Here is a 72,089-nt window from a genome sequence, read left to right on the forward strand (position 1 = left end):
CAATAATACTCCAACTCTTCTATTATCCTCTGTGCTGTGAAAGAATGCGACCCTTCACGTTCTGAATCACTGAATTGCTGAATTATTTTGGATACCTCATCGCGTAAAATTATGGATAAACATCCACGGACACATCATCTAGTTTCACATTGCTCTTCTTCTTCACATTAGTCATTAACAACACAATTAAATAGTTGTAGAATGAAAATCAGATAATTATTTATTATTTATACCAAAAATAAATATTTTATGAACAAAAGTAAAATTCAGAAAATATTGAGTTTGATTAAGAAGGAAAATGGAAAGCCACATATTTATAGAAATGATTGGAAAATGACTTAAGTGAAACCCTAGCCCTATTATTGTGATGGCTTGAAGTCTCTTTTTGTGTTCCGAAATGATGGGATGGAGCCGCCCAGAAGACACGTTCCACGGTTCAAACCCATCTTCACTTTCCTTTCATGGAATTAAATGCTTCAATGTTTCATTCATATTCATTCGTCACTTACCTTAATGTATTAACCCTTTAAACTCTCATTACACTGAATAATTGGATCCACCTGGACCACACAACAATGGTGCCACTTGGTGTGTTCAGGAAATTAGGGATTTGTCTGCCAATATCGAATCTCCTGTGAATGAGTACAGAAACTGTATAGAGTGGAACTCATTATTACAAACAGTGAAGAAAATGGGATAGTGATGATGATAGAGACAGTAAAATAATGAGTTCGTTAGCTAGCTCCGGTTTTGGATGATGGTGGTATTATGAATTATGGAAGAGGTTTTGGCACATTTACAGTATTTCAGGTTTCTTCAAACTGCCATTGTTAAGCAGTGACCGTGTTATTAGAAATTTTAGAAATCAAGAAACTTTGAAAATCGAAAAACTTGGGAAATCGAAAAACTTGAAAAATTTTGATGTTTTTTTTTTTAACTACTCCAATCATATAAAAGGTATGCAATTAAAGGTTGTATGGTTAAAAATGATAGCAGAAGAAGAAGCATCCTGTGATGACTATAAATAACAATGGCAAAAATAATTCATGTTGCTCTTTAAAGAAATCAAAAAATATTAATTTTGTTATTCTTCACAATAGAAGATAAAAAACTTGAAGATAAATCTTTTATTAAAAGTATAAAAATTGAATTATTTTACGGAAGTCAAATACGTTTAAATATAAAGAAAAAAATACAAACAAAAATAATGTAACATAAAAATCATAACGAAAAAAAGAGTAAAAAAAGATATCAAAAATATCTCTATTATTATGAAATTGCAAAGTGAGAAGTGAAATTTTGTCTTTCAGTATAGCAGGCCTTTAAATGAATGCAATTGATTTTAATTACCAAACATGCACTCACAACATTTCTGTTCTCAGTTTCATTGTGGCCCTTACCCTTAGAATGTTGAATAACCTGTTGGGCCGATTCATGGGCCGAAGAGAATTTCCTACAATTCATAAGGCGAAAATATTTTCTTTCCGTACCTACTTTTGGATCAAATAATAAAAGAGTGATGTCATAAATTGTCTACGTTGTGACTGTAATTGTACTTTTAATTTTTTTTCAAGAATTATGATGTCACAGTATCATTTTCAATTCAGTCATTGAATATGATTACTAAGTGTTATCTTGACTTTTTAAAGTTTCATATTTTCAACTTAGTCCTGTATTATACAGAAAGTGTTAATATATCACCATTTTAGCTTATTTTTATCTCTTAATTTTCATATTTTCTACATTCCTTTCATATAATTTATGATTTATCTTAACTTTGGTATCAAAATTATCATTTAAAGTATAGTACTTAGCTTCAAGGTGTTTTGGACTATAATCTTAAAGCTTTAGTTATTTGTTCTGCATTATTGTAATTTTGATTTCTTTCACAAAAGAAATATAAGATGGTAAATGACTTAATATCTATTTTGTGTTTATAAAATGACTATATTTTTATTTAATAAAATTAAAATTTAAAAATCTTATAACATAATAATTCCTTCACGTATAGTATCTTAAAAATGTTCATATATTAATTATCAACACTCTATGTAACTGTTATCACATAATATTAATTATAAAAAATTCAAAAAAAAATTAGCTTTTATTATGAGTAACGACTCTCTACAAACTTATAAAATAATATTTTCATAAAAGGGATTATTAGCTTATATTCATATTTGTTCTTTGATAATTTATAACTCTTTAATATCTAACTGATATAAGTTCTAACAAGCTTTTTTCGAAATGATTTTTTTTTCAGTGTTCTAATATTCTTATTCAAAGCTTGTATCATCTAAATCCACGACTCAAAATATAAGAGTTCCAACTCTTTAATAACTGATTTAGAAATGTTTTACTTTCCATAAGAATAAGAATAATACGTGTAACTAAAATAACTATTTGTCAAGCATTTCATCATATAGTATTAAAAAGCCTATGAATCTATAACAATATATAAAAGGATTATATATGTGGTGTACACATTTTATATTTCTATTATATCCTCAATTATTTTTAAAATTAAAAAAAAAAATCTACAATGATATATAAAGGGATACATACAGTTAATATTATTTTTTTACTCTATATTTTAAAACTAACAAAATAAAAATAATAAACTATCAAAATACTAAAAGCATTTATTATGTAAATATCTATTATTAATCATCATTGTTAATATTATTTTTTCCTTTATTGATTTCAAAAGTAGTACTCTTTTGATCAAAGATAAGACTAATGAGATTTTATAAGACTTTAAACCAAATTTTATGTGTATGGCCAATGATAAATAAATAAATAAATAAATATATATATATATATATATATATATATATATATATATATATATATATATATATATAAACATATTTTAGGATCTTATGATACTTAAAAAGCATGTTTTAGAACTTATATTCGAACTTATGAGTATTTAAATATCAATTTGGAATTTGGAATTTGGTGTAAAATGATCTATTTGTTCTTATGAATATTTAAATTTTAAATTGTGAATAAAGATAGATAATTAGAAAAGGTTAATGCTAACTATCATACAAACAGTGTATCATATAGAATTTAGGGTTTAGACATAAGCGCTAACTTTGATAAACCTCTTTTAACAACAATAAAACAATTGAATAACTCAGTAAAATATCATGTGTTATGTTAGAAACAACTATAGATTTTTATCCAAAATTTTACCGTAAGTTTGCTGGATTCTAATTTTATTAGATTCCCTTGTTCATGTTAAATATTCTTTATTAAAATTTTGAGTGAAAAAAAAGACTCAAGTATGTTTTTTTTTTATTCGAAAGTTACCTTATGAGAACATTTTGGAAAGTAATTTTCAGAAATATTGTAGAAAAAAAAGTGTATATAGAATTGTTTCGAAAAGTATTTGTTAAAATTATTTTGATAATTATGATTTTTCTTTTCATAATAGAAAGAATGCAGGTTAAGGGGTCTGATTGGCTATAACTCTGATGTTAATAAAGTTAAAATATTGATATTCTTCATCATTGGCGAAGAGAAATCAGTGGAGGGGAGGGCGATGAATAACGGAGAGTGGTGAAAACAAGAAAAAGTGGGTGTGAATAGAAAATTTAAAGTTCACTTAGTAGTATCATGAGTGGGAAATTGGGCCTAGTTTCTGAATTAATAAAGCTTACAAAGTGGAAAGAGAACTACTAGAGATTTAATTTCGTTTTGAATTTATTAATATTTAATTAAGTTTTGAATTTTCTTAAGTAACATAAATATCAAACTAATCTAATTAAGATTGAGTTAATTTAATTCAAATTAAAGTAATCTACTTTCTTCGGACGACCAACAAATTAAGGTTCAAATTAGTCCACACAATTTAGAAATGTGGGTACGCAATGACTTCAATAGAGACAGCTGTGCGAGATTTAATGAACAGAAAATTGAATCCAAACGCAGATGCATGTATGGGTGATTAGGGTGTCTCATATATATTAATTATTGGATTAAATGTATACCTTCTAGGTTAGAACGTTTCATTGTGACGTGTGTCCCTTAATTATATGTCTTTTTAAAACAAACTTATGTTCATATGAAATATTTAAAAAAGAAAAAAAAAGCATAACTAAAATTATTTACCACATACTAAAATTAAAAATCTAGAAAAGTAATATAAGAGAACTTAACTTATGTAAAAACCAAGTTGTTTTATTTAAGAGTAAAAACAGGTGAAGTTTAAATTTTTTATTATTTGTTAAAAAAACTTGTAAATAAAAAAAATTAACTATTTAAACTTCATTTTATATAAGTTATCATCTTTCTAAAATAATTCTCTTTTAACTTTTTTTTTTAATTTTTGATATAACTATTTGTCCTTTTTCAATATATGACTTGTAAGGGCCTGAAAAATAAAGGAGTCATTGTGTCTTATGTGAGGCAGTCAGGCCCATCAAACCAGGGACAACTTAGTATTAGGAAAGACTTCTCATAAGTCTGATTCAGTTACTTGAGTTCTTTCTCTCTCTCTCAAAACTCTTTTGCCCTAAATTTTCTCTGTCTTCTCTCTAAAAATTTCCATTCACTGAATTATTCAATCTTAGGTTTGAAGGTGCTCAAGCGTTCACCACACCGAAGGTTTCCTTTTGACCCGATCATATTTTCGTTTGGACCGGTAAGTGATTTTCCCCTTTCCTTCGCTGTTTCTGGAGCCTAGGGCATGCAACGTTACTGGTTGCATGTTGCTAGTGGGGTTTCGTCTTCATATTTTATGTTAATTAAATCAAGCTCTAATAGTTGTTGATGTCACCACTTTGGTGGTTTGTAGGGTCAGGTTGAGTTCTCGTGCTGTGAAGGGTACTGTCAGGGAAGTTTCAATTAGTTGTGCTTGGAGAAACCTAGGTAAGGGGAGCTAGTTATATTTTTTTAGGAGCTGTATGATGTGCATGTTTGATAAATTGTGAATTGTCTTACTGTTACACTATACTTTTGGTGGTGAGCATGTTGAGTTGCATTTGTTGAAAATGTGAAATTGGTGTAACCATGGTGTACTGATTATTATTTGACTTGGATGAGTTTGTTGGTTGTACTTAATTTTATTGAAGAGGTTTGGAGTAAGAATTTTGTAATATTGTTAATATGGATAGTAAGTAGGTGCACATGTACTGTTTTAGGTTACTATGAGGGGAAGTGAGGTAGTAAATTTGAGCATAGGTGGTCTTGAGTGCAATTGGACAGTTTGGCTAGCCTGGATGAGTCAATTAGAACTTATTAGGGTCATAAAACTGAGTAAAGTCATGTTCAAAATGGTAGAATTGAAATTGGATTCTTGGGTTAATGAAATCGGAGTTTTAAGTTAAAAGTTGGGTATTGATCACTTTAGAATCATATTAATAATATTTATAATCATATAGACAAGTTTAATTAGACATATACTATGACCTAGGATCATTAGAAAAGGAAGAGGTATAGAACGAGTTCTGGGGTGTGAGTTGCATGAATTTGTAGAATTCGCGTTCTGTAGATTATGCAGACTCACAATGCGAGCTGTCTCGCATAGCGAGACCCTGTAGAGGGCGCTCACTGTCTGAGTCATTCGTTGTGCAAGTTGGTGCGCTATGCGAATAACCAGAGGGTGCTGCTCTTTGTTTGTGGATTCGTCTGGCGAATCTTGTCGCTATGCGACTAGTGGGGTCTGGAACCACTGCCCTTTTAATTCGAGAGGCGAGTGGGGCGCATAGCGAGAGCTTTAAGGGGGTGGGTCTCTGTCTGGGTTCTCGCATAGCGACTTGGGTGCGCTATGCGAGAGGTTTGAAGTCTGATGCATGCTGCGAGTTAATTCGCTATGCGAATTAAGGGGTGCGTTGTGCGAGATCCTTTTGTCTCGCCTTGCGCATAGGGTGCGCTGTTCGAACCTTTTCGGTCCAGTCTTCTCTTTTGTTCTTGCTTTGGGTGAACCAAGCGTGTGAAATGATTGAAATACATAGTATGATGGTATGTGATGGTATGACATATGTTTGGTGGTAGAGTGTAACAAGTATGGTTGATGGACGTAATTCCAGGATCTTCAAGGAGAAGATCCATGGTGGTGCCCTTAGTTGTTTAGAATGAAAGTAGGAGTTCAGTCTTGGGGGTCATCCTGAAACTCCAATGGGCTTTCTTCTCACGTAGAGAGGATTGAACCATGTGGTGAGGAGTAGCAGGAGGTCTCAGTCTTGGGGGCTCCCAGTATGCCTCAAGGCCCGGAACAGGCTAACCTCGTGAGTGTGGTAGGGTGGGGGAACCCAAGTTTCATAAGCCACCACGAGTGCAAGACCCGCCATAGCTCGACTATCATTCTAAAGTCCGGACGAGTCAAGTCTAGTAATCAACATGTTAGGATGTGTGTTTACCTTGCCTGATTGAAGTTAACTCTTGCATGTATATTGTCATATTGGGTATGTTTTATATAATTAGCTCACCCTTGCTTGTTTGTGTTGTTTGTGTATGATTCCTTTTGCGATGATCATCCACTTGGATGGGAGCAGATGGTGAGGAGGTTTCTTTGGAGACAACTTTGGAAGAAGACGACGATGCTGCAATTTAGGCTTCTTAGGGGCTTCTTAGTCATTTGATGATATTTTGAAATATTTTTTCTCTTTAAGTTTACAGTTTAGACCTCTTTTATTAAAGTTTAAATTCTAAAGCTATTTTGAGGATGATTGTAATCCTAATTACTCTTGACTGCTTTCCTATATTATGCGTGATGACGTTTTTATTATATATGTTTTTCTATATAATTGAGATGTCACAAAAAGGACATGTGACACCTGGGCACTGACGAGGGCGGGGAGTGATCACCGGTGTAAGAGACACGAAGTGCAAGGGGCACAAACAAAGTGTGGCTTCTGCTTCCAGTGGAAGGGACACATGGATGAATCGAACATACACCGGAACGAGAGAGATCTAGAGACTGTATAAGTATGAGACTATATAGTTGAAGGATAGCTTAAAGGGATTGATTTGGTTACTCATATCATCAAAATGAATTTGCTTTTCGATAACCTAACTCATAAGAACTTCATGGTTAAGCGTGTATAGCTAGAGTAATTTAAGAATCTATTTATTTATCATTCATCTGTACATCGTGGTCTAATTTGTGGTAGTTTCCTATCTTTAATTTATCTGGCAATCATAATTATTCTTCAGTTTAAATTATATAACTATTATTGTTTCATGTTTTTAATATATAACATTTATTGTAACAAACCTGTCATCATATTTTAATTTTGAAACTTATACTTTAACTTTGGTTTATTAGTTATACAATTCAAATTATGTAATGCTTAAGAGATCGTACAATTAAAACTCTTCTTCTACATATGGTATTTTCTTTTATTTTAATGCTTGAGAGATCATATGATAATGTAATATTAATTTTTATGATTAATTGAGTTGACAGTTTTACTAAACGTAAATGATAACGTCATAAAAATATCACCATAATGTAATCATGAATCATTTAACAAAGAAAATTAATTGCAGATATTAAAGTAATTTGAAATTAAAATACTATAAAATATATACTAAAACTAAGACAACATATATTACATAGACCAAAAAGTTTATTAAATCTAAGTAAAATCTAAAAAAATTTAACTATTATTTATTCACACATAAAATAAAATATTATATTGTTTATAGATATAAAAGTCCGAGAGCAAATATTATTTACGTAGAATTACCATTTTGTTACCATCATAAATTCTTTTCTTAATTTAAAAATCAAACAACTTGAAGATTTGTAGTATTCAGTTGTTCAAACAATTTTTAACTCTAAATCTTATTTAGAACGGACAGTGTGTTTGCTTAACGTAAGTTACCTCGTCATCAACGCCCCTAATATTTCAGTTGCTTAACGCAAAAATATTGGATATAGGAAGATAATGCAGAAAACATTTTCTTTCACAAGTTTTTATGTAGATATATTTTAATATTTGACCCATATCTAAATTGTAATAAATATTTTAAAGGTAAAATATTAAATAAAAAGTTATTACGAAATTCTATATTTTAGAAATGAAATATTTCTTATGATTTTCGGTTTTTAACCGGATTTTAAGGGATTAACCAATCATTTTCATATCATATATAATATAATAAAATTAAAGAAAAAAGTTAGGTAAATGCAGGAAACTAGAAAGTTAATGATTTCCATTGAAAAACTTGAACATGAGAAATAGTTACGAAAGTCAAAGGAATAAAATAAGAAATTAATTAAAAATGGTGAGAGAGAGAAGTTGCCCTTTGGTTCGCCCTTGGAGGCTTTGACCAGAGGTGGCGTCCTGATTTTGGTGTCTTCTTTCGCTTTTCAATTTTCATTTAATCATCCATTCATTTCGCTAATCATTGCCTTGCCGCTTTAATTGCGATCTTCACTATCACAATGTCGTTGCCGCCGCCGCCGGCAAATTCAGATTCCGCCAATACCTCCGCTCCGTCGCTGGTCAGAACTTATCGCGTCTGGCAAGGCAGTAACGTAAGTAACACGTAACTTTCTCCGATCACTTATATGATTCTTTTTTAGGTCATCTTTCACCTCTCTGAGTTTGATTCCGAGTTCTCTGTGTCAATCAACACCGAGTTAATTCGGGAGCATGCGGATACCAAAAAGACTCTAGAGTTTCTGGTTATGCTGTAGTGAAATGGATTGAAATATTTTCAACGTGCTGTTTCTGCATAATTGAATTTTTCTGTTTATTAAAATAGTACTTGTATTGTTTTTGTTATTGGTGATGGTCTTTGGCTTTTCTGAAATCGTGGTTTCAATTTTCTCAGGTTTTTCTTTTCGGAGGGAGACTCATATTTGGGCCTGATGTGAAATCAATATTTATATCAGTTTTTCTTATTATTGTTCCCATCGCGGTGTTCTGTGGTTTGGTAGCGAGGAAATTGTTGGATGATTTTCCTCATCACTCTGGATGGTCAATAATGGGTGTGGTTATTGCTCTCACACTGTTTGTAAGTTATTTTTTTATCTGAATATCGTATACGACTCCATTGATAGATGAAGTAATAGTCTATTAATACGCCCGATGATTCCCCTGTCACCTGTATCGTTTTTTTTTTCAAGTTTAATTTCTATGCATCCGAAGTGTAAAGAATATTTAGATGATGAACCAATAAAAAACTATGTTACAGTGACTTTTAAGTTTATACATGACGATCTCGGGTTAAAGTACAGTATAACACTTCTTTATAATGAGTCAAGTTTTTCTTTTATACCTGATGATTTGTTTAAAATTCTTTATAACGAGACTGTTTTTCTTTTGTGAATTATATTATTTGCCCTATAACTTTTATGATATTTTTTTTTATCTTTATCAGCACATTATCTTTTAAGGAAACATATCTAGAAAATCCTGTTATAGAAATCATAATGACCAGAGCCGACAGACATATTTTTCCATTTCCATTCATTGATACTGTGTTTGTAGTTATCACAGCACTGAAGTTCTATATTTGCTCTGTTTTACTTGTAAGTGTATGCAACTCTGCATTTAGTAATTGATATTCAAAGCATGAAGAATTTTTCCTATAACCCCTTAACAATAAATACCTTCTTGGTTGCATATAATTTTCATTTTCCTTAAATGTAATAATTTTAATAAAATTATATAAGTGAATGGGTGAAAAGCAAAAGGCATTAAAATTCATCTACACACTTTGAAAGGAACTCCTTTTTCTAATTAGAAGTGAAATATTATTATCCTCGACAATTTTACTTCATACAGCTTGTATATTTGTCCCCTGTCACTATTTATAGAAATGACATCTGGATTCGGCTAAGTTTTCAACATGTTTCATTATAGCTTAAAAAGCAATTCATTTTAAGAAATTGTAATAGGAAACAGAGTTTTGAGATCAAATTGGAATGAGAGGAGGGAGTGTCATTTAAAAGTGAAGCAAAATATCATTGGTTCCGATAAATATTAATCAGGCATAAGGATCATATCTACTGCTTTCTAACCTCTCACTTAATACGATATAAACTTTATTTATATTAGTTTTGTATTAAGACTTTTCATAATTAAACATAGCCTTCGTAATTTATTTGAGCAACTGTGAACCTACATGGATAAAAAATTTCTGATTTGCACGATTCTCTAGCGCATTTTTTTTGGTCCATTTAAATGAGTGAAAAATAATGCGGATATCAAGATCTCTTACAGCAAAGACTTTCTCATTCGCTACTGCACTCCTAACTTTTCTAGCGTATTGCCTGCAGGTTCTAACCACCCTTATAGTAACCTCAGGAAGAGATCCTGGCATAGTACCTCGTAATGCTCATCCTCCGGAGCCAGATGACTATAATTGGACTGAGAATAGCAACAATGGGCAAATTTCAACGTCACGATTTCCACGGACAAGGGATGTAATTGTAAATGGTATAACAGTGAAAGTCAAATATTGTGATACTTGCATGCTCTACAGACCCCTCCGTGCTTCTCACTGTTCAGTCTGTGATAACTGCGTAGAGCGATTTGATCATCACTGCCCATGGGTGGGTCAGTGTATTGGACTGGTAATGGTCATCCTTCCATAATTTCACATTTATTGTATTCAAGAAACACTATCTCAGACATTAGAATTTTGCACTTTCCTTCTCATTTGTTATCTGCTGCAATCTTTATCTCACGAGTTTACTATTTCATGAAATTTTATTGGCCTTGTGAAGTACCCTCCCCAGAGAAAAAAATTAAATTTTACTGGGATATTTGTACTATTAGTTCAGTCTGCTCAAATGCTTTGTCAGCGACAAATAGAAAGGAGATATGGGTATATTAATTTAATGAGGGCCGGCAGGCTTATTAACCATGAATACTATTGGAAGTCCCACTAGAGATAAAGTCATTTTAGAACATGTAAGTAAATGCAAGTCTTAGTTTGGTGTGTTGAGTTATATTTAAAGTCTATTTCTTATCATTAAATGTGATATTTTGTGGGATTGAGTTAAATAGTACGTAAAATTAAATTGAGTGTATACTTGACAAAAATATTATGCGAGGAGAAATAGTAATGTCCCTTGGACTTATAGATAATAGCTTTGGATTCCTATATGCACATTTGACAAACCCCTTGTTGATGTTCATAGTATTTGTTATTTTTCTGATCGTATTCTAAGAAGGGATGTTTTTTATCCTGTGTTCTCACAAAATAAAATTTGGAAGAATAGTACAAAATGGTAATTATTTTGCATGCGTGTTGGTATTTTTCTGTTTTCATGTTCAACATCGTATAATATGACATGCACATGGACAAACAACAATGAAAAAACAATCACGTTTGTATCAGATATATAGATTCGTGAAGTTGCTGAATAACCTTTTCTATTACTCCTTGCTTGTATGTACATTGCCGCAGCGAAATTACCGGTTCTACTACATGTTTGTTTTCTCAGCCACTCTGCTTTGCTTGTATGTACATGCCTTTTGCTGGGTTTACATTGTAAGGATCAAGGACTTCGAGAAAATATCAATTTGGAAAGCAATGTCCAAAACTATAGCATCCACTGCACTAATAATCTACACCTTCGTTTGTGTCTGGTTTGTTGGCGGCCTCGCTGTTTTCCACACGTACCTCATCAGCACAAACCAGGTTTGAATGCCATTCGGCTCATTGTTCTTTGAAACACTAATTCTGACTTTCACTATTCCTGTGACATGCAATCGTCGTTTGTTACATTCTACATTTGAACTGAGGTAGTCTGCTATGTGGATGACATGGGTACACAAACAATGAAGCACTATGGTGCATTTCTAGTTTGGTTTTCTTACGTATGTTGATGAAAATTCTTCTTGTCTAATGTGCAGTCTACTTACGAAAATTTTAAATACCGGTATGACCCTCAAACCAACCCATACAACAGAGGTATATTTAACAACTTCAAAGAAGTGTTATGCTCTAGGATTCCTCCGTCCAAGAACAATTTCAGGTCTAAGGTTCCAAGGGAGCCATTAGATTCATATCGAAGAACGGACATCAGGCCCTTAAGCCCATTGATGAAAAGAACCACCAGGCATATGGAATTATTAGTTGGAAATTCAGTTTATAATGAGCATGAAGAGGAGGAAAGTCATCATAGAGATGGGTCTGAGAATGAAGCACGTAGCAAGGATAGTGAAAGCAAAGACAGTGGATTGACCGATAAGTCCGTGGATTTAAGCAGGATCTTTCACACTGAAGGAGTAGAGGGCCAAGAAAGTTCAGTTGGTAGACAACCTCCATGGGAAACAACTCCACAAGTTCCTGATAGCATAATCGAAGTCGGGGAATCAAATTGGACTACTGGACCCAGATACTCCACTCAAGAGACTGTATAGTGCAGAAGTGAGGCTGTCAGAAACATCTTTGGATGTTAATTTAAAGTTCAAACGATTGATGATACAATTTTATAGATGTAAATTAAAAGTTCAAATGATTAATGAGCAAAAGAAGAGTGTTGTTAAAGTTGGCCTCGACTAGAAAGAGAACCAAATAGGAGATTGTTTATGAATTATTTGGTAAAGTATTTAAATTTGAATTGATTTAAATTTAATTAAGTTGATTTTAATTTTGATCTTTTTTAACCAATTCAAATTCAACCAATTATGGTTAAGACGGGGTTGGTTTAAATCTAATTATAGAATTATGGTAAAAAAAATTATTGTCATTATTTTGTAAAGTAATTTTATTGTACAATTAGTTTTAAAATAGTTACCATAATGATTTCTTAATCCAAATATGATATTATAAATTTGACGATAAGTACGATGAAATTAAGTCACTTGCTGAAATTGAAAATGATAAAGATGAATGAAAACAAAATCCAAAATAGAACGTAAAATTAAGTATCAAAAGCGAAAACTAATTATTTTAAAATTAAAAAAATAATAAATCAAAGAAGATAATAATATTTGGCATGAGCTTTTGAAAAAAGAAATAATGAATCGAATTATTGATTTTTTTTTCACGTTTAAAAATATGAAAACTATATTTTATTTAAGTTGGTTTAAATTGGAAAATTAAATATTTGATTTACGCAATTAATGGAAAGTAATTTAATCACATTATGATTTAAATGAGTGTATTAATTGGGTTATCATTGCGATTGCCCTTGTTTTGTCATCCATTATGATCTTAAAAGTGACCTCCCCAATGTTGCTTCATTAGCGTTGTAGCATTCTGTCTCTTCGCTTCTCTCGTGCTCTCCATGAATAAAGGTGTCTCCTTTCTTGAGGGTTTGAGTTTTGTTCAGTGAGAAAAAAGGTTTTTCGTCATGTCGAGTTTGGTAGAACCATGAACTCAAGGGTTATGCATTTTGTTAGTGATAATGTTGTTGTAGACGTATGAGTTGTGTAAAGAAAATGAATTTGGTTTTTCTTAGTTAGATTAGTTTCATGTGTATGGGTTGTATGTTAAGTTGAACTTCTCTTGTTGTAACAACAATTTGTTTTCAATTGTTAATGAGTTAGAAACTTTGTTGCCTTTTATTGAAAATAAATCTTTAGTATATATAGATTCAAATCTTAAACCCTTGTAACAAATAATTAAGTGACTATTGTATTATCATTTCTCTCTCTCTTTCTAACTCTATTTTCCTTTCTCCCTTGTCTTTGTTCCATAAATCAGAGGATTAGTAGGAAAGTGGAGAGCTTAATGTATGTGTGTTGTGTACTCTGTTTTTTGTTGGTGATGGATTTATTATATACGTTATTGTAGGCGAATTTGATCGCAGTGGTGAAACTTGTTATTTGAGTCTTTACTGGAGTATTGTTATTGTTGTGATACATTAATGGAAGCATCTCATAGTATTGTTATTTATTGTGTTGATTTCAAAAGAAGTTGCAAGTATTTAGACAAAAATATGTATGTGACTGGATTCTAGGCAATGACAACGTGCGAAGACAACAAGTGCTACAAGACTTAGGATTGTTATAGGTTTTCAGTTGTACGTTGATTAGTTGTCTAGATATTTACATTGTATGAGTCTTGTACAAGTTTTTTGTATACAAAAGATTATGATTATAGATATTGGGTAATATGTATTGATCATATATTGTATGAATAAAATTTCAATTTTGATCTAGTACTATATGTTTTCTCCTAGTGTTGTTTGACCACATATATTGAAATGTTTATTTGGTTATGGGTGGTTGGTACAAAAATTGATTATGTAAGTGACCTTGATAAGCTTGAACGTCGCTACCTAAAAAAATATCCAATTCAATTGAGTGATCTTGTCATGTTTTTTCCTTGTAAGGGGGAGTTATGTCATCATTGCTTGTGTTTTTGGGTCCTTTATTTCAATTTTTCAGATGGATGGGTGAGTTTATTATTCATGGGTGGTGTTTAGTGCACCAATCAACACATTTGCCCATTCAATTGTTTAGAAAAAAAGGTCATTTAAGTGCTTTGAACAAAGTCAGGTGAAGTCCAGGACCATCGGTGCCTATGTGATGCCCTAGTAATCAATTACAAGGGTGTTTTAATTGATTACCAGGGGCCCAAGGGGCAATTGTACAAAAAGTTCAACCTCACTCCCCAACTGGGCAAATAGACTCTCGATGATGATTTTAACTGTGTTTTTTGCTCCTTTTTTCCACTTTTTGAGATGGATAAGTGAATTTATTCGTCATGGCTGATATTGAGTGATCAATGAACACCTTAGCCCATTAACTTGTGGAAGAAAAAGGCCATTTAGGTGCTTTGCACAAAGTCAGATGAAGTCCATGATCATTGGTGCCCATGTGATGCCCTGGTAATCGATTACAAGCGTGTATAATCAACATTCACTTACCTTGGTTCAAACACCTATATGCTTTTTTCTCCACGATTAAATGGACTAAGTTATCCATTGATCACTAAAGATCACTCATGAATAATAAACTCACACATCCATCTCAGAAATTAGAAAAAATCACCCAAAAATATAGTTAAAACCATCATGGAAGTCCAGTTGTCCCAGCTGGGGAGTAATGTTGAACTTTCTGTACAACTGCCCCTAAATCTTTGGTATTCAATTACAAGGGTGTTGTAATCGGTTACTAAGGGCCTAGGAGGCAGTTATACAGAAAGTTCAACGTTACTCCCCAGCTGGGACAACTGGACTCCCATGATGGTTTTAACTATATTTTTGGGTGATTTTTTCTAATTTTTGAGATGAATGGGTGAGTTTATTGTTCATAGGTGGTATTTAGTAATCAATGGACACCTTAGCTTATTCAATTGTGGAGGAAAAAACCATATAAGTGTTTGATCCATGTCCATTTTTGCTCAAGTGATGCCCTGGTAATCGATTATAAGGGTGTTGTAATTGATTACTAAGAGCCTAGGGACAGTTGTAAAAAAATTCATCGTCACTCCATGTAACACCCTAATATTTTAAAGGGTATTACTAATAGTAGAGACTAAATTAATTTGATATCTCATATAAACAATCAAACAATCAAACTTTATTTCAATTACTCCAAAGTACAGTACCAAACTTACAAACTTTAAACAATATAGTCTTCACCATTGAAATTTCAACTTATAAGTTTTACACAACATAATCTTCCCAATACAAATTTATTCTTTTTACAAAAATCCCTGAAAGTTTTTCCCCGCATCTCTCTCATCTCTAAGCTTTTTCAACCGCATCTGCAACATTATCTAATCACATATAACATGAGTTATATGATCATAGTACAAACAAATAAGGGTAAGCCAACCATATCATAAAATCATTAAACTTGTAATAAAAATATTATAATCATGTATTTCTGCAATTGATAAAATATCATTATTCCGATGTCATTCATTCATCATTATCAAAATCATCTTTTCCATTTCCATAAATCTTACAAGTGTACCATGCTTACTCATGAAGCCTTATGGTCAGACCGCTCTCTGCCTGCTTCCTTAAGCCTCACTTATATACTATGTCTTACTTTCTGAAGCCTTATGGTCAGACCCCTCTCTGCCTGCTTCTATATAACTTACGAATCATATGTTTATGTCAAAGCCTTATGGTCAGACCACTTTCTGCCTGCTTTCATAAACCTCAGGTGTTACATTGCTCATACCAAACTCTCATGGTATAACTCGAACATACTACTCCCGGTAGTAAACATCATTTCATAAGTAATGATTTCTCATATCCACTCCAACATTTCATAAAACCAACAATTCATACCCTCTTATCCACCTAACTCAATCATGTTCATTCTTTAATCATGAATTCATAATAACCCGTTTTGGTATCAATAAATTAAACATATTGCCATATATCATGCTTCATATTATAAACTCATTTTGCCCATAACGAGTATAACTCAACATATTTTCACCAAACAAAGATCATGGATCAACCAAAATATATCAACATATCGTAGGAACTACATATTAAAGTCTGGGCTCAATGTAATGATAAATAAAATATATATGAAATTTTTACCATGATAATATTATGCATCTACAATCAACTTGTTTTATTTTATTTTCATCCTAGTAGAGATTTTTCTTTACCCCAATTGGTCACCGGAGAGGACCCAGATGTCTGAACGCATCAAACTCACCTTCGACGCCAGCACATATGACTAGTCACAACTGACTGGACCAGACCAGGGCTGCTCTATGATCAGGGATGTGCCAACTCAGGTTTTTAAGGTTCCTCTATCCTACCAACAAAGGGAGGCCCTCAATAATTAATCAATTTATTTATTTAATTTATCTACCTTGTTGTCTTATGCTCTAAATAAAAAATGCCTAATTTTAATATTTTTACTTCCTCTCACAACAACCTCAAACAGTATCTGTATATCTATTTAATACTCATATATAAGCTATTACAGAACCCTTACTCCAGACCTTCTAACAAGATCAATTTCAGCCAACAAACTCATTCAATAAATTCATCACATCAGAACATGTACAATTTAACAGTTTCAGTTATAACACCCAATACAATAAAAGTCATAAAACAGTTTCGCAAGAGAACACCAGTTCAACATTCGTATATTTATAAATTCATACAAAAATAATTAGTTGCCCTTACCATCAAAATAATATTAATATAAAAATTCAGGGGAAACAAGAAGTTGAATCTGGCAGAGCCGGTTAGACAACTTCTCATCCTTCCACAAAGATGAAATAAAAAGAATAGATAAAACAATAAAATTTCTGGGGAAACAAGAAGTTGAATCTGGCAGAGCCGGTTAGACAACTTCACATCCTTCCAAAAATACAATATAAAGATATAAAAAAAAAAAAACAACAAAAGCTTTGGGGAAACAAGAAGTTGAATCTGGCAGAGCCGGTTAGACAACTTCTCGTCCTTCCAAAAATACAATATAAAGATATAAGAAACAACCAAAGTTTTGGGGAAACAAGAAGTTGAATCTGGCAGAGCCGGTTAGACAACTTCTCGTCCTTCCAAAAATACAAAAGAAACAAATAAATGTTCTCATTCAAAATTCAAGACCATACAGCAACAAAATACTACATATTCAAGATTTAGGATTAGAGAAAAGCAAAGTATAAGAGTGGCTTCCCTTACCTCTATTACAGACTTAATCTCCTCGCTCTCTGAAAACTTCCAGAATATCCCCTTTGCAGTTAGAAATTCTTCCAACTCTCTTCTCTCAACATTTTTCTAAGTTCTTTGGTGTAAATTTTCAGCCTCCCCCCTTGGCTATTTATAGTAAAAAATTTTACTATTCATTTGTACTATTCATTTTTACTATTCATTTGTACTATTCATTTTTTATTCATTTTACTATTACAAAAATAATTTTTTATTTGCAAATTGGTGAATTCTGATCTCAAAGCTACGTGTAACACTTATCCTTTCCAAAAATAATTTTATTTATTTTTTTTTTTTTACTATTCACTTTTTACTATTTACTATTCACAATTTACTATTCACTATTTTTTTTTTTTTTTAAATTTTTTTTTTTTTTTATCTAGTATCTAACTTACAAATATTTTCAAGGATCTTACACTCCCAGATGAGACAACTGGACTCTCTAGGATGATTTTCATTGGGTTTTTAGGTCTTTTTTCCAATTTTTGAGATGAATCCGTGAGTATAATGGTCATAGTGGTTAAATCCATTAACATTTCATCATGAAAAGACAGATTGATTCAATTCATTAATATTGAAAGAAAACGTTGTAAATTTGCAAAACAAAAAAAATATTGTTATTATGAATGAGTGTGAGTGAGTGCATATAACTAATATCCAGAGTGATTCGAACCTATCGCTTTCCAATATACTAAATGTTTGCATTAGTTCAATATGAAAAAAATTTCATGCTCAAATTTTTAAGTTAAATTAGTTAAAAATTAATTAAATTCCTTTTTATTCATTCAGAAAGTTATCCGCTTGGGATTCACTATGTTTTTTCATTTTATTTTCTCACTTTCACTTTCCTAAACTACCCCACCCTCTTTTCACTCAATCAATTTATTGAATAAAGTCAATATATGAACGATATATTCTGCACAATTTTTGTTAGGTTGTGTCACAAAAAGTTGATATTCTAGCCCCTAATTCATCACTGTAAATAGTTGAGAAGGAAATGAAAGTACATTAATAATTCATATTAGTCATTATATTACTAATAATTTTGTATAAACATTTTTTTTAATCTAACAATTGAATTAAATGTTTACATAAATCAAATAAAAGAAAGAAATATCAAAATTTTAGAATATTTTAATATGATTTCAAAATAATAAAAACTTTTAAAACTGTTAACATTATTTAGTAACATTTTCCCGGATAATTTCCTTTCAAAAATGATAATTGATTTAATGTTATATTCTTCTAAATATACACAGATAGTATAAATTTTGAAATAATGTCTCCGATGAAATGATACTAGGTGAAGTACGTAATAATACATTCATTATTTTTTTCCTATTATATTATTATCTCTTGCAGTATTTTCAAATAATTTATACGTATATTATGTAAGATGAAAAAAAAAATGAGTAAAAAAAACTGTATAATCATTTATTAAATTTAAGAAAATTTATGATAAAATGGAAGTGTGAAAGTTTGAATATGTTAGAGACTGATTAAGTGAGCGATGATTAATGAGCGAAGCTGATGAAAATCATTGACCAAAGTTTCTTATGGGTTAAGCATTGCACGACTTTTCAACGACAAAAAGCACGACTCACTTTAGCATAGAGTTTAAGAAGATTGAAAAGAAAATGACATGATTTGCAGGAGAGGCTCCACACATATATAAATCATCACCAAAGTAGAAAAATAAACCTAAATAGCTAACTAGCTCTACAATCTCCATTCCACACTCTCAATTTAATCTTTAAAAAAGTGAAAATTCTGATGTAATAAATATGTCAAAAATATATAATTTCATATTAATAAAATGCTTTATTATAAAGTTCTAAGTAGCTCCTTATAATTATAAATTAATAACAATAATTTTATATAATTTAAAATACAACATAATTACTGCACTCTTATATATATATATATATATATATATATATATATATATATATATATATATATATATATATAAGTTATATTTTTTATTAGAAATATCATATTTATTATAGATAAGACTAATTTATAATCTATAAATATATATACATTTAATTTTATAAATCAATTATATAGAATTGGGTTAAGTTTAATGTTTATTATTAATATACTACAATTATTTATAATTTATTATATATATTTATTGTTTGTTAACCTATTTGTTATTGAATTATTAAAATATATTTGGTTTTATGTTCAATAGTATATATTTTTGACGTTGGGAAAAAATGTTATAGATAAAAAAATCAAAGGTCATTTATCCTAAATAAAAAATTAGCAATATATATGAGGTTAATAAAGAAAAATGTTTTGTTATTATTATTAGAATATATATTTTTGAGTTTTGAATGATTTATAGAAACTATATATGTATACTAATCATCATGATAGGAGAAATGGTGGTGGAAAGTGATGGTAATTTAGAAGTATTTAGGAACTAAAGTGATGAAGGTGATGATGGCCATGTGTAGAGACTATATATAAGACACTATCTTTTAAAGGATACAACATCACAAAGGAAAACTTATGTTGCTGCTGTCTTAAGCAAAGGCATTTAAACATGTAAAAAGCTTTTTTTTTTTAATTTTAGAGAGAAAGAGTGAATATTTAAAAATATGGTTTTACAGTGTCGAAAAAGTAAATAGTTCTTTAAATAAAAAGTAATAATATCATGACACACTTTTACCTTCATTTGATATATATTATAACAATAAAATGATTTTAAAAATGTAATTTCTTTTGTATCTTTTTAATGAAAAAAAGAGTAACAAGTAAAAATGAACTATGTTAAATGAATGTAAAAATTTCGGTGAGTAAAAAAATCATTCTTAAATGAACATCTTCTTGGTGAAGGAAAGTACCATTCCTTTTTCTTAAAGGGGTACAACAAAGTTTCAGTATATCATAGTTGACTACGTGCATGGTTCATCGTGATTTTGCTTTTTACTCATAACATATCCATATATAACTATGTGGTTTTTTCTTTCTTTCTTACAAAAACAAACCATAAAAATTTAACTAAATCCTCCTAAAGAAAACTATAAAATAAAAAAGACTTTGAGGCATGACATAAAGTGGCATACTAAAGTCAGTCTGATGAGTCACATATCCATCATAATACAAATTCCTAAATAAAAGAAGGACAAAAGCCTATATCATCTTACTATATTTATATATGTATGGCATGGCAAATCCACTAGGAAAACTTTAAATATGGTTAATTTTGAGCACACATTTTTTAACAAAAAAGCAACCCAATATATATAATGGATTATTTCTTCGTTCTTCAAAAATTCTAACACCAAAATAAAGTTTCAGAGCCAACTAAAACAATCACATGGAAGACTTTCCTATATATATATATACGACAAACCATTTGAGTGGAGCTAGAAAAACAAAATCACTAATGATAATGATAAATGGATTGACTTAGAATATTTGGTTGGAACTATTTTTTCTTCGTTTAATATGATAATATGAATTATACATGACTTGCAGAAGTTCTCCAACAACCTCAAAGTAAAACAAAAAGAACAATGAAAAAACTTACTAAAATATACCATATCAATAAAATCTAAGTCTAATTACATAAGATATAAACATCACTTTTTATTCAAAATGTTAAAAGATAATAGATTAACGTGTTTTTATCTTTATTATATAATATTTTACCTTTTTTATTATTTAATGTAAAACTTAGATTTATATTTAAATTCCTACGAACAAATTTAGCTATTAAAAGCTTATTTCAATTTATAAAATACACATATTCTGATAAGTAAACCAGTTATTATAAGGATTAATATTTGCCCACAAGATTTATTTGAATAAGTTTTTAGAAATGTTAAAGTTACAGAAAAAAGAAACAAGCAACTTTATGAGTAAAAGGTGGGGTATAAGAAAGTGGTAATTAAAATATCTTTGAAGATCCTGCTAGGAAAGCAAAAATGTATAATTAACTGTCAAACATCAAACTTAGTCTGTTAAGTATAGTCCCCTTTTTCCAAAGACTAATTTTTTTTTTCTCTCTCATCCTGAATCCGTATAGTATATATACATATGAACCAACTTATTTCATTTCCAGGTCCAAAAGTCTCAACTTCTTTTCCTTCCTTTCTTTGATTGTTGAATTTAAGAGTCCAAAGTTTTGAAAGCAAATGGAAAAGCTGAATTTTGTTAAAAATGGAGTGAGCAAATTGCCTCCTGGTTTTCGTTTTCAGCCAACCGATGAAGAGCTTGTTTTCCAATACCTCAAGTGTAAGGTCTTCTCCTATCCCTTGCCTGCTTCTATCATTCCTGAGATCAATGTCTGCAAGCATGATCCTTGGGATTTACCTGGTAAGAACTATCTTTAAACAACTATTTATTTCTTATTTTAGAATAATTAAAGCAAAACCATTATTTCCTTCAAAAAAGAATACACAGTTATAAGTTGATTTTATAAGGTTGATTTAGGTTTAACTCATCAAATTCATAGAAGTTGGATCAAACTGATATTCTTCTACCTAGAACAATGATGATGCATGAATTTAAGAACATGGCTTGTTAAGGTTGTTCTGCAGAATAACATGGTATATGCATGTGTGTGTTCAGGGAATTGTGATCCTCAAGAGAGGTACTTTTTCAGTCCGAAGGAAGCAAAGTATAGAAATGGTAATCGCATGAACAGAACAACAAAGTGTGGATATTGGAAGGCAACAGGGTCAGACAAGAGAATTTCATCATCTTCAAATGCATGCAATGGCATTGTGGGAATAAGAAAAACACTGATTTTTTATGAAGGAAAATCTCCAAAAGGGTCCAGAACTGACTGGGTCTTGCATGAATATCGTCTTGCTAACGCAGAAACTGCCGCTTGCAACTCATCCCATGTAAGTTTTCGTCAACTGTGACTATGTTTTTCTTTTAGTTTTATGACAATTTATGTACGAAGTGTCGCTGTTGGTCAAAAGTAGAACATGTAAGACTTATTTATGAGTGCCTTTGTATGTTGGCAGAACTACGTAAACGAGATTGGAGATTGGGTTTTGTGTCGCTTATCGATGAAGAAAAGAAGTATAGAAAGTGGTGTTGATGAGAAGCAAAGAGTTCACGGTGGTCCAAGATTAATGTTTGATTTTATGATGTTGGGAAAAACAGATTCTTCTACATCGTCATCGTGTTCAAGTTCTAATAACATTATGGAAGTTTCTTCAAATGTATCGGATCATGAAGAAACAAGTGGTGGCTATACCTACTTTTAGGATTACTACAATAGCCACTTGTTGCAAATTTCTCCACTATTTAATGACCTGATAATGGTTTTCTCATTTCGTGTTTCCAATCCATTGTAATATTCTTATTTTCATGTGTTTTATAGGCTTGGTTCTATGTTTTTAATTAGTGGTAGTTGATGTGGTTGTGGTAGAGTAATATCTTTGGCTAAACCTAATATGAAAGAAAATTAGTATTCAATGTTGAGGCAAATGGAACTGACTTTAAATTAAAAAAAAAAAAACTTTTATTCTGAAGAACATGTAATATCCTGATAACCTATGTCCTTTAAACTTTATTCAAATTATTGATTGATGTTTTCTTTTAAAAAATTATGGACATTCATTTTAGATGCATCTCTCCTTTAATATCTCAAAACAATAACATGGTTTTGAAGAAGTCTTAAGAAATGATGTATTATTCATTTATTGAAATTTAATATTTTCTATACACATTTATTTTTTAAAGTTCTCTAAGGAATCTATATGATAACTTTCATCTATAAAACCTTTCCAGATTGTTGTTTTGCCAGAGTTTTGGTTATGGGAATGTGTGAATTTTTTTTTAGTGTACACATTTTTTAATATCAATTAATTGAATATATATATTGCAACAATAAACTTTAGGGTTAAATATGTTTTTAGTCCCTGAAGTATCAGACGATTTTGTTTTTAGTCCCTACTCAGAACTTTGATGGTTTTTAGTCCTTATTGTTTTGAAACTCTGAGTATTAGTCCTTAAAATTGGACGGCGTTAACTTTGATCAGACGTGGCAAACGGCGATGCTACGTTTTATGCCTGCTGTCCTCTTCACCCTCTGCCACGTTGGTTGTTTAAGTTTTGAAATGAGATTAAGTATGTTAAGTGTGTATTTGGTTCGTCATCTATTATAAATGAAATTTTAAGAAGATGGATTCTTCTTCGTCAAAGAAAACTGAGGAGGTAGATCTGAAGGTTGGAGTTCGTCTTCGAGGAGGTAAGTTGATACGATTTATTAGCCCTCATGTACATCACCTCCCCATCACCTCCAGCTTCGTAAGGACGTGTTCCGCACGGGCGTACGCCGCTCCTTTTCCAAACACAATCAACGGCCTCTCCGCGCGTCTAAGCAGAGAAACAGCTTCTTCGATCTTCGAATTGGAAATAGAATAAGGTTCGGGTTTCGCGCGGTTTTTTTCCACTTCGGTCAAGAGTTTTTCCGCTTCGGATTCTGATATCTTTTGATGTAAGACATCGGTGGGGAGATCTAAGTAGCACCCACCCGGCCGGCCTGATTGGGCCCATTCCAAAACTTGGGCCACACAGGCCGGGATTTCGGAGATGTGAGAGGCTCTGACGGAGAGTTTGGAGAAAGGCTTGGTGGCTTCAATCTGGTTGAGTTCCTGGAAGTCGCCGCGGCCGACGTCGGCCTGGTCGCAGGAGCTGGATCTGAATTTATACGCGAGTGGAAATTTGGGACCTTGTCGAATTTGCCTCCACCTAACCACGACTTCAGTCAGATAACTCATAACATAACTTAGTTACTGTAATTATAATTATTGGTAAACAAGGGCCTGGGAGTGGAAGACCCTTGTCATCTTGTTCTTGTTCGTCTTTTCCCTTTGTGTTTGCGTCTTCCTTTATGATTTTGGACATTGTTTCAGAGGAGGGGACTTGGATGTCTTTATTTCCAGCATTGTTGGTCCAATGGAAATGCCTCTTGGAGGATGAGTCTTGAGGTTGAGGGGTTGAGGTTGTATCCATGACTGGGGTCTTAATATGAGAAAGAAGAACAAGCTTTAAAGGAAGGTCAGATAGTAGAGAGAGGGAGGGAGACAGAGAGACGGACAGAATCTGGTTTCTTCTTTTTACTGTTGGGGATAGATATGTTGGGCTTTTAGGTTTATTTAATTATTTCTTTGTTGTTCTAGCCATCTCCCCCTTTCATATAGTGAGTACAAGAGAACCAGTCCCACCCAGATCTACCTCCTCAGCTTTCTTTGCCCCAACTGCGTTGACGAAGAAGAACCCAACTTCTCAAAATTTCATTTATAATAGATGACGAACCAAATGCACATTTAACTTACTTAATCTCATTTCAAAACTTAAACAACCAACGTGGCAGAGGGTGAAGAGGACAGCAGGCATAAAACGTAGCATCGCCGTTTGCCACGTCTGATCAAAGTTAACGCCGTCCAATTTTAAGGACTAATACTCAGAGTTTCAAAACAATAAGGACTAAAAACCATCAAAGTTCTGAGTAGGGACTAAAAACAAAATCGTCTTATACTTCAGGGACTAAAAACATATTTAACCCTAAACTTTAAATAATTGCAAATAGTCATGTTTATTGGTTATTAATTGAATCTATATATACGTATAAGATTTATAAATACCCAATTAACTAGGAGTAAGAGAAGTAATAAAATTTAGTTGTTAGTAGGGATGCGTCGGACACGGATAATGCCTACCCGCAACCTGATCCGACAAAAAAAATTCACCCGCAATCCAGATCCGCTACTCGCAAGGATACCCGCTTAAAAAATATCCGCGGATATTTTAAAACCCGCGGATATCCATATATACCCGCGAACACTCGCAAATATTTAAAAAAAATATATATTTTATAAAATATTATAATAAAAATTAAATAAAATTACAAAAAATATATAAAATATAATATATATTAAATTAAATATAAATTTAATTTAATTTTAATTATATTTAACCTTATAAAATATAAATTAATGTTAATTTTAATTAAATTTAACTTAATAAAATATTAATTAAATTTTTATTTTTATTTTTTGCAGATAGCGGATATCCGCGCGTACAGATAATATAATACCTGCACCCGATCCGTTTATAAGCGGATATTAAAAAACCCGCTACCCACAACCCGTGAGTAGTAAATATCCGGGATACCAACTATCCGTCGTGGATTTTATCCGCGGATATCCGCGGACGCGGATTATTTTGCCATCTCTAGTTGTTAGTGAAAGATTTGTCATAAATTGATATATTTTTCAAAACTGTCTTTTTTATTAACACTTTTTTTTCTCTTCTAATTTTTTTTTGTTATTAACTCTATCTTAGTTAACAATATTTTAATCTAAAAACAGTTAATACAATAGACACAAACCAATTAAAAAAATAAACCTAGCTTTTAAATTTTTGTATTATAATGGAACAAACAAAGTAATAAATGGAGTAATATATTAACATTTTTGTAAATTCTTTCGATATCTTTTATCCCTATATATACTTATTTTTCTTAATTGATTGAAAAATAGTATAATAACACCTTTTACTTTTTTAAGAAATATCATATCATATATATTGTAAAAGTTTAAAGAATTTATAAATAAATAAATAATACACTATATTATGATGACACTAAATAAATAAATAAATAATCATAATCATAAGAGTTTTACTCTATATTCTGCCTAGTTATTATGATGACAACAGATCTTTTTTTTCTATTTCTTATTTATAATTAATAACAAATGTGATTCTCTTATTATTTTTTTAGTTTAATTTAGTTCTCTAATTTTTAAAAGGTTTAATTTCATTTTTTATGTTAAGTTAATGTTAATTCTTATATGTTATTTTTAAAATTTTCAATTTTAAAAAATATTTATTTATTTTTTTAATTTAAAAATAAATAAAATTGTCACATGTCTGATTATAGTTATATCACATGATAATAGTACCTGTCAATACTACTGTGATGCAACCATGGATTGTTTATATATATTTTTTAAAAATAAAAATTAAAAATTTTATGGACATGTGACATGAATATGATATTAAAATTAGCTTAATGAAAATCACAAAATTGAATTTTTAAAATTAAATTAAACTTAGTAAACAAACCAAAATTAACGAAAACAAATAAATTAGAAAGTAGATAATTAATTAAACTTATCATTTACATAAAAGGAAGTGCATCGATTTGCAAAAGATGCGTTGTGTTTGTTTTATGGTAATTTAAAAGTGAAAGGAGGAGAAATTGTTGGCAGCGATTAAATATTTTAAGCGTGCTTACGTAAAGAAAAAATAAAATAATGAGATAACATATGTATTGATAAATGATATTTGCTTATTTTTGGTAAATTATTTAATTAACAAATTTTTTTATTTATCATATCAAATTTGTTTACTATTTTTTTTCTTAGTCTAAATATATAATCCTATTTTTTTACTTAATTACTTTTTTATTTTTCACTTTTTCAATTTTTACTTTCCAATCTAAACAAAATATTTTTTTTTATCTTAGCATTTTCTTTTTAATTATTGGAATCTATCAAAATTTAAATATGGGTTGAAGTCTCATATAATATAAAAATGATATAAGTAAAATAATCCAAAACAACTTATTCCTTTAAGTCTCATTTTTTTTCCTTTAAAGTTAAAACTAAAAGTATATCAATTTTTGTTAGATTAACTCGTAACTTATTAATAAATATACTTTTCATGTTATTTTGTGGAATAGCCTTAAAAAGATTGTCTACTATAAATACTAAATTGTAATGTTACTTTTTTTTTTGTTTAATACAATAGTATTGTGCGTATAAGGGAACCAATTAGGTGAATATAATTGGGATCAATATCCTCAAAATCCATTATATGCACCCATATTTTTTTTTTCACATTCTTCCATAAATAAGATAAAAAACAATGGTCATTTATTTTCTTTATAAGAGGTTTAACTCGTGTTTCGATTAGAGGGTATATTTGGAAAAATGAAAATGAATATATTTGAAATGAAAAGAGAGAGGTGAAAATAGAGTTATTTAGATTAAGAAAAAAATATAAATAAATGAAAATGAAAAGTTTATGAAATGTTTTAAATAATTTAATGAACATAACTAGATTCATAATAAAAATACAGTTAAATAAAATATTACAATTTAAATAAACAAATTTTATTTTTTCCTTTAACTATTTATTTATTTTGATATAAAACTTATTTTAATATTTTATATTTTTCACAAGCTCCTCTTGTTTTTCTCACACATCTGAAAAAAAAAGTTATCAAATTTGTTTATTTTTGTTTTTTATGCATTACAACTTTGAAAAATGTGATTTTCAGGTATTTTTTTTCCCAGTAAAACAACCATACCCCTTGTAATAATATATAAGGGAAAAAACAAATGTGTAATAAGATTGACTGAATCAACTTCATACTTGTCCCTAAATTTAGGATGTTTCATAGCGGGTTGTGTCATTCATTAACTTAATTACAATGCATGTACAATATTCCCTAAATTCAATTATCCTACATGCAACATAATAGAAAATAAAAATATATATTTTAATTTTTTCTTAAGAAAAATACAAGTAGTTTAATTTTATACCTTCATAAATTTATTAATAAATGTAATTTATCATGTAATTTTTATCCTGAATTTAACATGATTTTTCATATTTTATATTATTTTTATTTTATTTTTTTTATAAATTTGTGTAACAAAATTCGTAATAATACTTCATATAACTTTATTGAGAAATAGAAAATAAAAATAAAAAATAACTTGATTAGGATAAATATATTTTAATTTTTCCAACAAAGAGGTGATTAACCACGTAATAACAAATGTGTACAGGTAAGTGGCAGAATGCAGTTAGGAGGTCAACATTTTCGTTGTACTTGACCACGATAGCCATGAATATGATTCCTTGTATCCTAAGTTGACGGTCTATAATTCCAACAGCGAAACTGAGTTACGACAAAACAACAAAGAGAGCATGTTAGTTGAGTTCGTTTCTAAAATTACAACTTGAAGACTCTTTTTTCGTCATGTCAAATTCAATACAAGGTCAAATGTCTGTTTCCTAATATTGACACCCATTAACGGTAAAACTGTTATGTTCCATAACGTTATTTTAACTCCAGAACACCATAAACCCCTAAAAGATTCTCCATTTTCCTCCACCTTTAAATCTCCTTCGTCTCAACCATATCATTTTCCCACACACTGCCTCTGCCTCTGCATTGGTTTCAATCAAAACAGCTTTTTGCTCTGTAATGGGGCTACGCACCTCAAAACTAAATGCAGCCAAAGGAGAGGGTGTCCCAGCAAAAGTCATCCCCAAAGTTGTTGCCAAATTTGAGGACTTCAAAAAACAGAGGAATGCAGAAAGCACCCTCTCCAAGAAGGAGCTATTAAAGCATGACGATGCAGAGGATTCGAATTCTCAATCTTCGCCTGAAAATGATTCGGGACATAAGGTCTCTTCTTCACAAGAGATTCAAAAACCCAGAGAGGAAATGGTGACGAAAGTAACAGCCGCAGAAAAACTTTCCAGAGTGGCTCCGGTGCCAAACTCTGAAGGTAGAATTATGGAGGAGAATCACCCCAACAAAGATAACACGGAGCAGGTTAACAGAGACATGGATTCCTACCAAGATAAATTGAATCATGTTGTTACGATGGTTGTGGCAGAGGTCAAAGCAGAGGAGGAAAAGAGTGCAAAGCCAGAAGGAGAGCCGAGGAAGGAAAAAGATGAACAATTGGGTGCAAAAGGTGATGATGATAGTGATGATGAAGATAGGCTTATACGTCCTGGATCACCTAGTTTCAGAATTTATTGCATTGAGTCCGAGAAAATAAAGGAGAGTGAATGTAAGTACTGAAAGAATTGATAGCATTATTTGGTAAAAAAAACTGTCACTTTTTTACCTGAAAATCTTGATAAATGATGCAGGTAATTGTCCACCCATTGTCAAGTACAGAAAAACGCGCAGCGTAGATTTTGTTCAAACAGTTGCATCAACAAATTCAAACAAGGTAAGCTACTATCAGGATTTCACCATTTCCTTTCACTTCATATGCTCCTTTCTTTTGTGCTTAAATTTGTTGTTTAAACCACTCAAAACAGAAAGAAACAATATATCTAAAGTTGCCTGAACTTGGGTTAAAATTTTCCATCTACCGCAAGAAAACAGTTTTGGTGATGATTTTTCTTTTGTCAGGTATGTCGGAAATCAGAATCAACACCGAAGAGAAAAGGAAATAAGAAGAAATTTGGTTCGGTGAAGAGTCTACTGAAGGTTAGGTCGTGCTATCACCCAAGGTGTATGTGTAATGGTGATGACAGAAGCTTTGTTCCTGCAAAAACAACAAATCGATGAAGACACTTACATTCCCTTTATTCTTTTTTATTTGGTCAGTGCCTCTTGGGCAGCTTAAGTTTCTTAATTTCCTATCTTGTGATTCCATCGATCAGATGGAGACCATATTCGTCTTCTCTTTGTTAATTTTGCCAAATGCTTCATGCATTTATGGTTGTAGCATTGATGTAGATTATTTTCCAATTTCTATATTATATATTTATTTTCTTTAGTCCTTTGCTCCACTTCCTAAAAGTTAACAAATTGCTAATTTCTGATAATACTTACTTTGAGGACATGCAATTGCCAAGTTTTTCAGCAAACTTGTAACAGTGTATTGACTATTAAATAGAACTTCAGGGACTCTTCCAAGTCATGTAAAAAGCTCATTACATACCCACCAAAACAAACACAATAAATCAAGTTATTCAAAGTTTGTTCTCAAGCAATAGAGTGACAGAGATTGGTTCTGAGAAATATGTAGCATGTTTTATCATGCTTACACTGCTTCCATTATACCTGTTCATTTTCTGAATAAAATATTTGAATTTTCTCCTTCTCCTTAAAATTAAAGTTGTAAACTTGATGCATGAATAACCTCTGATCTACCTTTGAAAAGGTCTCAAGAAAAAAAACCAATCTGTAATGTCCCTTCTCAAATGTACTAGAATTAAGTTAAAGTAAGTTTGAGTCTATCCTCAAGTAGGCTAAATAGATTAAGATAAATTTAAACTTATTATAAAACTTAAATTAATTTTTAGACATTCAACAAATTTCAAAATCCAGGGCCTGCAAATTTGATTTTGAGGGTGATGATATTTTTTTTTATTTTGTATTCCATGTACATTTGATTCACACCTGAAATTTTACTAAAATAGATTACGACTTCTGTGTACAAAACTTTATAGTAAAATTTTCTAAATTCTATTTTCTTATAAATAAATTATATAAATGCAAACAACCCTTTTGGAAACCAAATGTTCCTTAAAGTTTGACACGCTCAAACTACTGATTTGGAAGTGTAATACAAAATATCTTTTGCTGTATTGACCAATGTTTATCATTCCTCTTTCTTTCGTGGTTATGCAATATACAAAATGAAATATTTATACTATTATTATAACATTTTATATAAGAAATTGTATATATTAGATATAGATTAAAGTTGTTTAATTTTTAAAAATTCTGATATGTGGACTTAAAGGTGTATAAATATTAAAATAGTACATTTTTAAAACCTCTATAAAAATTACCTCAATAAAGTGATCTGAACAAAAACTATTATTACACAATATAACTTTAGATGTGTAGAGGACACCGCCCCTAAATTTGTATTTCGACTATTTTTATTTAAACGATTTTATTTTTTAAATATTTAATTTAAATAAAATAATTAATTATATTAAACTTTATTTTTGTATTTCGATAAATTATTCTATTTACTACTTAATGCATAAATTATCACCTTATAACATTAATCTCGATTAAAAGAAATCACCACAAATTTGTATTAAAGAAAAAATATGCATTTTACCACTGCAACAAAATCTCAAATATCAATTTTAGTAACAAGAAATAATTAATATATAGATTAAAAATTATTAGTAACTAAAATAATTTTAAATTAATCTTTATATTGGTCATTATAGTAAATTAATTTTAAAAATTTTCACATTACAAAGAAATAGTGACTAATTTAGAGACTAATTACTTTGATAGTCAAAACCTTAATAATTAAGGTTAGTGATCAATTTAAAGACTAATTCATTATAATTACTGATTTAAAAACTATTTTAGTTACCAATAATTTATAAATTGATCACTAAGATAACTAATTATTTTTTATCATTAAAATTGATAATTATATAAAATATTTCCTATTTATAAAAAATAATCCTACTAATACTATTAAATAAACGTTGACAAACGTTATTTAAGAACTATGTGACTTAATTTCCAGTTGACATAACTTAATTACGAATTTAATGTAAGAATAGAGTTTAATTAATAAACTTGGTTCTTGTCCGTGACTACGCTTCCTGCAAACATTAACCAATTCAGGGAAAGAATTAAGATCAAAATTCAGAAAACAGCAATAATTGACGTTGAGAACCCAACAAAAGCACTTAGCCTTTATGCCAACTTTGACTTTTTCACCACCAAAATCTGCTTTCTCATCATGCTATGCCTTGCCAGGCACAATGCTGCGTCGTTTTGCTTTCGACCTTTTCCTTCTCAATCTCTCTGTTTCAGACTTTGTGGCAATCCCGTTATTCTGCGCAAACCCGTGTCTCCTTTCTTTCAACTCTTTTAGAGATAAATAATAATTAAATCCCGTTATTAACATTTATGTTTTATATGATTAAAATATCACTAGTTTGGATATTTTGTAGATGTCTCATATATTTTTTAAAATTAAAATAAAAGTGATTGTAATATCTATATATATCAGTGTTGTTTTTAATAATTTACAATAACAAATTCCACAAAGATGAGGCTTTGGAAACTCAACGCCAAAATGATGATGATGATATCATTAACTAATAATGAATGTTTTGTTTGAATAGGTAGTTAATAGTACTAGATATTGTGTATAGTATAGTAATAACAATCAAACTGACTGTAAAAAAGCGAATTTGTGACATCCTGAGACTCCTTACCTCAAAAATCTTGTATTCTTGAAAAAAAAAAAAAAACCTTAGAATTCTCACTCATTCGCCGGCTATCAACTCCCTCACTGCTTACGGCGCCTCCATGCGTTTTCGCCACCCTGCCACCGCCACCAACAGCCACCGCCACCTCTGACAGATGGGTTGCGTCCTTCGAAAGCCGGCGGGTTCTGTCGACAGTCGCAGGGTTAAAACTTCGACCTCCGTCGGCGGGAATAATGCCGTTAAGATTCAGGAGAAGCAGGAGACTGTGCACGCCGGCGAACTTTCCGGCGTTATTCTGGCGCCGGAGCGCCGGAGACGTCGACTTGACTCATTCACGACGAGTCACCAAGGGTGGCCGCCGTGGCTGATGGTCGTCGCCGGCGACGCACTTGGAGACTGGACTCCTCGCCGTGCCAACACGTTCGAGAAGCTTGCTAAGGTAAGTGTTTTGAAGTTTGAACTTCGAAGCTTAATTGCATTTCCCAAAAAAAAAAGATAAAGCTTTTCTTAAATGATTGTTTGTGTTCTTTTTGTCTTCTGTTAGATAGTTTCTTTTCTTAAATGACGCTACGTGTAGTGTAAAAAGGTTTTGTTGTTGATTTCTGTGTTGTTTGGTTCAGATTGGGCAAGGGACTTATAGCAATGTGTACAAAGCAAGAGACCTTGTAACTGGGAAAATAGTGGCTTTGAAGAAGGTTAGATTTGACAATTTGGAGGCAGAGAGTGTGAAGTTCATGGCAAGAGAGATTCTTGTTTTGAGGAGGCTTGATCACCCCAATGTTGTGAAGCTTGAAGGGTTGGTTACTTCAAGAATATCATCCAGTCTTTACTTGGTATTTGAATACATGGAACATGATCTTGCTGGTCTTGCAGCTGGTGTGGGTGTCAAATTCTCTGAGCCACAGGTACCACTATTTTATGCTCATTTTTCCAAATTTTACTATTTTGCTCCTTAAGCTTCCAAGAAAAGGGTCCCATAGATCCAAGTATTGTGAGCGTGTTCATTACTTTTGATTTTGTATGATTCTTGCTCTGAAGTTTCCCGTGTCACATCACTCCATAAAATGAGTTCGGCACTTGATTCGGAAGTTTTGCTTTGTCCATGCAACCATGCTGAAGGAAAGAACTTTCTTTACTTTTATGTGTGTTTGGAAGGAGAATTTTGAGAGTGCATTGAAGTGCTTTGCTTTTTAAACTATGGGAATTTTGTGGAGAATTTTTTAAAATAATGTGGAATATGTTTACTTTTATGTTCAAATTCCATCTAATCCCCAATGAATTCTTTGGTCATTTATAAACAACGTATGTGCGTATCAATGTTGGTTCACACAAATATCAATATTATAGTTTAAAAAAATGTACATATGTATGTATATTTTACATTATCATTTATCCGTAGTTTACATAGTATAGCTTGCATATCATATAGGGAGGTAAAAGTTATTATATGGTGACTGCCGTAATCCTCATTCAATTTCACATGACACATAATCGAGTTCTATTAAGTCTTTTCTGTAATTTGAAAGACTGTTCAGGACTATGAGTACATGGTGGTCTGAGACCATGTAGTAATACTTTATCCATTTGGACAGTGATGATTTACATTTTGTACTGTTGGAAGAAGAATGTTAAATGATACAGTTTTATTGCTTGGTTTAATGGTGAAATTATGCGAAACAGTAGTGCCTTTTCAAGCATTAGTAAGAATAGAAGGGGGGATTAATCTTTCACATTTAAAAATGTAAGGAAAAATTGTACTGATAGGCTGATTGTTTCTCAGTATGTTCTATGTGACAGATCAAATGTTATATGAAGCAATTGCTATCTGGGCTTGAGCATTGCCATAGCAGAGGAGTTTTGCACCGTGATATCAAGGGTTCCAATCTGCTCATTGACAACGAAGGAATACTTAAAATTGCAGATTTTGGTTTGGCAACTTTCTATGATCCTAAGCAAAAACATCCTATGACCAGTAGAGTTGTGACCCTTTGGTACCGTCCCCCCGAGCTTCTTCTGGGGGCTACATCCTATGGCATTGGTGTCGACCTTTGGAGTGCTGGCTGCATTTTAGCAGAACTTCTTGCTGGAAAGCCAATCATGCCTGGCCGAACAGAGGTATTGTTTCTTTGTGTTGTTCGTTGAGTAACTTTGAACTCTTTAGATAAACCTATCAATAAACATTCCTAGGTGAGAAAAATAAGAAAAAGAAACAAATGACTTTCTCCAGGAGTTGAAATTAGATTGTGCATAAGCAATGATCAATTGATAGCACTCACCTTTTTTAGCTTGATGGACGGCTGACCAGATATGGTTTATAGGCCTAAAGGCAGAAACATCATTATAGTCCGAGAATAAAGAGAAGCTACTGAAAATGCGAGTGTTTTATAATTTATAATCAGAAAACACTGCAAAATGGTTTAGTATTTGAATACACTGCACCTCTATCAAGCTTTAGGAAGTTCATACAGTATCAAGTTTATGTTGTTTTAATATTCATGTTTTTTATATCTTGCCATGCATATTTTCTGGAAGACGTGTGGCTGATTGTTTAATTTCTTGCACCAAGGTTGAGCAGCTGCACAAGATATTTAAGTTATGTGGCTCTCCATCTGAGGAATATTGGAAGAAATATAGATTGCCAAATGCTACACTCTTTAAGCCGCAGCAACCTTATAAAAGAAACATCTTAGAAACATTCGAGGATTTCCCTTCTTCATTGCCTCTGATTGAAACTCTTCTTGCAATAGATCCTAATGATCGTGGCACTGTCTCATCTGCTCTAAATAGTGAGGTGAGTGATTGCTGTGGATTAGTATTATATTTGAGACGTAATCTATTAATTTAATTCACAACTATTCTCTATCTGCAGTTCTTTACCACTGAGCCATATACTTGTGAACCATCTAGTTTGCCAAAGTATCCTCCTACCAAAGAATTGGATATAAAACTGAGAGATGAAGAAGCAAGAAGGTTCTATTATTTATTGTTTTTTGTGACTTCTAGATGTTTTTGTCTTGGTGCTATTAAAGCTTGTATTTTTTTTTACCATTCTCAGGCAAAAAACTCTAAGTGGAAAAACTAATGCAGTTGATGGTGCCAAAAGGGTTAGAATACGCGAGCGTAGTTTGGCCATTCCGGCCCCAGAAGCCAATGCGGAAATCCAAACGAACATAGATGTATGCCAGATTAGATGTTTCTGTTAGATTTATCTTCTCTCCACATTTACTTAAGTATCACTTTAATTATGCTGTTGCTAAGTTTAATTTTCTGTTCCTTTTACACTCCCGAGTATACACACACTTTTAATGTATATCCTAAGTCTGATCATCCATTTTATTCTGTATACTTGCATCAATGTACCAAAACTAATGAACCATAGAACTCACAGGAACCAGATACCTACATTATTTAGCACCTTTTTTTGCTTTGGATTCTCTGATAATTTGCGGCTTGGCTTTAAAAAACATTTTTTTGTGATGTATTGTCACTTCAATGTTGATCTCTGATGAGTATTGTTTGATCTGATGGCTCATCTCATGGTTACCAAAGCTTTTAACTTCAGCTTTGTCCTATTTGCTTCCTTGAGCAAAATTACAATTTACAAGTGTCTTTTCAGAGGTGGAGAGTTGTGACCCATGCAAATGCAAAAAGTAAGAGTGAGAAATTCCCACCTCCTCATCAGGATGGAGCTGTTGGATATCCACTTGATGCATCAAACAAAGGAGCTGTTTCATTTGGAGCCACCGAAACATCCACAGCCTCTACCATATTTCATTCAAAATCTTCTGGATCTGTTAAAAGTCACGATCCTGCCAAAGACAAAGTGGGGAGAAGTAATACTGCAGACACCCAGATGACTTCACCTTGGAAATTTTTGCGTTCATTCAAGCTATCAACAATTGGTCATTCATTTGATTCATTACTTAGAAGCAATTAATCTATTTCTTTGGATTTTGACATCCTAGAATGAAGAAAGAAATGATTTTTTGCCCCTGTATATTGTGATTTTTACTTATTTTTTGTTTCCCATGTCCACACCCCTTTGTTATGTATTTCAATTGACAAGTCTTTGTTGTATGATGTATAACACCAGATCTTCATTAGATTTGTATATTCGTGTTGTTCTTTCCCACACTGCATTGGATATGGAACAAGGAGAGAAAAAAAAAAGGTATGAAAAAGTAATATATGTGATGATAGAAGGAAATGTATGATGGGTGTAAAATATCTGATTCGTTGAATGTTTAAAGGATTAGCCCGCCATTGTCCAGGTTGTGGTAACAGTTTATATTCAACATTTATTTTTGTAATTCTATATAAATTGAAAAATTTAAAATAGAATGAATCTGGAGTTCATTTGATGTCTAATGAATCTCAAGATTAATGGCCTGCATCATTTATAGGTTATTAAAAATTTATTTCAAACCATTAAATATAATTAAAATGTGTTTAAACTAATGAGTTATATTTATATATTAAGAATGTCAGATTTTTAATTGAATCAGAAGTTTGAGTATACAGATAAGACAAATAAAAACCAATATCAATGAAAGTAGAGACTAGACAAAGTACAGTTAAAGTTGAAACGATAATGAAAGGAGATATCGTTTTGCAAGAATGATTTCTCAATTATGATTTTGAACGACAGTATCTACAATGGGATTTAACACTAGTAGAAAAACCACTTTCTCAGAACGTGATCAACTAAAGTTACAACAGGATTTAGTATGTAGTGGTTCAAACATTAATATTACCAAAGAAGGATGCAAATGAAAACCAGGGCAAAGTGCGGCAACCCCGTGAAATTTATAGGATAAGGTAATACGAGGATAAAGGTTCCAGCGTGCAACATGTTAGAGCACGTGAAAGGAAAGGGGCAGATAATTGAGTATTGATAATCTCATTTTGGTGATGTTAATCAAGCATACTTCGGCCAGATAGATTACCGTACAAGAAATCTGGTTTAGTCTTGTCGTTAGAATTTGGAATGTCATGATCATGTAAATTGAATTGCACTCCTCAACTTGGGCAGTACTTTTGATTCTTGTCTCCAACTTGGTTACCATGATTGTAATCTAATGATTTGAAAACTTTTTTATTTGATGGCTTTTAAACACTGATGTGAACAACGGAAAGAATGTATCATGCAGTGGATTCAACAATAACGGTAGCATACTCAACAAATTTAATACTCTCACTACTACTAAGAATATCACCATTATTACCGCGTAATTTACCTGCTCTTCATAAGCTGTTTGCACTCCATTAATGCAATCTTAAGCATATTCTTCAACTTCCTAATTGTTACCTCTATTAATCAGTTAAATCCTTGCAATATAAACAATCAAAATACTCAGGTCCCATCAGCAGGATCCCACACATCTTCGCATAAGTGCCTTAAGGTACGTTCAGTCTAGGCTATGCTTAATTTATTCTTAATACAATCAAGTACAAAGCAAACATGCCAGATCATTCGAAAGCATTCATCCTCTCAATAGAGTTTTCTTCTCCTACTTCATTCAGTTTTTATCAAATTGATCCATCATGATAAAATAATTTTAAAATATGTTAATCCAGAAATAGATATAGCAGAAAACGCAGTAGAAATGTACTCATATTTCAGGGAGCATAAAAAAATAGTAAGATACTCACACATAATCCACTAAGCACAACCAAATTAGTCACTTTTAGATGGTGCCCCCATCACTGGATATACAAGACAGAATTCAGTTGAAGCATTAAATATATCATGACATCCAAACAGCATTACGGGTCACCACCAAAGTCACTCCTGCTATGTAAAAATATATAATTGCAAGTGTTCTCATAACTATGCCACATCCACTCAAGACAATAAGTTTTAGATGGAACAACGATAAGACTAAGCAGCAGCTCAGCTAATTTCAAACATCCTGATTAAAATGTACAAAACCATTATGCAAGAGAAACAGATGTTGCCAGCACAAACAGAATATACATCATTGCAAACTTGAATACATCCTGTTACTAGACGTTAAACATTAGTAAAACAGATGTTTTCAATAGAATTAACTGCAAGCAACAACGAAATTCTGAATAAATGAATATGAATAAAGACCACGATAATCAAATAAGGACATACCTGCGATCACATCTACAAAATACATGCGCTATAATGTTGTAATTAATTTACCTGGAGAATGAAACCTGAAAGTTATTGATTCTCTAGGCATTGTAACTCCTAAAAAACAGATTACATTACCCACACAACATTTTAGAACGCGTATTTTGTAGATATGATAGCATAGTTGGCATTCCCAGGGACAGGATGAGAAAATTAAACAGCACGCCCCTTTTCTTTCACGGAAAAAAAAAACTTTCCAATTGCATTATACGACATATGTTGTCCCTTCACGTTACCGATCCAAGTCATCAATGAAATCCAACTAGAAATCTATAAATGCTTCAGACAAAAAAAAATTCAATGAATAGCTCCAACAAAATTCGCAGAGTTATATATACTTGCACTGGATTTCAAGAAGGGTGTTTGTTTCTCAAACAAGTGAGGTCCTAACATTTCCAACCCTAGAAAAAAGCGTCATGGAAGAACATACTAAAACTCAGTTCAGTTCAGACACAAGCATCTGAATTCACTACGGCTGAGAATCTACATCCGGCAGGCAGGGCAGCACCAAAAACAAGTTCAGCTCAGGAGAAGCCCTTACCAAGCTTCTGAATGGCAGTGTACATTTTTCTCCTGGACCCAACAGCACTAATCCCCATATCTTTGAGATCCTCTAGAGTCAGCATGGGCAAAACCTCATCATCCACCTCATGCACTTCAAACACGGGAGCATATCTGCCTAACCCCAGTCCATTAAGCCAAACCCTAACACCATCTTCACCACCCCTAACCCTTCCACCACCATTCTCATTATTCCTATCCCCGCACTTCCAATCCCTAACATCATTATCAGAAGGTGCAGATAGCTCAACCCCATCATGCTGTTGCTCCCTTTCCCTACCCTTAAAAACCCTCCTATGCCCATCAACCGCCAAATTCTCCATGCTATGAATAGGGCTTTGCTCCTTCAAAGGGCTCTCCGAATTCTCAACCTCAAATTCCCGATACCCATCATCGTCCTCGCCATCTTCCTCCCCGTTATTATACTTCTCTCCCTCCCCTTCTCCGCCGCCATTATCCCCGCCACCGTCCTCGATTCGCGAAACCCAATTCGATCTGACCCTTTTGGTGGCCACAGAGCCCCTCTTCTTGGACTCCTTCACCTTCCAGCTGCCAATTGCAACAGAGTCCACGTTCCCGGCTTCACGCTCGTTCGAGACTTCTAGGGTTTCGTTAAACTCGCTCAGGTTCGTTAAAGGACGAGTCTTGGAAGGTTTACCTGGGTCCTTGTCCTTGTTGCGGTGGTGGTGGTGATGATGGCCATCGAAGGCGAGTTTCCAAGGCTTTGTGTTGCGGCGGGTGGAATCATAGGGCTGGTCGCCACCGATGTCGCCCAATCGGACGCTTGGGCGGCGTTGTCGTTTGGATCCGATGGCGGGCTCCAAGGAGTGAAGAATTAGGGTTCCTCCGGCACCGTTTATTTGACCCTCCGGCGGCTGAATCTCGGCCATTCCGATAAAAAAAAGTGTGTAGAAAATGCAGAATTAGGGATAGGGTTTGAATTGGGAAATAAGAGTGAACAAGAATAATAAAAGTTGAAGAAGGTGCTAATTGTAACCCTTTTTCGAATGAAAGGATATGTTTGATTTGCAGTAGCCTTAACTAAAAGATGCTAATGATGCACACCATATTTTCGACAGAACCACCACGTTTTCGACCACACCACTTAGGGGTACTTCCATTTATTCCTTATTTAAATCAGGAAATAAGTTGTTTTTAACAATTTTTTATGCTGATTTTATACTCTGTATAAAAATTACCTTTTGTAAATTATATGCTTTATTTTATTAATATTTAATACAAATAATATTTAAGTTTTAAAATTAGAATAATCTTGTAACGACACACTATGACAAATATATTTATTCTCTAGGGTATACTTGGATTTTTTAATTTTATTTTATGAAAATGTTTTAAATTAGAATAAAGTTAAATTGGTTTTAATTCATATTAAGACACTCTAATTCCACTTTGCTTTTTATTTTAGAAAAACAATTCTAGAAACATTATGATAATAAAAAATTATATTAACATTAATGATTGTGTAAAGGATCATGAGACGTATGAATTTTTTTCATAGTTTTACTTTAGTTATTAAAATGTAAGGTGTTATTAGTTACCTACAGGGTTTGTTAAATTAGGTAATTAAGGTGTACTAAATTTTAGTTAATAAAAATATCTTTATTTAAAAAAAATAAATAAACTTTAAATATGAGATATTTTATTAATCTTTTTTAATTTAAAATATAAAAAAATTAAAAATTATTTAAATATTTTTAATCTTAAAACTTAGAATTTATAATATACGATGATATTTTTATCAATTAAAACTTAGTACACTTTAAGAGATTTTTAAGAAATTAATTAAATTAATAAACCTTATATATATATATATATATATATATATATATATATATAAGTATAATAAAATTCTGGTCAATTATTATCATACTTGAAGAAAACAATTGTTAAACAAATATGAAAATAAAAATATTAACAAATAATAACAACTCGATAAGAAATTAATAAGTAGCAGAGAAAATATTATCCTAAACTTACAATAATATATCATAATTAATTATAATATAAAATTATTGTACAAAATCGATGATATAAAAATTATAAAAATTAAATGGTAAAAGATATTCATTGAATACACATGTAGTGTATATAATAAGTCTCAAAGAATCTTTCAAGTTTAAAATTCTTCTTTAGTTTTCCCTAGGAAACTATGAAAAGTTTATAAGATATATGTTGAGTAATAGTCATATGTATGTTTGGCCATAAATTATTAAAAAGACATATTATATATATATATATATATATATATATATATATATATATATATATATATATATATATATATATATGAATCAAAAAGTGTAAAAAGGTAAGTTATATTTACAAAGAGAAAACATAAGAAAAGAGACAGGAAATATTCTCTTCATCACTCCATTGTGTAAACACTTGAAATTTAAAAATAAATGTTAGTGCTTTTTCTAATTTTGAAATACAAAAATGAAAGTTTTAATATTAATTATAAACTATCATTCACTAATATTAATTATAAATTATAGTTATATAAAATATATAAAAAAATATATCATATAATTTATAGATTTATTTTTTAGTGTAGTACAATTCATTTCATTAGTTGTAAGTATATAAGTATCAAAAATTATGAATTATCATAATTAAGCATATTACAACATTTTATGTATATCCGTGTATTCATTAACACAATTGCAATAATCAATTATCAAAATTAAAAGTGGACAAAACACTATGATTAAAGTAATAATATTGGTTTGTCTCATAATAAAAATTATTAGGTGACTCTGATATAATATGTGTTTTTTTATGATGAAATTATTAATGTTTTTTCTTAAATGATTAGGTTGCTAAATTATGTTAGATTATATGTAAATTTCATGTAAGATAGATTCTTGGCTGATTAAAATGATAAATCTGATCTCAGGTTCAAAACTACACAAATCTGGAATTATGTCACTACTTTAATCGATTAAGCATATCCCTTGACCGATTAAAGCTATGAACAAATTTTAAGATTAAGATAATAACATAATCGATTAAAATAGGTCTGAAGCACACTAGTCATTTGCTCTCTATTTTAATCGATTATGAAAATAACATAATCGATTAAATATATCAGGTTTGTGCCTATGCTATGTGTTCTAATTCCTTTTAAAGCACAAATAACATTCTGATTTTGAACAAATTGAAGCAAGAACACATTTAAAGCTGTCTTTGAGCAATCTTAGAGGCACCAAGCATTGTTTTGAAGAAATTCAAGGCCTCTAAGGATTCAAGGAAGGAAGAGTAACCAATCAAGAGATATGTAGTGTCTATTATTGTGAAATTTGCACTTGTTGTGCATCAGGTTCTATAAATCTCGTGTATTATTTGTGTTAGTCTTTAGCTAGATAGGCAAAACTCTTAGAGAGTGTGTGTACAACTCTCTAGGTTGGAATTTTTGTGTATTTGAATGTGGTGAGAATACATTGAGTGAAATTTGTATTATTAACTTTCACATATTAGTGAATTCGCTCAAACTCAGGTTGTTGAAAGATTACTAGATATAGACTCATTTAGAGTCCAACCATAATAAATTTTGTTGTGTTCCTTTGCTTTGTTTCTGTCTATTCCTTTGTTGGTCAAAAATCTGATTGAAATAACACTGAACACTTGAAGTTTTTAAAGAATACTAAAATCTATTTTCAAACCAATTCAACCTTATTGAGATTGAGATATAGTGGTTTTCCTTTTCAACAATATGATATTTAGAAATTAAATACAATATTGGTAGGTATCAAAGTATACTTATTGATAATTAACGTAGAATTCAAAGGATCTTGCCTAATTCATTTATAAAAAAAATGTTCTTTTTAATATAATGAGATATATGAATTTGAAATGAGATTTATCTTTCTGATAATCATTTGAAGTTGAGTTATAAAAACCTGGACCTTATTAGAGTAACTTATGACAACTCTATGATTTATCATGTGTGTTTCATACTACATCTCCAACCTCTCATCCTACACTTCCAAAAATTCAATTTTTAACCTTCTCACATCTACACCTCCAACTTTTCTAAAATTTTTATTTTTTAATAAATATATTTTTATTTTCTTCTCTCTAAGGCACTTTAATAAATACCTTTTTATTTTTTTCTCTTTTTTATTAAAGTCCCTCTGCACCATCTTAATAATAATCTAATTTAATTTAAAATTTAAATATTATTTAATATAATTTTATATTTTAATAATTATTAAAATATGATTTATATCATAATAATAATAGTTATATTAAATATATAAAAATCAAATAACTAAAATAAAAGTAATAATGATAAAAATAAAAAATAAAATAATAATAACAATAATATAAAATTTGATTTAATATATTTAAATATATTAAATTATATTAAAATATTACAATAAATTAAACAGTTATTAAATTTTAAATAAAAAAAATTTAAAAACTTATTTATTGGATACCGTAAAATATGTTAATAGTTTTTTATTTAAAATTTAATAAATGTTTAATTTAATTAAAAATAATAATATTATTTATTATATTTTCCTAATTTAATAATTATTAAAATATTATTTATATTTTATAATAATTTTATTAAAAAAGTAAAATAAAATAACTAAAATAAAAATAAAAATAATATTGAAAATCACATAAAAGATATTTAAATATATTATATTAATATTAAAATATCAATTTAATTAAATAATTATTAAAGTTTAAATAAAAAATAAATTTAAAATTTGTTAATCGAATATAGAAATTTCATAATATATGAATCGGATATGAGTATCCGATTAAGAATTTTTTAAAATTTTGTTTTTTATTTAATTTTAATAATTATTTAATTTAATTTAATAATTTAATATAATTTAACATATTTAAATATATTAAATGTGATTTTAAATATTATTTTTATTTTTATTATTATTATTATTTTTATTATTATTATTTTTAGTAATTTTAATAAAACTATTATAAAAATATATATTATATTTTAATAATTATTAAAATATAAAATATAATAAATATATTATAATTTTCAATTAAATTAAATATTTATTAAATTTTAAATAAAAAAACTATTAACATATTTTACGGTATCCAATAAATAAGTTTTTAAAAATTTTGTTTTTATTTAAAATTTAATAACTATTTAATTTATTGTAATATTTTAATATAATTTAATATATTTGAATATATTAAAGAAAATTTGATATTATTGTTATTATTATTTTATTTTTTATTTTTATCATTATTACTTTTATTTTAGTTATTTGATTTTTATATATTTAATATAACTATTATTATATATAAATCATATTTTAATAATTATTAAAATATAAAATTATATTAAATAATATTTAAATTTTAAATTAAATTAGATTATTATTAAGATGGTGTATAGAGACTTTAATAAGAAAGAGAAAAAAATAAAAATGTATTTATTAAAGTGCCTTTAATAAGAGAGAAAAATAAAAATATATTTATTAAAAAATAAAACTTTTAGAAAAGTTGGAGGTGCAGTTGTCAGATGTGAGAAGGTTAAAAATGAAATTTTTGGAAGTCTAGGATGAGATGTTGGAGGTGTAGGATGAAACACTCATTAGTTTTTCATAAGATTGAGTTATGATTAAGGGTATCAAAAGGTAAAAATCCACTAGATGCACTATAAATAAAAGGTCCAAATAAGATAATTATGACTTTTTTTATCTTCATTTATTACAATATTAATTTAAACGGATGACTGATTTGATTGTCGAAGTATTTTACATAAATAGACTCTGAAAAAGATCCACAACACCAAAAACTCTAAAATTAAAAACTAAGAAATGATAATAATACTTGATTTTGTAAGAACTCTAATAATAATTATTCCATATTAGACTAATAATGTTTATAAACTCACCATTGAGAAATTCTTACAACCTAGAACTTAAATTATTGATGAACCGTGTGCAAACAAATAATGATCAAAAGCGAGAATACATGAATGTGAAGTTTATATGTTGGAAAAAAAAATGAAAATAATGAAAAATAAGCTGACATTTGTATTTGACAATTTATAGCAATGATACACAAAGGTGGAAAGGGATTTGTACAAATTGGATGAAGAAAGAGGGAAGATCTTTTAGAGGTAACTGTGTTATTTGATAAGGTATAATGAATTCATTCTTGGACAAAATTCAAGGAATTAATGAATTCTAGAATGTCATAATACATAATGATAGATAAGTGAGAATCTAATTATAGTTAGAAATGAGATTAAACATATTTTTAAAAGAGATCCATATTAGGATAGAAGTATGCGTTCAAAAAGACGGCAAGTTATATAAAAAAATCTTCATAATTATATTATTAATTTTTCCTTAAATTAGTATCATATTTAGAGGTAAATGATATTTATTAACACTGACATCATTATCGCTGTGATGAAAACATCAAATACTTCATCTCCAAGCTTTCCTAAAGCTTCTACATCAACAATTTATAAAGTCAAATGAATATGATAGGTTGGATGGGATGAAATTTGTAAAGCTCTAAGAATGTGTTCGGTTGAGGTGATTTGTGGGAGATGATTTAGGGGAGAGTAATTGAATGGATTTGAGGGAATTTGAGGGTAATATTTTTGTTGTTTGTTTGAGTGGATTTGTGGGTAATTGAGAGTGGATTTGGAAGTAAAGTTTGTGAGAATTAGTGTAAAATTTGATTGATGTGACAGATTTAAAAAATTTGTTTAATTGGTAGAAATTAAAGATTACCAAAATGCCCCTAGATATTATTATTATTGTTATTATTATTATTATAGCAATAACAAAGGTGATATTGTAAAAATTATTAATTCCCTACAAATCTCTTCTATTATAAGAGATGAGAATCAATACTCAATCCCGCAATTCCATCTCCACAATCACCCGCATTTCATCTCAAACGAACAAAAAAAAAATTTCTCTTTCCATCCTCTTAGATCTTTTGCTACACGAGAATACCCTCAAACGAACAAACGCTAAAAGATGAAAACATACACTTAATCAATTTTATTGCTAAACGAGGTATTGGAAAGTGGGAGTCATAAAAGTGTTGGTCTAAATGGTTATAATTTCAAAATGTGAATCCAAAAACACATGTCAATGAACAATAAATTCTTTCTTAACATAACAATAGCTAATTCTTTTATAAGAGTGAGCAGAAACGAGTATACATAAACCTATTTAAATTGGTAATTGAGAATAATATAGATTAACTGATATCTGATTTTTTACTTTAGAGTATTTTATTTATTTTTATTTTCTTTTTTAATGAGGATGATATTCCACTGTAAAGACCCTTAGGTTTCTTCTTTATTTTTTCTGTATTAAACTTGAGGGTAGAAACGTCAAAGCCACCCAATAGATGCACTTTACTCTTTAAACGAGTAATGCACACGTGACAAGAGAGAGAAAACTGAGAAACCGAGAGATGAGAGGGAAAAGTAGAGCGAGATGCTCTGCTAGGGTTTTCACCCTTCTTCTGCAAGCACCAGACACCACCACCACACGCCGGAGTTCACACCAGAATCAGCCTAGCAACCAGAGTCATAAAACAACAAGCAAAGGAAGAACACACAAAACAGGTACTGAATAATACTCTCTCTGTTATTTCATTAACCGCAAACATAGTGTAGGAATACAGCTTTATACAAGAGAATAAACTGAAATTAACTGAAAAACTGAAATATGTTTTGTTTATTCTAACACTCCTCCTAAACAAAACATGATTTTGAAGAAAAAACCCCTTTTCACCGATCAAATCGGTAAAACTTTGCTTCTGATGAATCTAAGCATTTTCCACCGATTAATAATCGGTACAAATGCTTCCTTTGGTCTCGGAAACCATTTTCACCGATTAAACTCGTGAAAACTCTTTCTTCCAGACGAATCCCCTTCCAGAGATGAAAACCCTAGGTTTTCATAGTTCTGTTCTGTAGATCTACCCTGATCTCTACCTTTTTTACTCCGATCTGCTTTCTAAGTATTAGAAAGCGTTCTCCTTTCAGTGCCTCAGTGAGTATGTCTGCAATCTGGTCCTCGGATCTACAGTATCCAACTTCTAATTTTCCTTTGCTAACTTGTTCCCTGATATAGTTGAAACAAGTTTCAATTGTTTGCTCCTGCCATGAGATGTAGGATTTTGGTCAGGTCTATGGCTGACTTGTTGTCCACAAGTAGTCTGACCTTCCCCTTTACTTCAATCTTCAATTCACTCATCAATGAACTCAACCAAGCCGCCTGACATATAGCTTCACAGGCTGTAATATATTCAGCCTCACATGATGAAAGAGCCACTACTGGTTCTTTTATAGAGCTCCAGGAAATTGGTGTTCCATTTAAGAAAAATACATACCCAGCAGTACTCTTTCTATCACTTTTGTCTCCACACCAATCTGAGTCAGAGTAAGCATTGATTCTTACCTCCCCTTCTGATTCTCCTCCTGGAAGTAAGATCCCAAAGGTATGTGTACCTTTTAGATATCTCAGGATCCGTTTAATGGCCATCAGATGAGAAATTTTAGGATTCTGCATATATCTACTAACCAGGCCCACACTGTAACCGATGTCTGGCCTAGTATTGCACAAGTATCTTAGGCTTCCAACCATTTTCCTATATTCAGTAGGATCAACCCCTTCCTCTTCAGGATCCTTCTCAAGTTTCAATCCTACCTCTGCTGGGGTATTTGCAAAATTACAATGAATCATGTTAAACTTGTTTAACATATCCAATGTATATATGGACTGATGCATCACCAATCTCTCATCAGTTTTAGTGAATTCAATCCCAAGAAAATAGTTTAGTTGCCCTAAATCACTCATTTCAAATTCCTGTAACATTTGGACTTTGAAATTAGCAATTCTTTCAACACTGCTTCCTGTGATTAGCATATCATCCACATATAAGCATACTATTAACATCTCTTTTATTCCATTGTGCTGATAACACTGAACGTACACTCCATGTTCAGATGCACACTTCTCAAACCTGATGTTACTCATGACCCCATATATTCTCTGGTTCCAAGCCTTGAGAGCCTGCTTAAGCCCATACAGAGCCTTCTTCAATCTGTATACTTTGTCAGGATGCTTCTTGACTTCAAATCCTTGTGGTTGAACCACATACACTTCTTCCTCCAGATTACCGTTTAGGAATGCAGACTTTACATCTAATTGATGTAAGGTCCAGTTGAGTTCTGTTGCCACAGAGGCCACCAGTCTAATTGTCTCCATTCTGGCCACAGGTGCAAAAACTTCTCCATAGTCTATTCCTGCCTGCTGCAAGAATCCTTTTGCCACTAATCTGGCCTTGTACCTTGTCACCACTCCTTGTGGATTTATTTTGGACTTGTAAATCCACTTAAGTGCTATTGGTTTCTTGTTGGGAGGCAACTCAGTTAGTTCCCAGGTTTGGTTCTTCTCAATTGAACCCAGTTCTTCTAGCATAGCCTTGTACCACCTTTTGTCTTTCACAGCTTGTTCAAACTCCATTGGTTCGGCTTCTGCTATCAAGGCATAATGAACAAAATTTCCCTCTGCAGACACAGTTGCATCATAAGCTAGATCATAATCTCTTAGATGTGCTGGTAGTTGAGTCATTCTAGATGACCTTCTTACATTCTCCTCCCTCCTGAGCACCTATGGTTCTGCTGTAAGTTCATCTTCCAACTCAATAGTTGGTCCTCCATCTTCTTTTGACTCCCACTGCCGTGTCCAGTCTCATCAATTATCACATCTCTGCTGATAGAAGCTATCCCTGTTGTAGGATTATACAGCTTGTATCCACCTGTAACATGATACCCCACCAGTATCAATGGAACTCCTCTATCATCCAATTTCTTTCTTAGTTGTTTTGGCACATGTTTGTAACATAGGGAACCAAAAATTTTCAGATGCTTTACATCTGGTTCTGGTGTAACCTCATTTAATCTCTTTGTTGGAGATAAATTTAAGATATAGGTGGCTGTCATTACTGCCTCACCCCATAGAAAACTAGGCAGCTCCTTGCTCTTCAACATACATCTCACCATGTTTAAAATAGTTCTGTTTTTCCTCTCTACTGCCCCATTGTGTTGAGGTGTGTAGGGAGGAGTAATTTCATGAACTATTTCCTCTCTTTCACGGTAGTTTCTGAACTCAGTGGATGTATACTCCCCTCCTCCATCTGTTCTCAGAATTTTTAACCTTTTTTCACTTTGCCTTTCAACCATACTCTTAAATTTTTGAAACTGTTGTAGCACCTCACCTTTTCTTTTCAATAAGTAGACCCAACACTTTCTGGTCCAGTCATCTATGAATAACAGAAAATACCTACTGCCCCCAGGTGTTTCTATTTGCATAGGTCCACATACATTTGAGTACACTACCCCAAGCTTTTCTGCTGATTTCTGGGGTAAGACCCTTTTAAAACTTCCCCTTGTCTGTTTGCATTGAACACATTCCTTGCAAACTGTTTCTGGAATATCAACCTTAGGTAGACCTATCACCATCTTCTTTTGGCTTAACTGAAACAGATCTTGGAAATTCAAATGTCCAAATCTGAGGTGCCACATCCATTCATCCTTGCTCTCTGTAGCAGTAAAACAGTTGTGATCTACTGCCTCCATTACAACCTTGAAAGTTCTATTTTGTGACAGCTGAGCCTGCACAACTACTTTTCCATTCTGATTGAAGATACTAAGGCAGTTGTCTGCCATCTTCATCATGTAACCCTTCTGTAAAAGTTGTCCTAGACTTAGCAGATTAGTTTTCAAACCAGGTACAAACAATACCTCTTCTATTATTACTTCTCTGCCATCTTGACCTCTCAATACCACTCTGCCAGACCCCTCAGCCTCCAAACTGCTGTTGTCAGCAAATCTGATTTTCCCATGTTCCACCCCCTGCATTTTCAAAAACCAGTCCTTTCTCCCGGCCATATGAGTGGAGCATCCAGAATATAGGTACCATACTGTGTTTTCTGGTTGTTTTTCATCATCTTGGGCCATCAATATCACTGCTTCACAATCTGATTCTTCCTCCTGTGCCAAATTGGCCAATTTCTTGGGTTTATTTTTCGCCCCTTCTCCTTTCCAGCACTCTTTGGCATAATGACCCAATTTCTGGCAGTTGTAGCATTTTACCTTCTTTTTGTCAAATTTCCACTTAGCATCAGAATTCTTTGAATTTTTCAATTTTCCTGACCCACTGGACTCTACTCCTTGCTGATCCTGTGAGTCTTTCCCTTTCTTGAACACTTTTCCACCTTTCTTGAACCCTTTCCAGCCTTTCAACTGTGATCTGGCCTGTAGAGCTTGCTCATGACACTGTTTGCGCTCATTGATACGAAATTCATGAGCCTCTAATGAGTTTAACAACTCTTCAATTTCCATACTTTCCTTCCTTCGGGTCTCCTCAATAGCAACCACAACATTGTCAAATCTAGATGACAAAGTTCTCAGAATTTTGTCAACAATGTACTCATCCGATATCCCATCTTTATAGGCCCTCATCTTATTCACCAATTCTTGTACCTTATCAAAATAATCAGCCACGGTTTCACTCTCATCCATGACTAAAATCTCAAACTGCCTTCTCAATGCCTGCAATTTCACCTTTGTGTTTCTGTCTCCATCACCATAGGTCTTCATTAGAATGTCCAATACCTCCTTAGCAGTACCAGCCTTGGAGATCTTGTTGAAGATCTTTGGGCTGACACACTGGTATAGCAAGAATCTTGCCTTGCTGTCCAGTTTCACTTGCAGTTTGTAATTCTTTTTCTCTTCTTCAGTAGCCCTATCACTCAACTCAGGTAACCCTTCTTGTATTACCTCTGAAACATCTTGGAAACCGAAGATGGCTTGCATCTTGATGCGCCAATCATCAAACTGTTTCCCATCAAATATTGGTAATGGTTCCTGTATTCCTCCAAATCCCGCCATCCTTTCTTGCTGAAATCTTATGGTTTCTTTGATTTTTACACAGTCAAAGACTCCTACTTTTCTCTTCTGGATACACCCACTTCCAGACAAAGATTACACACCCAATTCACAATTTCACCAGGAAACAGCCTTAGCTCTTGATACCATATTAAACTTGAGGGTAGAAACGTCAAAGCCACCCAATAAATGCACTTTACTCTTTAAACGAGTAATGCACACGTGACAAGAGAGAGAAAACTGAGAAACCGAGAGATGAGAGGGAAAAGTAGAGCGAGATGCTCTGCTAGGGTTTTCACCCTTCTTCTGCAAGCACCAAACACCACCACCACACGCCGGAGTTCACACCAGAATCAGCCTAGCAACCAGAGTCAGAAAACAACAAGCAAAGGAAGAACACACAAAATAGGTACTGAATAATATTCTCTCTGTTATTTCATTAACCGCAAACATAATGTAGGAATACAACTTTATACAAGATAATAAACTGAAAGTAACTGAAAAATGTTTTGTTTATCCTAACATTCTGGAGATGAAGAGAAAGAAATAAAAATTATTGTATGTGTTTACAAATAGAAACTATAACATAAATTATTTTTTCTTAAGTATTGATATTTTAATGTGCTCCTCAACAAATTAAAATATTATTTATAATTTTTATACAATAATTCTTTCATAACAATATGTCCTTAACTATAATTTAATTAATTAGATCATTTTAATAAATTGACTAGTAATATAATGATCTTAACATATTTTATATTATATATATAATAATTTTTTTAAATCTATAATATATACATCAAGTTTTTTAATTTTAACCTAACATTATGAAAAAAAAATTAATATTCCACTTAGGTTTATGCCTGTTATAGTTTATCATTAACTATTTAAACATGGTTAATAATTTTGATTTATTTGTTACACATTTAAAAAATTAATAACCTAATTAAGATCAATCTATGATGACTTAATTAAGATTTTCTAACAAAATCTTAACACTAAGCGAATATTTTTCGTCATTTGCAATTTTGTCAAATATGTTTTACACAATATGTCAAACTTTTGAGGAACTTATTAGAGTTTGAAATGATTTTTAAATTTGTTGCTTATTTTGTATAAAAACCGAACATGATTGCTATTAGAAAATTCAGATCCTATACCAATTTCACCAGGTTTATGGTTATGAAAGGATTTGGATTGAATTTCAATTTCAATTTCAATCTAATTATTTATTATTTAATTATTTATATTTATATTTACATTTAATTTATTATTTTTTCATTTAAATTTCATTTTTACTTAACTCTTGCCACACGAGTACTAACTAGTCTATTAAACACAAACATTTTGGTTTAGAATGCACCAGCCACTTCATTTAAAAATGACACATATTAGTGACACATCTTTCTTTTAAAAGACAAATTAACCTTTTCAGTATTGGTAAAAAATGAATATAGGATTAATTTAGTTAATTTTTTAAAAATCAAAACAACCTTTTTAGACAACAATAGTTTTTATCTTCTCTGTATATTCAACCCTTTTTTAGAAACTTATTTCAAAATATGAAACTCCAAAAGAATAACCATTTGAGATGAGAGGTAATATGAACAATAATTTAGTAGGTACAGTCAAATCAAATCTTATTAATCTTATTAAAATAAGTCGTGAAAATACTTTTTCCTTGTTTATAAATTAGTCTTTCTAATTTGATAAACGAAAATGTAATTTTTATTGAGAGATATCTATATTTAAACTGCACTGTGTTTTGAATTAATTTTTCTTTAAAGAAAATATCTTGAAAAACAAAGCAAGATTTTAAATTCGCATGAGTATTTCAGAATTCATGTTAATAAGATGTTTTAATTGTTTTGTTCAACTCGTTTTCAGGTATATATTTAAAACTTAAAAAGAAAATAAAACAAAATATACGTGTTTAATACTTCTTTTAACTAAATACCATATAATATATATATTTTTTTATCATGATCGTATATTATTATCTATAAATCTATAACAATATATTAATATCATTGTTTTGTTTTAGCACACACAACTTACTTCCAAATACAGCTCTTAATATGCATGTTAATATATAAAATAATAAAAATTAAATTTTAGTTTAATAAAATAAAATATGCTGTATGAAATAAATAATATGAAAAGACATCTTAAAAACTTAATCTGAAAAAAAGAAAAACAAATAAAGTTTATATTTTGGGATGAAATTGATGATGATGAAAGGAAAACATGAGATGAAAGGTGAAGAAAGGAAAGAGTGAAACACTACTTTCTCTGCAGAGAAGTGTCCAAGAACAACAGTGTCATTGTAGCCTTGCAGGTATCTTCTTCTTCTCTCTCTAATTTCTCTCCCTTTTCCTTCGATTCCTTTTCACTACTTGTAGGTTTTCTCTCTCATTTCACATTTTATTGTCTCTTCCTGCCTAATTACTGCTTAAAGCTCTGTAATCTCCCTAACCTTTTTACTCAAACTTTTCACTCTTTTCAATGCCCATTTTTTTTTTGCATTCTCAAATTCTCTGCGGGATTCATTTCACACTGCAATTTTGATGATTTTCGCTTAATTTCCCGCTTTCGATCTCTGTATTTGCATTGCATGCATGCTTTTAGTTCCTATTTACGGGTTATTGAATTGGGAGATTGGGAAAAAATGTTTTCTGTTTGTTTCTTTTTGCAATGTGTTTGTGGATTGAGTGTTGCGAACAGTACTGGTCAAATGGGAGAGGGTTTTAGAGATTGACTTGAGGTTTTAGCACAATGATGTGATCACATTCTTGTGAAAAGGAAACAGAAAAAGGTTACTTAATGTGCTTTTCTTGTATACTTTTGAGGAAAGTGTAGAGTGGTGAGTGCGACTCATTTATTTTCTTTTTGTTACCATTTAAATATCCAGTTTGCTGTGTATGATCTCAGCAATGAGTTATGACTTGCATGTCTTTTTAGTTCTTCTTGGACTGCTGTGTTTACACTTAGATAACTATGGTAATCTGGATCGAATAATCTCTTTTGGTTGTTTCTTCTGCTTTCATACTTTATTGGTTGCTTATCTCTCTTTCTCCCTCTCTGTATTTGGGCACTGTCCCAGGGATCTTGCTCTTGAGTTAAGGATTTTTTATGAGCTATTAAACTATAAAAGTCCCTTCTTTGCCATATGAGGTTCAAACAATATTTCATAATTCAGATCTATGTAGTATTTGCTGTGCTCCCTGAAACTATCTATAATTTTGATAACTTAAAATAGACAATTAGCTAAGATTTGGCCACACTGAATTGATTGGGACTCTGTTTACTTCCTTTCAGTATGATTCATGGTAACGAAATATTGGGAGTGATTTGTCAATGACAGTGAAACAACTATTGCTTCCTAAGTTGTTTAGGGATTAATGTTTAGTGATGTCCCTGTTAAGTATTTGTAGCATGTTATTTATCCTTGTACAGTTAATATCTTGTATAATTGTAAACCATGTAAGATGGTGTTTCTAAGGTGCCTATAATATTAATTATTAACCTGCATATTCTGCGAGTAATTGATACATGCGAGAAATTGAGAACAATGTGTTTAGGATATGATTACTCAAGTTTGGTGGATTAGGTCATGCATTAGCTTTATTACAACTGTACCTTGATGTAAGGTTGGCCATTTTATGACCTGTTTGTTTCTGTCATTTGCAGTGAGAAAATGACAATTTTTCCATTGCAAGATTGTGAAACAATTAGTCTATGCTTACATGCTTTTGGCTTTCTTTTCCCAAGCAACTTATAAGTTGTCTTTGCTCTTGATTATACCTTTAGTGGAAATTTACTTCACTCCTATCATAAAGCAGTAATACTTGCTGAGTGCTTATAAATATTTTCTTTCCCCACTATTCAGCTTGAGGTTATGTGAAGTTCTAAAAATGTTATCATAAATGAATATTGTAAAACTGCAAACTCTCATTTTTGCAATCTGTGTCCAACATGTTCCCAAACTACAATAACCACTAAAATGCAATTCAGTATGTTGAGCACAGTGAAACTTTAGTGATAAGAAAAAATGAACACCTACCAGTATGCAATAAGGGTGTCCCATCTGGCTACTCTTTGGAAATATGGTTAATTTTTTAAAATATGTCCTGTATTTATGTTTGATATATTAGTCATGCTACTTTTAATTGTTATCAGTAACTTTCTTAGTGGAATTCTTGTTTATATTATAATGTTTTTAAGTGCATAACACATGAGTCTGTTGGAAGTTTTAAAGTCTGAAAGTTCTAAATGTTTGGGCATTGCCTTTTTCCTTGTGCTAGAATAAAGGATTGTGGTTAGGTATGGATTTGACTAAGTTATTTCTGTTCAAGCTTTGATGGTCCTTTTAAATGCCAAACATTTAAATGAAGAGTTTATATCTAGTTAATTACTTTTTTTTTTATTAATGTCTATTTCTCAACGTTGCATCATATCTGCTTTATAATGTACATTGGTGTTTGTGGTATGTAAAAAATTGTCATTTTGGTTAAATGAATTTTATCTACAAGCAACAGAAATTAAGTTTTTCACTGTCTACTTTCCACCATATAAATCTATAGTTGATAAAATTGAAACAGGGAAGGTTGAGTGCAGTTCTTGTTGGAGACTGGTGGAATCTCCACTTCACGCCTGAGTTTTTGTTCAATAAATGGTTTCTTTGTATCTACTTCTGTCTGTAGTGTGCAAGATAAAATAAAGAACTATTTAGCAGTCAAAGTTTGCTAAATTCTTTTCAGATTGTATTAGAACAATGTTTGGGAACGTTGATGTCTATTTTCTTTGCTTATTGACCTAATGCTACACTTTTTCTTTTCTCATTGTTAACAGGAGTTTCCTTTCACCTGAAGATTGTTGATTAATTAAATCCATGATTTCTTGACTTCAACTATCACATCTGTTGCAAAATCCTCTGGATGAAAAATGGAGGATGGCCGTCAAAATGAAAATGACAGACATAAGATGGACTACTACAGAGGACCACATTCCATGGTAAATAGAATACATGAATTTGTGATCTTTCTTTTTTTCAGCTTTGCACTACTGGTCACTTTATTCATTAGTTGAATTGGATTTTGCATTTGCAGTGGAATACTGGTTCCCAGCATCAAGTGAAAGAGCCAAATGCACTGGTTATGAATAAGAAGATTAGGTCCATTTTGGCTGAAAGGCAGGCTGCTATTCTAGAGCTTGAACTGGAGGCTGCAATATCTGAAAAGAATGAAGCCTTGGCTGCTCGAGATGAAGCCATTCGACAGAGGGATGAAGCACTTGTTCAAAGAGATAATGCTATTTTGGAACGGGATAATGCCCTTGCAGCTCTTCAGAGTCGGAACAGTTCTGTTACCTTCCCTTTTGGCAGTGGAATTCAATGTGGATCAAAACGAATTCATCATTCTTCAAACCATCTGTGTATCATGTCTGAAGCTGCGTACAAAACAAAGGATGCCTCCCCAATTACAGTTATACCTTCTGAAGTTGTCAAATCTCATCAAGCAAAGAGAACAAAGGAGAACAAGGTCATTGGTTCTAAGGCATCAAACCCACCCTACAAAGTAAAGAAAATGGGCGAGGATTTAAACAGGAAGGCTTCTTTTGAAGGTACAAAAATCCGATCTGAATGGCATAGGCAAGATGTTGGCCTGAATTTGGTTAAATTTGATGAAACTACCATGCCAGTTCCAGTTTGCACATGTACTGGCATACCACGACAGTGCTACAAATGGGGGAATGGTGGATGGCAGTCATCTTGTTGTACCACAACATTGTCTATGCATCCATTACCACAACTTCCAAACAAACGCCATGCTCGCATTGGAGGACGAAAGATGAGTGGAAGTGTTTTTACCAGACTTCTCAGCAGGTTGGTGTTAGAAGGCCATGATTTATCAATACCACTAGATCTTAAGGAGTATTGGGCCAGACATGGAACCAATCGCTACATCACCATCAAGTAGCCTCCTGAAATTTGTCAGTATTGAGTAGGTTTCATTTTGAACCTCTTGCAACAGTTTCATTTTGAACCTCTTGCAACAACTGACCTCTAGTTGAAATCATGCCTTGACTGGTATGCTTGACTCTTGGGAACATGATATGACTTTTCAGTAGAAGGTACCCCATACGTAGTCACTGATTTGGCTAGACTCAACTTTGATCCTTATTATAAATGAGATACCTGTAAAGTATCATGTATACATGTGACTTTCTAAGTAACTAGGGGTAGACCCTTTTGGTTCCCACCATGTTTTCTGCTTTGTCTGTCCACTGTGAATACGGTGTACGAAACTTTCTCCATCTTTTGTTTTTTAATCCTTTTATCAATCGTCATTTACAAAATTCCATGATTAAATTTTCCACTTTCAGTCAACATAAAATTTCTGCAGAGAAACTGTGTGATGAGACACTTTAATTGCTTGTAATTGCTTTTGTTCAAGTTTGGTAAGGAGTTACAACAATCTTTCTAGAAAAATGGTCACAAACACAACGAATTGTTTTTGTTTGTGTAGTCTGGAGAAAGGTATTCTTAAAGATGAAATTGCTTTTCTGTAGTATTGGGGAAGGGTATTCTTAACGATAAAATTTATTAGAGAAAGTCTTGAATTTAAAACGTATATGAAGGCTAGTTGACACGATCTGATAAGAAAATAAAGACATGTTCTTTATTACTTGCTCTGTAATATGGGGATTACAGTGTTTTTTTATCTTTACTGATTCTCTCAACAAAAATTTCACAATTTTAACGAAGCTAAAATAATTCAATTTTCATTTCAAATTGATTACATTTTAAAAACATCTTGTTTTAATAAAACAATTCAAATTTATTAAATTTTAATATTTTTATTCAAATGAAATATTTTAGATACCAAAATGATATTATTTTAATATTAAATAATATTTAATAAAAGTATTAGTCGATATTGATTAAACTTTTTTTATCTTATAAAAAAAATGATCGTGTCAACAAATTTTCTTTTTCGATCGACTTCATGTAGTGTTATTTTTGGGTTGTTTATTAAACTCATGTCCATAAAAAAAATTGACCATAAAATGATTTTGCTATTCATAAAAAAAAAATAACAACGATCAACTACCCAAAAGTAAATCCTAATTGACAAAAATTACCTAATTAAGGTAAAAAAAATAGTATTTGATATATTTGAGAAACATAACTGATGTTAACATAAGCAACGTTGACTGATATCATTTGAGAAATAATACTAGCTTATAAATGAAAAAAAAAATAACATTTGTACTGTTGGTTGAAAAAATAACCATGATCAACAAACTTCTGTATAAATTAAATACGTTTATACAGAAATTCAATATGATTTCAATAAGGAAAAAAAAAACGTTAAAATAGAAAATGCAAACGCAACACAAATATTAAATAACAATGAGAAAGATAATTGCATTGAATTTCATCTAATTACCAATTATGCAACATGCTCCTTGAATATACATGATTTCGTTCAATTAAATATCATTGACTTCCCTATTTCGTTCCAAGTTAATTCTTTATTCTTTAAAATTATAAGAATCTCAACATGTACAAATTAACATCCTTACCTTAAAAGATCAAGAATTTTAATGTCAACAACTTTAAATTTACTCCTAAAAATTAAAACTATTGAGTGATTTGATTTAGATTCGAAGTCCAAAAGTATTTTCCAACCACAATTCAATTTTAATTTCATGAAATAAAGATTTCTTTCTTTCAAAACATTAACAACAAAACCAAAAACCTGATATTAATTAAACCATGAAAACCATATATAAACACATACATATATAAATACATACATATATAAATACACATAAATGATAAGATAATAAAAGAAAATTAGAAAAGGATTTCAGAATTACTTGAACAAAATTTAAAACAAATTATGGCATAAATGAGAAAACAATTACTTCATTGTGAAATTTAAAACAATTACTTGAACAACTTTATTTCCATATTGAAAATAAAAGTTAATTAATTTTTTATATATATATAAAATCCCACTTCCCAAATAATGTATACAAACAGGAGATCCATTCTCTTTTTACAAACTCATTTTATGAAATCGATTTAAATTTTAATTATATCTAAATTTTAAAAATGGTATAAAAATTCGTTTTAGAAATTCTTATTAATTATCATATCACTATTATAGGATCATCCACATAAACATATTATATATTATCAACCTTGAGTACTAGAAAAATAATATATGTGCATATAAAGTAAGAGAAACATGACATGAAATCATTATAATATAAAATGTCACCATATGTTCTTTTTAAGATTCTCTATAATTAGTTAGTTGATTTGATCAGTGTTACTAACATAAAATTTATTAAAAACTACAAGATAAAATGAGAATGATTAAATAAGAAATAAGATTTTGAAATCTGTTATTTTCATTAAATTTTAATGATACAAAAGAACATATTATTAGTGAAACATAATGTAAAGAATGATTTACTGAAAAACTAATGAAAAGAAAGTAGAAGTGAAGATTGTCACATACCATTTAGAGTTGATGATGCAATGAGAAGCAAATGCAGCACATTGATTGATGAGGTTTCATGGATTATGCAGCATATGATAAGAGTGAAGAAGGTCTAACAGGTAAGACAAGAGAGAAGCAAATAGCCATGGAAACTTGCCAATTTACCAAACAAGGATCTCAATATCTTATTATGAAAAATGAAAAAGTCCCTTAGAATGGAAAAACTAGGCAAGTCATCCTTGGCTATTAACATGACTCTTGTCTACATGCAAGACCTCTTCTCTGATCTAAATCTGTCTTCTGCTATGTGTTAGCAATCACTCACAGATCCACTATTTATAGCTCAACTTACACCACACACTTCAATGTTAGTGACCATGTGACAAAAAATATGAAAATGGTTTTGTGCATTATTTATTCCTTGTTATCAATCAAATGTGTTATTATTACTTGGTATCATATCCATAAGACTTCTTCTCAGTGCCCATAACTTTTTTGTCCAATGAAATGTTGAGAAAGATAGAAGAATATGTTGAGAAAGTCAAAAACTAGCCAGAAGGGACCATCGTGCATGGTGTCAATGTGGTTGCTGTTGTTCATATATTTGAGAGATCAGAATATAGGAGAACCGTCTGCAGGTACTACCACAGTTTCATCTTCATTATGCAACTTGCATTCAATTTGTTCCTTTTCACATTCCATCTCTTTCTTACAGTCATTATATACCATGTGAAAAAAAAATGTTAACCCACATCATCTTTAATATCAAATTTAAAGGAATAAATATATTTTTAAATCTCTAAACTTTGATATAAAATTAGAATTTCTTTATGTTAGATTTTCGTATAATGAATGTATTCTGTTTAATTTAATTAAATTATTTTTTTTACATGTCAACTTCCTTTCATAATAATATTTGAATTATTTACATCATTTTACGTGTTGTAATTTTAATGTTATTTAGAAAATGCATTTCACTGGTTAAAATTTTTTAGCCTAATTAAATTAAAAGAATTATATTCTTTCATTTTTAGAGTTTAAAAACTAAATTATAAAAATTTTGGATAAAGACAAATTTAAATTTGTATTCCAATTAAGAAACTAAAGATATATTTTAATGTTTATTGATATTTTTTTATATATATAACAACTTTTTATTATTTTTATTCCTTAAGAATTTGAACTCATTTATATTCCAAAAAAAAGATCTTTAAATAAGTTTTGAGAATGTAAAATCTAAGAAAGAGTGGTTGAAAAGTTTTGGATCTCTTTTCTTGTTTGCTTTACGAGCTATGTACCACAATGTTATGGAAAATCCATGCATTAAAGACAAAAGGATTACAAACGAAAGTGTGAAAGTAATTGGTGATGTGAAAATTTGGGTTATATTATGGCTTTACAATTGGACAATGAGACACAAGATGTCAATTTTATAGTTGACTTTGCTCCCTTTATTCCTCTAAACTCCTTAATAAAATAAAATAAAATGAAAAAAAAAGAATCAAATTGCTTGAGTTGACTTCAAAATTGTGGTCACACAAATGCATTTTCAACTGTACCATTGCAAGCATATAGCCCTAATTACCGATTTATGCATTATTCCAATCTTCCCCGTCAAGAGAGTATATTTCAGCTTTGTAATTTTTTAATTTGTATTACAATTACAGAAAAATAAAAAAGAAAATTGAAGTCAATTTTCTTTCAGTTGCAAGCAATTATTGTTCCTGAATTTTATATATCATTCTGAATTATTGTTTTTATAAACTTTCTGAACGCACTGTGTAATATAATCATTTTCTTGTTTTTTAAACTACTTTTGGCTTTAATCATTTTGGATGTTTAGCTTCCCTTGAAATTTTGTTGTTATATATTGGTTTATCTGACTTAACCTATCAGTCTAATTAATACGGGTTGCAATGTTTGATGAGGCCCACAACCTTACCTCAATTGGGTCGAAATTGGACCAACGAGCCCATTTTTCCCAGCCCAACTTGATTCAAAGGCCTTATATATACCTCTAACTAACAAGGATCTGTTATTCAGTGCCATTTCTTACTACATTCCATTGTTTCAAACTGCACGTTCATAAAATTTTGAAATTTGAAATATATAATTTAAACTTTTACATTTTAGATTGCACATTCTAAAATATTAAATAAAAAATATATTTCAAATTACATAATTTAAAATGTAATTATATTTTTTAAAATATAAAGTAAAAAATACATTTTAAATTATACATCTTAAAACACAAAGTTTATATTTTGGATGGTATAATTTTAAATACAAGAATTTATGAAAATTGAAAAAAAAAAAATATGGAAGTACATAAAAAGCTGCCATTAGTTCAACCCCTCTTGTTTTGTTCTCTGCACCTTTGCTAGTTTTTTCTTCTTTTTTTCTCAAAATCCTTTCAGAAAACAGTTTTGGAGAAGTGTAACCAATCTAGAAGAGATATTGAAAAATAAAAATTGAATGAAATTGCATGAAGTTAGTGATGATAGGTTATTTATTTATTTATTTATATATGAAGAAAATAGTTATAATTAAAGATAATATTAGAAAAAAAGAATGTATGACAAGCCGATAATTCTTGTTATATGTTATACACTATATAATATGTTAAGTTAGACATAATGGTTATTTTGTATGTATCGCTTACACATGATCAGATAAATTATATAATAAATTATGATATTATATTTATTGTAAAAGTGTTAGAGAACTTGGTTGTGATATTTTTTTATAAATGATTGAATTTGATTAAATTTTGGGAGTTAAATTGAGTTAAAAAGAAGGGAAAAAAAAAAGACAATGGATGAATTTGAAGAGTTGGAGAAGTACAGTGTTTGGACAGGCCATGTTTAAAGTGTTAGAAATGAACGGCAACTTGTATCTCTAACTTGTATCTCTAATTAAGAAGGAAGGGACAGATGGGGCCATTATATTGTAAGCCTTATGCCAAACTGCCTCCATACCATTCATCTTATGAAGAGGAATATGAACCAAGGATGTCTAAGATTATTCACTTTCAATTACTTTTTCACTTCTCAAAAAACAGAAAAATCAAAATTAAATATATTTTTAGGTTTTTAAAATTAAATTAAAATTTGTCTCTGATCAAACTTTCTTTAAATTTTAAGAATAAATAGATATAATATTTTTAATTTAATTTATTAACTTTTTTTAATATGTCAAATGATAATACAAGTTAGCGTTTGAGTCTGTTTAATACTAAATGTTAGTCCATTCTTTAATAAATAAAAAAGTTAAGATTATATAATAAAATTTAGATATCGAAATTTAGAAAGATAGAGACAAGACGAATTGAAATTTAGGAAAAAACAAAATTATCCAAATTTAATCCTTAAAAATATATTAACTTTTTTAATATATCAAAATTATATAATTTAAAATCAAAGAACATAAATAATGTTTGGTAGATATTTGTAGAACTGAAAGACTAAATTTTCTAACGTGATTTTGCTACTTTTCAATGCTTGAGTTACGTACGTCGTTTGGTTAGATTCTAGATGTCGTTGGATTGGACTATGGAGAATATGCAAAAAACACTCTCACACTCAAAAATCCAACTAAACTGACACATAACTCAAACATTAGAAAACATAAAAAAAAAAAAAGTTAGTCTCCTACAAATCCCTATCAAAACAAATAACAATAACAAAATATGAACTCTAGAAGAAAAAAAAATAATGTGAAAAAGGAAATTAATGCAAATGTTTTTACATGCAAGGACTGATTTGTTCTGTCTCCTCTGAATATAGACACATTCACAAAATTTGTCAGAGTGAAACCGTCGCTAAGCCCACCATATTTTTTGAGCAGTATCAAATAGTTGAAACAGGCACAGACATATGATGTTCTTTCATTTTCTTTTTCTTAGCAATCTGACATCTTATTTATGTATCACCACCAACCCCGCCACCAACTATATCATCTCTATTTTAAACAATTTTCCAAAACGATGCCATTTTATTCTCTTATATTCCTTTTTTAATTTCATTTTTTCTTTTACTTTATGATTTTTAATTCACATTATTTTCGTTTAAACATGGAACTATGGGACATATTATAGTAAGATAACTGTTATTTTTTTTAATACTGACCGTATTTTAATTTGAATTATGTATCTATATTTCAAACATAAGTATATATTCGATATTTTAGAATAGTTTATGAATTTTTATTTATGAAGTATTTAATCTGTCAAATGGATATTAATACATAATTTTTTATTTTAACAACGTTGATTTTATATTAAAGTATGTTTTTTAATGTTTAATGTGTTTTTTATGTTCGATATATTTAGCATTATTTGTTTTTTTATAATTCGTAATTATATATGTTTAAGCTTTGTTTATTTAATATCATTTTGAGTTAGTCTTAGTTTTTGTTTAAAATTTAATCCACAAATTATTTATTGTTTCTATGTTTTAAGAAGAAATTATATTTTTTAAAAATTAATGTTTGATTGGGTAGTTTAAAAAGATTAATTATTTTTCATAGTTTATTAGTCCATATTGTTTTAAAATGCAAAACTTAAAATTCATAAATATTTGTCAACTATATTTTGTATTGATCTTTAGTGCATATTTGATTTTGATTGATAATCACTTTCATTTCGTGTAATCTAAAGGCTAATATGAAATGCACAAAAATTTGTGAAATTTAAGTTATGTTGTTTAAAATTGATATGTAGCAATAAACTAAAAGAAGTAAATCTTCATCAACGAGATAAGATTAGGGATGACAATTTTATCCGCGGGTAAAATCCGCGACAGGTAGTTACTATCTGCGGGTAACGGGTATTTTAATACCCGTTTCTAAACGGGTCGAGTACGGGTAGTATACTACCCGCCCCGCGGGTACCTGTTACCTGCAAAAAAAATTAAAAAAGTTTAATAATTTATATATTTTTTAATTAAATTTAATTAAAAATAAAATAAAATTATATTTTATTAGGTTAAATTTAATTAAAATTAAAATTTAATTTATATTAAATTTATTTTATATTATATTATATATATATTTTTTGTAATTTTATTTAAATTTTATTTTAAAAATGTATTAAGTATATATTTTTTGTAATTTTATTTAAATTTTATTTTAAAAATGTATTAAATATATATTTTTTGTATTTTTTGTGGGTATCCGCGGGTTTTAAAATACCCGTGGGTATCTTTTAAACGGGTACCCGCATGGGTAGCGAGTCGAGTACTAGGTACAGTTTTATCCAACGGGTCGGGTTGCGGGTAGGCACTACTCGTGCCCAACCCGCCCCGTTGCCATCCCTAGATAAGATCACATCTTGAATACAAAAGTGAGGTCTTCAGTCATTTACAAATTACTAAAAAATTTCACACAATTTTAGTATATATACATATGGATCGATATCTAATTAATTCATCACGCATCAATGTTGAGTATGAGAGAGGAGTAAAAGACTTTATACAATTTGTTCAACGTAATAAGGGTAAAAGTGATGATGAAGTGAAATTTAGATGTCCTTGTGTTAATTGTTTGAATGGAAGAAATTTGAATGCAACCAAAATTAGAGAACACCTTAGTGATGGTTTCCTTCGAAGTTATACAACATGGACATGACCTGACAAATTAATAGACTTTCAATTGTCTCTTAGACTAAACATGTTATCAATTCCGCCATTGAAGATCGACTGAAAGAAGACAAATTAAAGGACATCATTTGCGATGTTGACACATAAGCTTTTGCCTAAACACATGTGTATGAGACGATGTTTACTGATGTGGTGACTCCATTGTATGTCGGTTCAACTAAGTTTACATATTATCCTAAAAAACTCCTTTTTTTTTCATAGTTCAATTGTTGGACATAACATGTTGTTAGAGAAATCAACTACTAAGGCAAAAAAGTTTGTATGATTGTCCCTCCAGATTTGTTATTTTAGTCTATATAATTTTTTTAATTGTTTTTCTTCCTCAATTATTTATAATTGTATAATATACTGTAATGTAATAAACAAACTAGCTTATATGAATTTGATTACTATGTAATGCAATGAATGACAATCATTGTTCATTTTCATATTACATCTGGTTGGGAAAGTAATAATTGCATTAAATCAAATACTTTACAACTTTATCTTTTTGCACACTATAATTGAAATGATTGTCTTTTGTATATAAATTCAAGAGTCATATACCAATTCCTGATAAGTCCATAAACTATGTAAGGATAACTTGTGCGAAATATATAATAGAAATGTATAATAATATTTATCACATTTACTAGTAAATTATTTAATATTGAAACATCTATTGTACTCAAAGAAACATCTATATCATATTGTTGTATATAAATTTTGATTGATTATGGATATCAATTATATAATATGTTGGTTCTGACTTATTATAATTATGTCTAGGTGTGATATGTAGACATCAAAAAACCAAAATAAAGTATTTAAAAAAATATCTATAGGCTTAAGTTATTACCTAAACTGAAACATAAAAAGAATATTAAATTTTGATTTTAGTAATAATTAAAGTCTAATCTTTTTCTTAGTTATTTAATTTTAAGAGGGTTAAACTTCCATTATTTGAAAAATTGAAGCATAATATCTCTTTAAATTAAAATTAAATCAGAAAAGGATTAAACTTTGATTATTAGCTAAATCAAATCTTGGTTACCTTTTTTATTTATTTTTCGTTATTTATTTATGATTTTATACTTCTGTTGTGAAAAAGGCTAAAACCTAATATAAAAGTTTAGGTTTCGGTTAATCGTTAAAATAAAAAAATTACATTTTTTAACTTGTATTAATATGTTTATATTGTTAAATCGAAATATAATGTACAAAATAATCACTACCAAAATCCTTCTAGTATAAGCAATAACATTATTCTATTATTAGTGATATTATTAGTGATGACTTTTGAGTAAATCTCAATTGGCGTTAATTACGTGAAAATAATACTCTAGCTAGGTTTGTGAGGATCCATCAAAAGATTTGATTTTAGACTTCATTCAATTTTGAAACTTCTTAATCATGATGTTTATATATATAAGAGGATTGCACAATATCAAAGATATGTCGGCATAGTAATCTGGACAAACAAACTCATAATCTTTATATGATAAGTCTCATCATGTCGTTTAAGTGTTTTATGATGTATCGAACCTTATTTAGATTAAATAGTTTCTTTTTTCTACAAAGAGTTTGAACATATTGACTTGGTTATCAACATTAATCATTCACATTAGAAAAATCAACTTTTATAAGCCTCTTTAACTTTAATGACGTGTTAGGCTTCTAAATATCCAATTTTTATTAATAAAATATAAACAAAACAATAAAAAAAAGGAATTAATTAAAAGTAAGAAAGAAAAGAAACTAAAAATACTAAAACAAAGTTTTTTAAATATTACAAAAGAGAAAACGAAGAAGATTTAAAATGAAAATCTAATAAGAGATAGAGAATGTTTGATGTTTTGTAGTTTTCTTTTTTAAAGTAGAAGTATTATAATCATAAAGAAATATTAGTCAATGTTTATCGATTGGAATTTCTAATTAAGTAATGTGTTTTCCATTTGTTATAATCACTAAAGTAGAAATAAATAAATGGCTTTAATTAAATAATACATGCATGATTAATTTTTTTTTTCATTCCTTTAATAAGATATTTCTGTAACGGTTTTCTGATATAAGTTTATTATTTAATAAAGTCTATGAATATTTATTAAGTATCGAATAAATTACTATATTAAGATTGTAATGCTTGGAATTTTGTTATATCAGTCAATTTGATTAAAAATAATATCAAGAATCACTTTCTAAACATGTTTTTAGAGTTTGAAATTACATGTTATATGAAATGGTTACATTATTCAAATATTAAAAATAAAATAAATCAATATATTAAAATATAAGATAAAATAACTTATTCTTATTTATAGCACTCATAACTTCAAAATTATGACAAATATGGTAACTTACATATATAAACATAAATGATATAGTAATAACAAAATCATTTGTTGCTTGCTCAAATATCTTGCAGCATATAGAGTTATTGCAAAATACTTATTACTATTTTACAAATATAGAAAAAAAAAAACTAATTTTCATTGAAAATCATTATTTCTATGTTTTATTAATAGCTTTTCGGACTCTCGCTTTTTTTTTTTAGTGTCTCATTTTTTTTATTTTTAATATTTTCTCCGATAATTGATTTTCCAAAGTTAAATTTAATTCTAAAGTTAATTTTTTTCTTATTTTCTTTTTACTAAATATTGTATTTTTTTTTTTATAATTCTTTTCTGATCTGGTTACAACATGAGTGTTAGGAATTTATGTATTTGATGAATCCAAATAACTTTACTTCATTTATATACTTTCTTTTAAGGACTGTCGGTAAGAGGGACAAGTTAGAAAACAAGAAATCTAATTAAAGATTAACACCATAACAATAATATTCAATAGCATCTAATGTATTCAAGTATTTTATCAATTTATTAAACGATGGTTAAAGTTATCACACTATAATTAAGATATCAAGATCATATATAAAAGATTAAACATAAACATACATAATTTCTCATCAATAATCCTGAGCTTCAACATTAGAATATACGTACGTAGTCCTACACTGTTAATACACACACACACATACTTATCTCTTCGAATTAACATTGAGATATAATAGTTATATATAATTATAATATACAAATGTTGTGTTTCCCAGAGAAAGAACACAGAGAGATGTGAGTATTTGGAAATTACTGGAACTATAATATATAAGCATGTTCGCCTAAAGAAATAGGCAGTACCAATTAAAAAGCATATATGATTAAATAATGGATATTCATCTTTAGGATTTGACGTGTCATACAATTGCAACGTGGAAGAGTCTAGGAATATGTACGTGGTTGGTCATGGTCATGTCTTGCAAGGTTACACTCTTGCAGAGTTGAAATCCTTGTGGTGATGATGATGAAGAAATGAAATTTACCTTATTTGGAAACAAGATCGTTAATAACAAGAATTTCTGAGTGATATTATATGGTTTTGGTGTGAAAAAATTGATTTTATTATGTATGGTAGCATAAAAGTGAGGTAGGGTTTGGACGGTGACATGGTGTGACAGGGTTTATAGACGAGTCAAAATTTATTAAATGGATGGGTGTGTCTCTTGTGTCTGTTGTGTAGTGACATTTTCTTGTGTTTTTTACAGCAAAACTACATTTGTTTCTGTCACATCACAGTTCATTTTTTTTTTTATAAAAAGATTCCTTTTGGTTTTGGATCGGAGCACATTCCTTTTACTTTCCTTCTATTTCTACAGCTTTTCTCCGAGTATTGAAAACATAATCAAAATAGCCTTCGGTTCTGCCAAACTTATAGAAATTTTTTAAGTTTGGGTTTTTAATAAAACTGAAACCTGAAATTAACCGTCAGTCCAATAATTTGATTGTTTCATAACTAAAGCTTAAACGTGTTACATATTTTCAAAATACAATTTTTACTTGGGTTAAATATGTTTTTAGTCCCTGAACTATCAAGCGATTTTGTTTTTAGTCCTGCTCAGAACTTTGATGGTTTTTAGTCCTTATAGTTTTGAAACTCTGAGTATTAGTCCTTAAAAATGGACGGTGTTAAGTTTTTGTCAATCTGGCAAACGGCGATGCCCAGCTGTGCTCTACACTCTCTACCACGTTGCTGACCAATAAGAATCTCACGCTCACGTGGCCATTCTCGTTCTTCCTCGAACGCCCTTCTTCATCGTCTTTCTGTGTTTTCTCAATGCCTGTTCTTCTGTCTTCGCCACCCATTTGAACAACAACACCGTCAGCCTCACCGGTGACCTCGCCGTCCCAAACTCCGTTGCTGGCAGAGCGCTTTACTCTGAATAGGCTAGAGGTTTCTTCGGCGACATTGATTCATATGATCGGGAAGTTCAATGTTTGACACCAACCAATTGTAGAAGAAAATGTCATGATGAGCAGGAGAGACAAGATATAGGATTGATGTACCAATCTGAAAAAGAAATTAGCTTTTTGCCGACCAGAAAGTTTAACCAAGACCAAGAATGAACCTTAATAAATCCACCAAATAAAGATCAAGCTTGCTGAAAAATAACAAAGTCGTGCAGAGTGACCAAATAGACCACACCAATGCATGCCACACTAGGTACCGAGCCTTCTTAACCCTTTTTCCTTTTAGAGGAAAATGAGTTTCTCCAAACACTGGTAGAGAACTGTGTGAAGACATGTCCAAGCATACATATGATATCAAAGTAGAGAAGCTATAGAACATAAGAAGAACAGATGCTAGCAATCTTCTGGATGACTAAAGCAAAAACAGCATAAGGTTTGTCAGCGATCATGAGAAAAAAAATGTCTTCTAAAAAGAGCAACTTTAGTGGGCAACCCGTAAAGGAATAGTCTCCAAGAGAAAACTTTCACCTCGTGAGACACAAAACTCATCCAAATGTTTCTACACAAAATTGCAGAAAAAAAAAATTCTACACAAGGCTCCTTTGTTCGGTAAGAAATGAGATTTGAAATATCCAAGAGATCTACCTCCCAAAAAACATATCCCTGCGCCACTTCTAGTTTCAACACCATTGTTCCCTTTTCCAATCCCCCTTTTCAAAGATAAAAATGCTTGCTTGTCTTCTGATGTTTGATAAAACCTTGGAAAAAATGTTTAAAGGGAGTTAGACCTATCCATGTCTTGCCAAAATTCTGACGATTTCCCATTTCTAACTTACCTTAATGCTCTTTTTTAAAACCACAAAGACTGAATTGGACTTACCTCACGCACCATTTACACAAGTTTTTTCCTTAATACATACCCACTTACCAAGCACGCTAATATATTATCTCAACTAATCCATGCAATTTTTTTTTCTCTCATCTAACCCACACCAAAGGCGAGGCCGCTGCCAACAGAGGATGGATTGAGGTTGGTGACAGAAAAGGAGAAGAAAGTGGAGAAGGTCGCCAGAGAAGGGGACCCTTGTTGCCGGAATCTGATGGGGTCAGAGTAAAGCGCTTCTGCCAGCAGCGGAGTTTGGGACGGCGAGGTCACTGGTGAGGCTGACGGTGTTGTTGTTCAAATGGGTGGCGAAGACAGAAGAACAGGCATTGAGAAAACACAGAAAGACGATGAAGAAGGGCGTTTGAGGAAGAACGAGAATGGCCAGCGTGAGATTCTTATTGGTCAGCAACGTGGCAGAGAGTGTAGAGCACAGCTGGGCATCGCCGTTTGCCAGATCGACAAAAACTTAACACCGTCCATTTTTAAGGACTAATACTCAGAGTTTCAAAACTATAAGGACTAAAAACCATCAAAGTTCTGAGCAGGGACTAAAAACAAAATCGCTTGATAGTTTAGGGACTAAAAACATATTTAACCCTTTTTACTTTTATACTTTCTCTAAAGAATAGGAGTAAGTTTCGTTTGTCAAAATAATCAAAGAAAAAGATATTATAAATTCTTAAAATATCATTTTTTATGCCTTGTTATTAGTAAAATCGAAGAATATTTTATAATAAGCTTCGATTATTGATAAAAATAAAGTCTACTTTTTATTAAATTAAATTTTCAACAAGCTATTTTATCAGTTATTTGAACGCTATTATGTGAAATTCATTTTCATTTTTTTTTCGAAGAATGCAAAGTTCATTTTCACATCTCCAAGATTTTCAATTTTTTCTTACAAAAACAAAAGTTATCACACTCGTTCATATCTTTTGTTTTTTTCTTTTCATTTCATTCGTTCATCGTTTCTTGTTCGAAAGGGAAGGTCATCTCACATGTTTATATCTTTTGTCTCTCTTTTTTCATTTCGTTATCGTCACTCGTTCAAAAACAAACATCATATATCTCCCTACAAATGCAAAGCACTTCACAGCCTCCACACCACTCAATGCTCGAACGCGAATAAACAAGACATCACTACATTTCATTTTTGAACTATTGGATATGCGAAAATTTGTTTTTTTTTTTTCAGTTTCGTTTATTAATTCACTTTGGTTCTTTATTGAACGAAAATCATTCTTGCATTGCGAAGATGATCATTACTACACTTGCGAACGCGAAACATTCACCATTGTCAAAAGTCCTTCACTGTTGAAACACACGAAGGCTAATCTCCCATTGTTTTTTTCATTATAATTTATATGTTTTGATAATTTAATATAAAAATTTAGGCTTCGATTCATAAGCAAAACTAAAAAATCACAATTATTTTATCTTATTTAAACATGTTTTCGTTAATAAATTAAAATAAATGTCCAAAATAACATGTGTGAAAGTACTTCCCAAAATGCTTCCCTAC

General features: G+C 30.7%; 6 protein-coding genes across 6 annotated transcripts; 5 read left to right on the plus strand and 1 right to left on the minus strand.

The window, feature by feature from the left end:
- Positions 1-8,227: 8,227 nt before the first annotated feature.
- LOC124836313 (putative protein S-acyltransferase 5) lies at positions 8,228-12,465 on the plus strand. Its single transcript, XM_047311458.2, has 5 exons — positions 8,228-8,494; positions 8,794-8,976; positions 10,244-10,540; positions 11,380-11,613; positions 11,829-12,465. The coding sequence occupies exons 1-5, from the start codon at positions 8,402-8,404 to the stop codon at positions 12,336-12,338; spliced, it is 1,317 nt and encodes a 438-aa protein (XP_047167414.1). The 5' UTR covers positions 8,228-8,401; the 3' UTR covers positions 12,339-12,465.
- Positions 12,466-21,619: 9,154 nt separating this feature from the next.
- Positions 21,620-23,014, plus strand: LOC124836318 (NAC domain-containing protein 83-like). Its single transcript, XM_047311463.2, has 3 exons — positions 21,620-21,892; positions 22,148-22,425; positions 22,552-23,014. Exons 1-3 carry the CDS (start codon positions 21,712-21,714, stop codon positions 22,795-22,797), a joined length of 705 nt encoding a protein of 234 aa, XP_047167419.1. The 5' UTR covers positions 21,620-21,711; the 3' UTR covers positions 22,798-23,014.
- Positions 23,015-28,703: 5,689 nt separating this feature from the next.
- Positions 28,704-30,138, plus strand: LOC124836281 (uncharacterized). The gene is made up of 3 exons (XM_047311409.2): positions 28,704-29,418; positions 29,501-29,583; positions 29,769-30,138. The coding sequence occupies exons 1-3, from the start codon at positions 28,821-28,823 to the stop codon at positions 29,925-29,927; spliced, it is 840 nt and encodes a 279-aa protein (XP_047167365.1). The 5' UTR covers positions 28,704-28,820; the 3' UTR covers positions 29,928-30,138.
- A 2,282-nt stretch (positions 30,139-32,420) lies between these two features.
- Positions 32,421-36,692, plus strand: LOC124836320 (putative serine/threonine-protein kinase At1g54610). Its single transcript, XM_047311466.2, has 7 exons — positions 32,421-32,999; positions 33,181-33,465; positions 34,358-34,675; positions 35,127-35,351; positions 35,430-35,530; positions 35,616-35,736; positions 36,177-36,692. Exons 1-7 carry the CDS (start codon positions 32,715-32,717, stop codon positions 36,495-36,497), a joined length of 1,656 nt encoding a protein of 551 aa, XP_047167422.1. The 5' UTR covers positions 32,421-32,714; the 3' UTR covers positions 36,498-36,692.
- A 2,340-nt stretch (positions 36,693-39,032) lies between these two features.
- On the minus strand, positions 39,033-40,397 carry LOC124836321 (uncharacterized). The gene has a single exon (XM_047311467.2). It carries the CDS (start codon positions 40,172-40,174, stop codon positions 39,248-39,250), a length of 927 nt encoding a protein of 308 aa, XP_047167423.1. The 5' UTR covers positions 40,175-40,397; the 3' UTR covers positions 39,033-39,247.
- A 13,059-nt stretch (positions 40,398-53,456) lies between these two features.
- Positions 53,457-57,494, plus strand: LOC124836322 (protein BASIC PENTACYSTEINE4-like). The gene is made up of 3 exons (XM_047311468.2): positions 53,457-53,566; positions 56,080-56,241; positions 56,337-57,494. The coding sequence occupies exons 2-3, from the start codon at positions 56,173-56,175 to the stop codon at positions 57,204-57,206; spliced, it is 939 nt and encodes a 312-aa protein (XP_047167424.1). The 5' UTR covers positions 53,457-53,566; positions 56,080-56,172; the 3' UTR covers positions 57,207-57,494.
- Positions 57,495-72,089: the final 14,595 nt, after the last annotated feature.

Source organism: Vigna umbellata, chromosome 1, assembly GCF_029865625.1.
Source record: "Vigna umbellata cultivar VRB3 chromosome 1, Vumbellata_1.0, whole genome shotgun sequence".
Taxonomy (NCBI): Eukaryota; Viridiplantae; Streptophyta; class Magnoliopsida; order Fabales; family Fabaceae; genus Vigna; species Vigna umbellata.

Excerpts from the sequence above, each read along its gene's own strand:
- LOC124836321 (XM_047311467.2), bottom strand. The coding sequence starts at position 40,174 with ATGGCCGAGATTCAGCCGCCGGAGGGTCAAATAAACGGTGCCGGAGGA.
- LOC124836313 (XM_047311458.2), top strand. The coding sequence starts at position 8,402 with ATGTCGTTGCCGCCGCCGCCGGCAAATTCAGATTCCGCCAATACCTCC. Across the intron at positions 8,495-8,793 it reads GCGTCTGGCAAGGCAGTAAC|GTTTTTCTTTTCGGAGGGAG; the intron begins GTAAGTAACACG and ends CAATTTTCTCAG. Across the intron at positions 11,614-11,828 it reads ACCTCATCAGCACAAACCAG|TCTACTTACGAAAATTTTAA; the intron begins GTTTGAATGCCA and ends TCTAATGTGCAG.
- LOC124836322 (XM_047311468.2), top strand. The coding sequence starts at position 56,173 with ATGGAGGATGGCCGTCAAAATGAAAATGACAGACATAAGATGGACTAC. Across the intron at positions 56,242-56,336 it reads ACAGAGGACCACATTCCATG|TGGAATACTGGTTCCCAGCA; the intron begins GTAAATAGAATA and ends TTGCATTTGCAG.
- LOC124836318 (XM_047311463.2), top strand. The coding sequence starts at position 21,712 with ATGGAAAAGCTGAATTTTGTTAAAAATGGAGTGAGCAAATTGCCTCCT. Across the intron at positions 21,893-22,147 it reads TGATCCTTGGGATTTACCTG|GGAATTGTGATCCTCAAGAG; the intron begins GTAAGAACTATC and ends GTGTGTGTTCAG. Across the intron at positions 22,426-22,551 it reads CCGCTTGCAACTCATCCCAT|AACTACGTAAACGAGATTGG; the intron begins GTAAGTTTTCGT and ends GTATGTTGGCAG.
- LOC124836320 (XM_047311466.2), top strand. The coding sequence starts at position 32,715 with ATGGGTTGCGTCCTTCGAAAGCCGGCGGGTTCTGTCGACAGTCGCAGG. Across the intron at positions 35,352-35,429 it reads CATCTGCTCTAAATAGTGAG|TTCTTTACCACTGAGCCATA; the intron begins GTGAGTGATTGC and ends CTCTATCTGCAG. Across the intron at positions 35,737-36,176 it reads AAATCCAAACGAACATAGAT|AGGTGGAGAGTTGTGACCCA; the intron begins GTATGCCAGATT and ends GTGTCTTTTCAG.
- LOC124836281 (XM_047311409.2), top strand. The coding sequence starts at position 28,821 with ATGGGGCTACGCACCTCAAAACTAAATGCAGCCAAAGGAGAGGGTGTC. Across the intron at positions 29,419-29,500 it reads GAAAATAAAGGAGAGTGAAT|GTAATTGTCCACCCATTGTC; the intron begins GTAAGTACTGAA and ends TAAATGATGCAG. Across the intron at positions 29,584-29,768 it reads CATCAACAAATTCAAACAAG|GTATGTCGGAAATCAGAATC; the intron begins GTAAGCTACTAT and ends TTCTTTTGTCAG.